Source organism: Helianthus annuus, chromosome 6 (assembly GCF_002127325.2).
Source record: "Helianthus annuus cultivar XRQ/B chromosome 6, HanXRQr2.0-SUNRISE, whole genome shotgun sequence".
In the NCBI taxonomy this organism is placed as follows: Eukaryota; Viridiplantae; Streptophyta; class Magnoliopsida; order Asterales; family Asteraceae; genus Helianthus; species Helianthus annuus.
The window spans coordinates 64,040,699-64,112,787 of NC_035438.2; the positions used below are offsets into that span (position 1 = coordinate 64,040,699).

Here is a 72,089-nt window from a genome sequence, read left to right on the forward strand (position 1 = left end):
ACCCTCGTCACCACACTGAAAGCACGCCTTATGGTTTCCCTGATTCTGTTGAGGCTGCTGCCTCTCCTGTTGCTGTGGCTGTTGTTGCTGTGGGGGTTGCTGCTGATGCTGTCTTGGGAGTGGGGCCCTGCAATCTCTAGCCATATGGCCCACCTTGTTGCACCTGTGACAGACCCGGGTGCACGGCCCACGATGGTGGAAGTTGCACTTGTTACACTTTGGTCGCTTACCTGCGTAAGAACCCTGATTCGAGTTACTGGTCAGATTCTGATTAACCGTGGGCAACTGACTAAAACTGCGCTTGTTGCCGTTGTCTGGCTTTTTCTGTGGCTGATTCGAGTTGGACACCTTGTCCACATCATTCCATTTTCATTTGCTGTCAGTAGGAGTAATAGCTGTAGCAGTAGTAGCAGCAGTAGTAGAAACACGTGGTGGTAGCGAGTCACGCTCCACCTCCTGATCGGTAATCTTGTGAGCTAGACGTATGATTCGAGGCAAGTTGTCAAGGTTTGCTGCAGTGACTAAACCCTTGACCTGTCACACCCCGAAATATCAGAGCATTGGCGTGACTGGACTGGTATCTCCATTGCACAGCGGAAGCAAGTAAGCTAAGACTTTTAGAATGCGAACGCCACTAAGTACTCGTATCTCCAATGGTTCTCCTATTCCAACCGTTCCATTGTTTGAAAAGTCACCTGAGAAAGAAACATGCGAAAAATCAACATAAAGTTGAGCGAGTTCATAGTTTGTTTGTAAAAGATTTGAAATAAATCTTTTTGAATAACCGGTTTTTGAAGTATTGTTGAGAAAACGAATTTAAAATCATTTTCTTGTCATGTTGTATGGAAACTTGTATGAAAACATGGTATGTATCTTGTATAAATCAAGTGTTCTTTTATAAATCAAGTACTCTTGTATAAATCATGTATTCTCGTATAAATCAAGTATTCTCGTATAATTCAAGTATTCTTGTGGTATGAATCTTGTATAAATAAGGTATTCTTGTATGTATCAGGGTTGTTAATGGGTTCCAAGGCCGTTAACATGTGACACGACATAGGAAGCAACCAAACCATAGGCATTTTTCTAGTTGGCATATTCTGATACACAAAAGCACTGCTTGGTACTCGTTCTCACCAAGAGTGTGGCTGCCCTACACGCATTAGATCTAACCTTTTGCTCTGCGGTCTAAGTATGTACACGATTAATGGTGCTTATGGTACCCTATTCGTGACACGATTTCTCGTATCTTTTCTCGTATCATTTCTCAAAATGCATCATACTTGGTGATGCGTGTGTAGTGTAATATAATTTAGATGTATATTTAAACCCTTTTTACACTTTTAGCCAAGTTTTAAATTTATAAAACACGATATTTACTAACACTAAACACACATATGGGCAAGTGCACCCATCGTGGACGTAGTATAGTGTTGGTAAGATACCGATGTCGTCCAAGGACACAAGAGCTTTTAGTACAGGTTTATCCTCAACGTCTAATCAAATCAAAAAGAAGTTAGAAAAGATTTTTAAACTAAGAAAATAAAACTAACTAAATGCTGAAAATTAAAATAAAATAAAAACAGATAGACAAGATGAATCACTTGGATCCGACTCGTGTATTAGTATAACCTTTGATTATTTTCGCACTTTTGCACTTGTTTAAGAGATTATCTTAGTTATTGTAGTAGGCCCCTCTTTTGAAGGCGACGTTACCCTCAACCCAGTAGTTTGAGTCAGCAAGGATAGAATCCTAAAGGGTTGGATTATTGGAAGATAATGAATTAAGTTATTAATGCAAATTATGGTAGGCCCCGCTTTTGGCGGTGACGTTACCCTCGACTAAGTAGTCTGAGTCAGCAGGGATACAGTCCTAAATAGCGGGGTTATAGTATTAATAGTAGTTAACTTATGAGGGGGTCAAAGAGTTTGGATCCCCGCCATCCAATACCTATGGGCATTGAAGGCGATCCTAGTAAATTTGACCCAGGTCCCTTGCAGGACCTCTAAACGCTGAACAAGGGCAAGACCCTTACCAAACCGTTCCCTTAACCCCCGACCAGGTAGCCAACATACCTCCATATAGACCGTGGAGATATGAATGGTGAAAATCTTTTATTTTATATAGACAGTAAAATAATGCCAAGACACCACGGACAAACGATAAGGAAAGATCACCTTCAACATAAGTAACTAGTTATTAAAGTCATTAATACAAAACCAAATAAAAAGTGCAAAAGATTAAAAATAAAAAGTATTATACTAAACACTTGTCTTCACCAAGTGATGTAAGAGACTTAGGCAAACATGGCCTTGATTGTCAAGAACTCTTACGATCAATCTTGGATCCCGAGACGACTCACACACTCTATGATGGACAATGGATGATGGTGGTGGATGATGGTGTTGTGATGGTGGTGGGTGGTGGATGAAGTGTGAGAGAGGTGGTGTGCCAAGGGATGAGTTGAAATGAAACCAAGCACTCCTATTTATAGGCTGAACAGAAGGCTGGGCACGGCCCCGTGGCCGCTGGACACGCCCCCGTGCCTGTCTGACACTCTCTCTCTTCATTAATTGTAATTCGCAATTACAATTAATGCGCCTGCTGTACTTTCGCCACGCCCCCGTGCTCACTGGACACGGCCCCGTGGTGGGCAATAGAAGCTTCTACGGGTTTGTCTTTTCTGCTGCTTCTTGGGCACGGCCCCGTGCTGGCTGAGCATGGGGCGTGTTCAGTCTTCTGCCTTCTCTATTCTGCTTGGGAAGATGCCGTTGAGGGGTCGGGCAATCCACTTTTGTTCCTTTTCTTGTATTTATGTTAGATTTAGCTGTCTTTTTGCTTCTTTTGTGAATTTGAGCTCATTTTATCCTGAAAATACAAAAGGAAGACAAAAACACTCTTTTTCCAACATTAGTACTTAAAAAGGGTTAGTTTTATGCCTCAATTGATGTAATTTATATGTTGCATTTTACACACATCAAATACCCCCACACTTGAAATTTTGCTTGTCCTCAAGCAAAACTCTTTAATATGTGGCTCACACTCCCAAATGGAATGGGTAGAAGAGAAGGTTTTTGGCTTGTCATAGAGTGTCGGGAATCCAAGATCTTTTTGGGTTTTATTTTTATTTATTTACAATCCTATTCGTTATGATTTGTTTAGAACGTTTCATAGGAAAAATTACTAATTTGGGCATAACATGCCTTTTTTTAAAATTCCGTTTATATACAAGTTCACATACCTCACGGGAGAAATCACTCACACTCGGCCGAAGGTGTATTTTTTAGTGAATCACTCGAGAGCGGTGTGGAACTTATTCCTACCATAAGCTTGCCAAGCAATCAATCCTCCTCCTTTTTAACTTGTTACCTTTGTAAATATCAAGAGGACTTTTTGGGTATAGGCTTGGGCTAAAGGTGGGTGAATGGGTTAGTAGAAAATGGCGAAAAGCGTAAAAAGCGTCGGTTTTCGTAAAACACTTTGTTTTAGAGACTTTTTATTTCGAAGTATTTCTCCAAACAAGCTTTTGTTTTAATAGCTTTGTTTGTTTATTTCTAACTTCATCATATATATATATTTTTTTAGTCACACGAAAAACCGAGCTTGTTACTAAAATAAAGTGTGAAAATAAAAAGGGTTTTTGGTGGGTGAAAAGGTTTTAGGGTAAAGAAATGAAGGGTTTAGGCTCAAAGGGGTTAACTAGGGGGATTTTGGGTAGGTGGTAAAAAAAATTGAAAAATAATGGTGTAGAAAGAAAAATGGTTAGTCCTAATGCCTCCATCATTTACTTACTTGGGTTTAAGTTGGTAAGGACCGGGAATGAATCGTCGTGGCAAGTTCTAGAGTCGTAAGAACCAAGCGGTTATTCACACAAGAAACGAAAAATGAGCATTTAGTCTAAAGATGTAAATTTGTATGCTCAATAAAGGCTCAAAACTCACTTTTGTGGGAATGGGTTTTTATGTGATCAAGTATATATAATCGAATTTTAACCAAGCTTGTAATGTCGTTTCATAGTTTTCTTATGTTGGTTCTTTTTATCACGACGCTATCGGTTGTAAATTTGTAAAAATATAACCTTTTTAGAACTTGTTATTCCCAAATTAAACCAAGACAAGTAAAAAAAACGAAAAGTTTTTGAAAAAAATTTGGGGTGATTAGCGGTTCCAATAGAGTTTTGTGTAAGGCTTGTTAATAGGACTTGCAAAATTTCAAGGTTTTAGCTTCCCCCCCCCCCCACACACACACACACTTAAATTACACATTGTCCTCAATGTGTCCCAAAAATAAATTTTTAGGTTGATTGGATGTGTAATGTGGTGTTAAAAAGCAAAGATTTATGTTACTGGCAGTCTGGACACGGCCCCGTGGGGACCGGACACGGCCCCGTGTTTAGGTGCCAGTAACAAAAATTGAAGAAAAGAGACAGAAGCCTGGACACGGGGGCGTGTCTTGTGAACACGGCCCATGTCCAGTTACCTGAACTGGGCATTTTTCTGCAGGGGTTCAGCACGGGGCCGTGTTGGTTGGACACGGCCCGTGTTGAACCTTCTGTAATGGAGAAATTTATGTCGGGTTGCCTTGTTCTTGTGCATGGGGCCATTTTTCTCGTTCCCCTTTTCATCCTTTACCACCATGAGTGTGTTTTATTCATTATGAACCATCCAATCCTTAAAACCATTGTTCCATTTAATCAATAGAGAAATACATATAATTCCTAAATAAAATAAAATTAAAACTTAACTAACTAGGTCAAGAGGTACACGAGGTTATCATAAAGGGTTCTACTTTTTTAAGAAAATTTCGAGAATAGTCTCTCGATATAGTAGGACCTTCGGCCGATGGTTCCCAAGATGTCGTTTAAAGCCATTCTTCTATCTCCCTTGGAAGGAAGAAGGCGGCTTCATTTTCCTCAGTAACTTGTGGCTGAGGGGGAACATTCATCGGGACTCCTTGCACCACCCTTTGCGGAGGCTCAGGGTGCATGGCGTACCATTCAGCCGGAATGATGACTTCGGGCACCACGTTCCACGCCCTTTGGGTTATCACAGGCACCAAGGGCGGGGAGGCGAGAAGGTTTAACCTCTGGTGCAAGAGGTTCACCTCTCGGAGACAACCCTCCAGTCCCACCGTCAGATGGTTGATACGGTCCACCAACGCTTCCTCCACTCCCGTCATTTCATCAATAGCCTCCCTTAGGGCGTAAACATAGTTTACAAGAGAGTCTTCTGCTGTTGATGATCTCCTCCCTTGTCGGTTACTTCTTGAAGATGATCCGCTTGTTCTACTTGCCATTTTCTGTGAAAGAAACCGAAGAAAGCTAAATTTTTACAAAACAGTACCTCGGACACGGCCCCGTGCTCGCTGAGCACGGCCCCGTGTCCATTTGTCTGCAGGATTTTAGGCTAAGGAGTCTTGGAGTTTTAAATTATTTTCATGATTTTTAACTGTGTTTTAAGCTTAGATAATTTAAAACAAAGTTATACAACTAACTTTAAACAAGAATCCTTAGCAAATAATCTTACAAACTTCACATAGAGGGTTGGAATCATGGAGTTTCCAAGCTTCCATGGAGGAAATGTTGAAAAATTTTGAAAGAAGAGGAAATGAATAAAAGTGGAAAGGACAAGACGGTCCTTGGGAACCTTCTTTTAGCACTTACGTAGGATGGTATGAGTGAAGATCCCAGGAATCTCTGTCTATTGAAGTGGTCAAAAATGAGCAGGAATCAGGCTGCATTTAAAGAAAATGACAACGCACTGGACACGACCCCGTGTTCGCTGGACACGGTCCCGTGTGCAGAGGAAATCCTGACACATTTTGTCCGTATTCTGACAAAATCAGCAGAGAATCTTTTAGGTGAGCACGGGGGCGTGTTGACCTGGACACGGCCCCGTGTCTGGAGGCTGTCTTTTGGAGTTTTGTTGCTTCTAAGGATCTCGTTGATATCGGGTGGTTCCTTACTGGTTGGAACAACCCCAAAGTGCCTAACATACCTTAATTGTCCTAGACTAAGGCGAGAACGCAAGAGGTTGTCGGTGAGGGTAATTCCTATTTTCATTCTAGGTGGACAAGTCCAACCCTTTTCCGGGCTCTCGTTAAAGAAGGTGTGTGCCGAATCGCTCAGGTCTATGTATGCACCGAACGAAGTCGATGGAGAGTCCTTCACGGCACAATCGGCACAGGGACGACTATCGTCCAAGTCTTCGCTAGGTATGAAGGTATTTTTGGGAGCAACGAGGTTGTCGGAATGCGGTTCCAACAAGTCTTCATGGTCATCGTCTTGGGGCGGATCGATAAAATCCTTCCTAAGTTCTTTTGACCAATTTAGAATTAGCTCTTCTAGTTGAAATAAATCATCAATGAGCATTTCCCCTAGAATATCTGGCTAGGCGCATTCGAGAGAGAGATAGTGCTTATTTTTACTTTCGCCCCTCTTAAGGTTATAAGGAATTGGTGGGTCTATGTAGTGGGGCCTATAATTTAGAAAGTAACATTTTAATTCTTCATGTTCGCCTCCACATAATTGACACCACGTACCATAAGAGTGCCGAAAGTAAAAAGAATTACTATCACTCATGTTTATGTCAGAAATTACCAACCGCCGGGATCTAACGGTTCTGTTTTCAGTAAGTGAATCTTGGGCACGGGGGCGTGTTGAGTGAGCACGGCCCCGTGTTCAGCTTACTGTCTGACTTAAAACAGGATTGCCAGTTCCAATGATTGAGCACGGGGGTGTGTTCAGCGGGCACGACCCGTGCTGAGCTCTGCAGAAGCTGAAAAATTAAGAAAAATCCTAAAAAAAATAAAAAGAAAGATAAAAATATGATTAGGCCGTTGATTCCTAACTTTCTTAAAATCCTTGTGTCCCCGGCAACGGCGCCAAAAACTTGATGCGTGTGTAGTGTAATATAATTTAGATGTATATTTAAACCCTTTTTACACTTTTAGCCAAGTTTTAAATTTATAAAACACGATATTTACTAACACTAAACACACATATGGGCAAGTGCACCCATCGTGGACGTAGTATAGTGTTGGTAAGATACCGAGGTCGTCCAAGGACACAAGAGCTTTTAGTACCGGTTTATCCTCAACGTCTAATCAAATCAAAAAGAAGTTAGAAAAGATTTTTAAACTAAGAAAATAAAACTAACTAAATGCTGAAAATTAAAATAAAATAAAAACAGATAGACAAGATGAATCACTTGGATCCGACTCGTGTATTAGTATAACCTTTGATTATTTTCGCACTTTTGCACTTGTTTAAGAGATTATCTTAGTTATTGTAGTAGGCCCCTCTTTTGAAGGCGACGTTACCCTCAACCCAGTAGTTTGAGTCAGCAAGGATACAATCCTAAAGGGTTGGATTATTGGAAGATAATGAATTAAGTTATTAATGCAAATTATGGTAGGCCCCGCTTTTAGCGGTGACGTTACCCTCGACTAAGTAGTCTGAGTCAGCAGGGATACAGTCCTAAATAGCCGGGTTATAGTAGTAATAGTAGTTAACTTATGAGGGGGTTAAAGAGTTTGGATCCCCGCCATCCAATACCTATGGGCATTGAAGGCGATCCTAGTAAATTTAACCCAGGTCCCTTGCAGGACCTCTAAACGCTGAACAAGGGCAAGACCCTTACCAAACCGTTCCCTTAACCCCCGACCAGTTAGCCAACATACCTCCATATAGACCGTGGAGATATGAATGGTGAAAATCTTTTATTTTATATAGACAGTAAAATAATGCCAAGACACCACGGACAAACGATAAGGAAAGATCACCTTCAACATAAGTAACTAGTTATTAAAGTCATTAATACAAAACCAAATAAAAAGTGCAAAAGATTAAAAATAAAAAGTATTATACTAAACACTTGTATTCACCAAGTGATGTAAGAGACTTAGGCAAACATGGCCTTGATTGTCAAGAACTCTTACGATCAATCTTGGATCCCGAGACGACTCACACACTCTATGATGGACAATGGATGATGGTGGTGGATGATGGTGTTGTGATGGTGGTGGGTGGTGGATGAAGTGTGAGAGAGGTGGTGTGCCAAGGGATGAGTTGAAATGAAACCAAGCACTCCTATTTATAGGCTGAACAGAAGGCTGGGCACGGCTCCGTGTCCAGCGTGCCTGTCTGACACTCTCTCCCTTCATTAATTGTAATTCGCAATTACAATTAATGCGCCTGCTTTACTTTCGCCACGCCCCCGTGCTCACTGGACACGGCCCCGTGGTGGGCAATAGAAGCTTCTATAGGTTTGTCTTTTCTGCTGCTTCTTGGGCACGGCCCCGTGCTGGCTGAGCTTGGGGCGTGTTCAGTCTTCTGCCTTCTCTATTCTGCTTGGGAAGATGCCGTTGAGGGATCGGGCAATCTACTTTTGTTCCTTTTCTTGTATTTATGTTAGATTTAGCTGTCTTTTTGCTTCTTTTGCGAATTTGAGCTCATTTTATCCTGAAAATACAAAAGGAAGACAAAAACACTCTTTTTTCCAACATTAGTACTTAAAAAGGGTTAGTTTTATGCCTCAATTGTTGTAATTTATATGTTCCATTTTACACACATCACTTGGTACTAGTTATCACCAAGAGTGCTTCTTGTTTTTGTATCATACCATTTGTAAACATTACAATATTTGTAACATGTATTTCACCCCCGAAGTTATAAAACTGAAAACAGTTAAAAGAAAAGGGGGTGCATGAACTCACTGGGCTTAGAATTCATGTGTATGCATATTTCGAAAAATACGCTTGTTTGAAAAACCGGTATAAAACATAAGCTTTTCGTAAACCATTTGTGTCAGTTAAGACTTGCTTGTAAAATGGTTTAGAAATATGTAATTATTGTATATTTTGCAAAAAGTGCATGTCTTTCCACCCCGAAAACATTTAGAAAAATGTAAAACCGTAAAAAGGTAGGGTTATGAACTCACCTGAATATTCCTGAGCAAAGCTAGCTATATACGACTTCGTGATGTCGTTTCCAAGACGAGACTCGCTAGCGTGCATTCTACAATATTCCTAACATGGAATATCTAATAAGTTTCTAAATAAACGCAGTAACTAAACTACGTGTCTTCGAGCTCTACCGAATCGTTAACTGAACGATTTGACGGTTTGTTGTTAACTTAAAAGAGCGAAGAAGTTATACTTGTTAGCTCGTTTTGGAGAAGTTGTATGTTGATATATAGGAATATTCGTATGAAAGTAATATATAATAAACTTGTATTATATATCGCGTCTTGTATGAAAATTATCAAAATATGCGTATGTACCGTTTAGGCGTTTGAATTAAATATAAAGAGTCATATTTATTCAATAAAGTTTTCATGTTGATGTCGTTTAGAATAAATATAATAGTTATATTTATTTCTATAAAAGAATCATTGAGTTATTGTGTTTGAAAATAAATATATAACTATATTTATCTTTACAAAAGAATTCGGTTTGTTTGCGGTTGGAAGTAACTATATAAAAGAATTCGGGTTATCGGCGTTTGAAAATAAATATAAAGTTATTATATTTATTTTATAAAATAGGTCGTGTCATTTACGTTTTTGTAATTTTTAAAATGTCATTGAAAGTAATTATATGTTTTTATTGGTTTTCATAAGAGTCGCTTGATACCATTAGTTGTCGTTTTTCAATAAACCACGTTTTGTTTTCGGATTTTCTCGAAAAACGGGCAGAGTTTCCTCTGTTTTTGGACGGCCCCGACAACTAAAGTGTCGTTATATTTTTCAAGATTCAACAATATTTCAATAATATAACACTATATGTAAAAATCTTTGTCAAGGTATCAAAGGTAACTAAATTATAACGAACCGGTTCGAGCTCGAGTTTATGAAAGTAACGAAAACTATATAGAATAACATTATTAATGCGTGCTGCCATAAGTTTTTACCATTCTTCGTGTCGGACACAGAACCGAATCTGTTGACCGCGTTTGACCAGTTGACTCGAACTGTTGACCAGCGTTGACCGAAACCCGCACCGCTGAACCTGAACCCGAAGCCGAAACCTGAACCCGACAACTGTATAACAACCATCATCATCACGTTACCAACACTTGCTGTCCCTAATCCTTGTACACGCGAACCCGATCCAAAAACCGAAACATTATTACTCGGGGAAAGAAAGAAAAAGAATAACTAAATAAGATCTGAGAGAGCTCACCGGAATCTGCGGCCGTAAAACCCACCGCCGTCGGTAATGGTCGCCAGAAAAACGAGTAGCCGGCTGTGGAACCAAGCACCGCCATCAGCCATCATCATTCTCATCGTCATCGGGCCATCATCAAAACCGAAATATAACAAATCCATGTCGATTAACACTTGAAATCTAGAAAAAAAAATCTCAAAAGAATCGAGAGAGGTGGGATGGCTGAACCTGTCGTTGTGCTGCCGCCGTTCGACTCCTCCGCCACCGCTGCCACTGCCGCCGCCGTGAGTGGCGGTGCCACTCATCTCCGTCACTCTCTCCCTTCACTCCGTCTGTCTGTCTCTCTCCTCCCGAGTCTCTCTCTCTCTCCTCCCTGCTTGTAGGCGTCGCACCACCACCGGACGGTGGTGGTGGTGCTCCGTTATGTCATCCGTAAAAGGGGGGTCTCTTGCTGAACAAAAATCACCACCGCCACCGCCGTGAGAGGCTGCGGCTCCGCCTGCCGTCGCAGGGGTTCATCGGAGGGGGGGGGGGGTTGACAGGTGTGATTGGAGGTGTTTGAGGGAGATGATGGTTCTAGTGTTTGATTTCTTGTGTAGGAAGGTTATGTGTTTTGAATTGCGAGGATGGGGTGGTAGAGATGAAAAGGGTTATATTCCCTTTTTTTGTGTCTGTAATATAATCGAGAGAGGGAAGAGAGACAGACAATAAGTCTGTGTTTGTTTTATTTGTGGAATGAGAACTAAAGAAGCCATAAGGCCTATATATATAGAGATTTTGCAAATCTTGTAGGATTCTGTAAATCTTGCATGGATTTTGTGAATCTTAATAAGATTCTGAACAGATTTTGCAAAGATTTGCAACGATTTGATAAGATTTTATGAGATTTTATAAAGATCTTGTATATTGAAGGTTTAGGCTTGTGGGTTTTGGGCTTCGCCCAGGGCCCACAAGCCCATCTTATGTGGAAGTGGCTCGTAATTCCAACGAGACCCGATATCGCAACCCAACTTCATAAGCATAAAATATTCGTGTAACAACCATATTTGTCAGTGTTGTCAGTATTTCATATGGTTTCAGTTTATTGTCGTTTAATTTCCAACAGTATCTCCGCAGATCGTCAGACGCGCACTGTAGAACTGCATAAGCGTTCCTAAGCTTACTGAGGCCCTAATTAAGTTAATTTGTGTCGTGAACACTATTTAATGTCGCGTAATTCGCCTGTTAATCACGTAATTAAGGGCGTAAATTACCGGTTGTCACATGACCTGTGGTGCTAAACCGTTGATGTACAACTCAATCCTACGGTGGGGTGGTCGTGATAAGTTGGGACACATGTTCGCGAGCTCATGTGACCGTTTCGTGTACGCTTCGATCTCAAACCCGACCATCTTCAAATTATAATACTCATTCTCCAACTTTTGAATTTCATCCCGAGGGCAGTACTCTTCACGCATCAGCTCCTTGAAATCGTCCCAAGTAGTCGCGTTTGCCATTTCAATACCCAGCATTTGAACTTGGGAATTTCACCAAGTCAAGGCACCATCCTCAAGTGTGCCTGAAGCATACTTCACTCTGTCTCCAGCAGGACAGTTACACATAGCGAACACCAATTCCGCCTTTTCAAACCAACGTAGCAGTCCCACAGCTCCTTCAGTCCCACTGAACGTTTGTGGCTTGCAATCCATGAACGTCTTAAACGTGCAAACAGGCGGATTATTCTGATTCTGATTCACTTGTTGACCTAAGGATGAAAGAAAATACAGCACACAGGTAAGATTCGAGTACGCGACACAAGGATAAAGAGTATTTGGCACATATCGTACCAGCCTGTTGAGCCACTAGGGCTTCAGCAACACGAGTATTAATTAGGTCGGTCAATTCGTCTGGGACATAACAATGTTGCCACGTCCACCGTCGCGGCCTCCACCACGTCCACCGTTTCGTCCGCTCATGATTCTATATAAGAAGAGTGGTGTCACGGCCCCCGACCCGGTTTGACCCGTTTTAGGAGCCGCGGGACAGGAATCCCGTGGTATTTAATTTAGGCGACAGCGGAAGTCTTTTTAAAACAGGATCTTTTTAATAAATTAAACTACTCGTTTCATAACTTAGGGATAAATTCCCGAAATTTACAATAATGTGATTTCTCAGGGAAATTTTTATTTTCAAAACATGTTCATTTATTTATTTACATTGAGCCACTTTTCTAAGCTGGGAGTGCTCCACGGCACTTTTCTTTGCTCATACCATATCACCTGAAACATGTTTGGAAAAAGGTTTTGTCAGCAGGGAAATACTGAGTGAATCATTCATTTTACTGAAAATGACACATTTGTTATAATCTACAGTATTAAGGGGAATTACAATGTTTCTGATATCAAACCAACTACCCACAGTATTTATCACTCGACCATCCATTGGCTAGCCCATTTGTCCAATGGTGTCTGTGACTGTGGTCAGATCACCCCTTGGCCACCCGTTTGTCCAAGTGTGACGGGAAATAAGTAATGTATACAAAACCCCACATACCGGCTGTAATTTGGTGATTACAAAGACTTAATCCCTGTAATTATAACTTTGAAAATAACTTTGGAGTTTTGTAAAACAATTGATAAAAAGAGAATGACTCACATTGCAGATTTACGAGCAGAGTATAAGCTTTACTGATTAGCCTTCTAACCTAATTTAAAAAACAATGCACACACAAACGGGATTAGTAACTAATTCAGCAGTTACGTCAATTCACGAGATTAAACCCTCACAACTATTATCAAGTGCAATACTTAACAATTCAATGGATTCACAACGAATGACAGAGCATAGTCCGAATTCGAACAGCACTCAAACATTCAAGTCGAAATCACAATGAATAACAAAGTACAAGCTCAATTTGAGCAGCACTCGGACAATCGTTGGATAGTTATAATTGATCGGACGTTGAATCGTAATAGCGATCGAGTTATTACCCTGATTGCGGCAGCAATTCGAGTTTATGTGTGGTTGTGTAGTATTCAGACGATATCTCCGTGTATAAACGGAATTTGGACGTCGAATTATCACAGAATTTCAAGTGCCAACATCCCCTATTTATATCTGAAAAATGCACTCCCTCGCGCCACGCGAAGGATTTCCTTGTGCGTGTCGCGTGGCGCGAGAGACCCTAGTCTAGCATAGGGTGTGTTCGTGTACAGGTAGCTTGGGGGAGTTGGTTTCGACTGAAAACTTAGCTCCCACGTAAAACTGTTAAGATATTACCAACTAGGGTTTACCCCCCCCCCCCCCCTGAGTTTTAGGGGCCCTGATCCTGATTCCGATTGTTATGAAAATTTTAGGGTTTATGCGGAATCACTTGGGTGTTTCAATTAGGGTTTTCTTATTGCCTAATTATTATCCTAATTATTGATTTTAGTGGCAGTTGTTACATCCTCCCCACCTTAAGAAAAATCTCGTCCTCGAGATTTACTGAAATAGATGAGGATACTTTCGCTTCATTTCTGATTCTAGTTCCCAAGTATATTCTGGTCCTCTCTTGGATTCCCATTTGACTTTGACCAACACCAGTCGTTTATGTTTGAGAAACTTAATCTTCCGATCTTCTATTTGTAGGGGTTTCTCTACGAATTTCAGCTTTTCATTTACCTCTATATCTTGAAGAGGTACTACCAGGGATTCGTCTGATAGACATTTCTTTAGATTGGATACATGAAACACATCATGTACTCCAGCTAATTCTTCTGGTAGTTGTAAACGATAAGCTACTGGTCCTATTCGTTGGATTACTGGGAATGGTCCAACATATCTGGGACTCAGTTTTCCCTTTTTTACCAAATCCTACTATTCCTTTCCAAGGAGATACTTTCAATAGTACTATGTCTCCGACTTGGAATTCTAATGGCTTACGGCGATTGTCTGCATAACTCTTCTGACGATCTCTAGCAGTCTTCAGTCTTTCCTTGATTTGCGATATTTTGTCAGTAGTTTCTTGCACAATCTCTGGTCCTGATAACTGACTTTCTCCTATCTCTGCCCAACAAACGGGAGTTCTGCACTTGCGTCCATACAGTGCTTCGAATGGAGCAGCTTCGATGCTCGAATGATAACTATTGTTATAGGAGAATTCAATTAATGGTAAATGGCTATCCCAATTACCACCAAAGTCAATTACACATGCTCGGAGCATGTCTTCCAGGGTTTGTATCGTCCTTTCACTTTGTCCGTCTGTTTGAGGATGATATGCGGTACTTAAATTAAGTCGAGTTCCCATTGCTTCTTGGAAACTTGTCCAGAAACGGGAAGTAAAACGACTATCTCTATCCGATACAATGGAGAGTGGGACTCCATGTAAGGATACTACTTCATCTACATACAACTTGGCTAACCTTTCCATGCTAAAGGTTTCCTTCATTGGTAGAAAATGAGCTGATTTGGTTAATCGATCCACAATTACCCAAATAGCATCATTACCTTTTCTGGTTTTGGGTAACTTAGTAACAAAATCCATTGTTATGAGTTCCCATTTCCTTACAGGCATTTCTAACTGTTGTAGTAGTCCTGAAGGTTTCTGATGTTCAGCTTTAACTTGTGAACAGGTTAGACACTTAGATACGTATTCGGCTATATCCTTTTTCATTCCTATCCACCAAAAATTATTTCTTAAATCTTGGTACATCTTATTATTTCCTGGATGTACAGTATACCTAGATTTATGAGATTCTTCTAAAATCTTATTTCTTAATTCTCCTTGCCTAGGTACCCAAATTCGTTTCTTGTGGAATCTCCAAATTCCATCTTTTCCTTGTTCTAATTCCTTTAGGTAACCTTTCATTTCTTCAGCATCGTCCTTGATTGCCGTTCCTTGAACTTCCTTTATTTGTTCCATTAAATCTAAGTGTAGATTTAACCTAAGAGCACGGACTCGCTTTTGCTTTTCATGATATTTATGACTTAAGGCGTCGGCAACTACGTTCGCCTTTCCTTCGTGATACTGAATATCACAGTCGTAATCACTTAAGATTTCCATCCACCTTCTTTGCCTCATATTTAACTCTTTTTGCCCAAATATATACTTTAAACTCTTATGGTCTGTATAGATAGTAAATTTACTTCCATACAGATAATGTCTCCAAATCTTAAGGGCAAAAATTATGGCTCCCAACTCTAGATCATGAGTTGTATAATTTTCTTCGTGCTTTTTCAATTGCCTAGAGGCATACGCAATTACCTTTTTGTGTTGCATCAACACACATCCATATCCTAATTTTGAAGCATCACAGTATACTTCAAAATCCTCGGTTCCTTCGGGTAAAGCTAAAATTGGAGCATTTGTCAATTTGTGCTTTAGAATCCTAAAAGCTTCCTCTTGTCTAGATCCTCATTCAAACTTAACGGCTTTACAGGTTAGCTTAGTTAAAGGTACAGCTATCCTAAAAAAATCTTTAATAAATCGTCTATAATATCCAGCTAAGCCTAGAAAACTTCTAACTTCCATAGCCGTTCGTGGAGCTTTCCAATTCGTGATTGCTTCTATTTTAGCAGGATCTACGTGAATTCCTTCGTGATTCACCATATAACCTAAAAATTGCACTTCTTGTAGCCAGAATTCGCACTTTGAGAATTTGGCATAAAGCTTTTCCTTTCTTAACAAAGTTAAGAGTGTATGCAAGTGCTCACAATGTTCCTCCTGACTTTTGGAATAAATGAGTATATCGTCAATGAACACGATTACAAATTTATCCAAGTATGGTTTACAGATTCTATTCATCATGTCCATAAATGCAACTGGAGCATTTGTTAATCCAAAGGGCATGACTGTAAACTCATAAGGACCATACCTAGTTCTGAAAGCGGTTTTAGGTATGTCCTCTTCTTGCACTTTCAACTGGTGATATCCAGATCTTAAATCTATTTTAGAGAAATACCTAGCTCCTTGCAATTGATCAAAAAGATCATCAATCCTAGGTAATGGGTATCGGTTCTTAATTGTAACTTTATTCAATTCCCTATAATCGATACACATTCTCATTGATCCATCTTTCTTTTTCACAAACAGCACTGGTGCACCCCAAGGGGATGAACTAGGTTGTATGAATCCTTTGCTTAGTAATTCATCTAATTGCTTTTTCAATTCTAGCATTTCAGTAGGTGCTAATCGATAAGGTGTCTTAACTATTGGTGCAGTACCTGGAATTAAATGAATTCTAAACTCTACTTGCCTATCAGGTGGTAAACCAGGTAATTCTTCAGGAAAAACATCTGCGTATTCTGAAACTATAGGGATGTCCTGGAGTTCCTTACTTTTAGTGTTAATGATTACAGAAATCATATACACCATTTCTTGTTTCCTTGAATAACTAGCCAATTTCATTACTGAAATGAATTTCAGTGGCTTCCGAGATCTATCTCCTGTAACTAGAATTATTTCTTCTGTGGGGGTACGGATTTCTACGGAATTCTTATCACACAGGATTCGGGCATGGTTGGCTATTAACCAATCCATTCCTAACACTACATCAAATCCGGCTAAATTCATAGGTAACAGGTTTGCAGAAAACTTATGACCTAACAATTCTATTTTTACTTCTTGCAAAACCTTATCTATGTTGACAGAATTTCCATCTGCCGTTTCAACAGAAAAGATCTGCCTAAGGGTATTTAGAGGTAAGTTAAGAGCTTGACAGAATGCAGTATTAATGAAACTTTGGTTTGCACCAGAATTAAATAATACTTTTGCATAGACGTTATGCACTAAGAACGTACCCGCTATCACGTCTGGAATGAGTTCGGCTTCTTGAGTGGTTAGCTGGAATGCTCGTGCATTTTTCTTAGTAGTTCCTTCAGTCGTGTTAGCTCTACTGTCTACTGGTTTAGCTAACTTAGGACATTCAGACTGGAAATGTCCTGTTTCTCTGCAGTTATAACAAACTTTTGTTTTCCTTCTGCAGTCTTCTTCCCGATGTCCTTTCGCCTTGCAGAAGTTGCAAAATATATTGCACTGTCCATAGTGTTTCTTTTTGCAATTTCTACAGAAAGGAGGTGACGAGTATTGCCCGGTTCCTCTTTTCTTGAATTTATTGCTATTATTACCTACGCGGAATCCTTGGGTAATCTTCTGAGCCAATTCCTTCTTGTGATCTTCTTCTCTGGTGCGGACTAGTTCATCGGTTAAGGTATTAGCTAATTCCACAGCATCGTCAATCGTGCGTGGTCTCGCAGCTTTAACGATGTTACGGATTTCTCCAATTAATCCCCAAATATAATGGGAAATAAGTACCGGTTCTGACGAAGCCAGGGAAGGTACCACTCTCGCATATTCGAAGAATGTCGAAGTATATCCTCGACAGTCTACACCTAACATACGATGACTCAGGAACTTATTTGCCATTTGTTCCTTCTCGTATTCGGGACAGAATTTTCTTTCGACAAGACGCTTAAATTCTTCCCAATTCATTGCATAAGCCACCCTTCTTCCTTTTGCTTGCAGCACCGTGTTCCACCATTCCAACGCCCCTTCTTTGAACAAGTTTGATGCATACATCACTTGATCTTCTTCAGCACATTTACTTATTGCAATTACTGCCTCGGTTTTCTCTAACCAACGCAGTGTTGCAGTTGCCCCTTCATTACCTGCAAATTCTGTGGGTTTACAGGCAAGAAATTCTTTGTAAGTGCAACCAGGCGTTGCAGCTTTCATTCTTTTAGGGAGTGGGGCCTGTTGCGGATCATGGTCGTCATGATTGCCGCCTCCATTTATGTTGTTTCTGCCGTTATCTTTCGGAATACGTTTACTAGGAATTAATTGTGGTTCGACAGGTTTCTGAACAGCAGCCACGATTTCTGGAATAGCATTGGCTATCCCTTGAGCAATAAAGTGTTCAATATCTTGTCTAGTTATATATTGATCTTCCTGATTTTGCTCAGACTGATTTACTTCATTAACTGGTTCACTATTAGCGTTTTCCATCTGCTAATTAGAAATTGTTAGTGTCTAATTATTAATATCAAAATTACAGATACATACAGAAAAACACATAGATCAGCATAACATGCAAGCATAGTCAAAATTGTCGATGTCTCGACTTCTGTTTTGCTTCATATATTATACCTGCTTCAATACACACTTTTTATCTTACAGTGTTTTATTGCCCATTTTACAGGATTAGTTTTACTATATTAGTTATAATACAAACAAACTTTTCCAACCCTTCCTATCTTTTGGTCCACTGGCAGTTTCAATAACGACGTTCCCTCTCGTCGTACTTCCAAGAAATCTGCTCCCCCATTTCCCGGATCCTATTCCCGGTGCCTATCAGTTCTTCACCAAACTGACGTAACTCAGCTAAATTTTCATAGCTCATTGGCGGATTAGGGACAGGTTCTGGATCAAACTGTGGGAGAAAACTATAGGGACTATTAACTATATTTTGGAATTGCCAGTCATTGGTCCACCATTCCTCCATTTGGCCTAATGGTCGGGTGTGAACTAGTGGTTCTGGAATAACTGGTCCTAGGTTTATTGGGAATTGAGCTGTAGCAGGATAAGAGAAGAGATTATTGTTGATAGGCTCTAGAACATCACAATTATCCAGTAGGCGGTCTATTTCGTCCTGGAATGTGATTTCCTCAGACTGTTTAGAGCTTTCTCCGATCTCTATTCCCTTTTGCTTTAGGTCTATCCCTATTTCTGCTGGCTTGGAATTTTCTCCGGTTTCTATTTCTTTTCCCTTGCTCACACTCACAGGATTTTCTATTTTAGGGAGTCTCCTAGGTTTCCTTCTGCGCACTTTTCGCCACCCTACATATCTTCTCTTCTTTTTAGGTTTGGCTTTTTCCAGCGGTGGAGCTTGGAATTCTAGAGGTTCCTCTATGTCAGCAATGTAACCAGTGAAGTTGTGGGAGACTTCAATCGGCACAGGATAGAGGTTGAGATTCTGAAATGCTTCCGACATCTCATTCATGTTGTACGGCATATATGCAAAATGCACAAAATGCTAAGTTAAAACTTTGGAACAAAGCTTAACAGATAAACATTTTTATTGCATACCAATTTGTACAACATACAGCAAACAGAACACACTCAGATCTATTTATTTATTTACTGGGAAGTAAATATTTCTAGGTTTAAAGCTTAAAGATTTGCATTTTCTGCTATAGTAGCGAGCAGATACAGATTTGCCCATTTTTCATCTAAGTTATTTTCCCCTGGTGGATTATTATTAATTTCCTGAATTTCTAGGTTAAACCTCACTCTCTTGGTTTGGGGTTTCTTTTTCTCTTGACCTTTTCTAAGGATTGAATTCCTTTTCTCTGGTGTAAATGGGTTTTCATAATTGGCCCTACGGACAAAGATTCCCTCTTCTAATTTGGTGGGAGGTTTGGAGGAAGAGGTTCCCTGTTCTTTAGGTGTACTATCTAATTTGCGATAGATAGCAGAAATCTTTTGTTTACTCATACTGTAATTTTAACAATTAGTCAGTTAATAAGCATATATTCACAGAATAACAAATAAAACTTTCGATAAACTTAAATTAATTAGAACAATGAGCTTAATCAGTAAGCTTAAAACAGTGGCTCTGATACCACCTTTTCCTGTCACAGCCCCCGACCCGGTTTGACCCGTTTCAGGAGCCGCGGGACAGGAATCCCGTGGTATTTAATTTAGGCGACAGCGGAAGTCTTTTTAAAACAGGATCTTTTTAATAAATTAAACTACTCGTTTCATAACTTAGGGATAAATTCCCGAAATTTACAATAATGTGATTTCTCAGGGAAATCTTTATTTTCAAAACATGTTCATTTATTTATTTACATTGAGCCACTTTTCTAAGCTGGGAGTGCTCCATGGCACTTTTCTTTGCTCATACCATATCACCTGAAACATGTTTGGAAAAAGGTTTTGTCAGCAGGGAAATACTGAGTGAATCATTCATTTTACTGAAAATGACACATTTGTTATAATCTACAGTATTAAGGGGAATTACAATGTTTCTGATATCAAACCAACTACCCACAGTATTTGTCACTCGACCATCCATTGGCTAGCCCATTTGTCCAATGGTGTCTGTGACTGTGGTCAGATCACCCCTTGGCCACCCGTTTGTCCAAGTGTGACGGGAAATAAGTAATGTATACAAAACCCCACATATCGGCTGTAATTTGGTGATTACAAAGACTTAATCCCTGTAATTATAACTTTGAAAATAACTTTGGAGTTTTGTAAAACAGTTGATAAAAAGAGAATGACTCACATTGCAGATTTACGAGCAGAGTATAAGCTTTACTGATTAGCCTTCTAACCTAATTTAAATAACAATGCACACACAAACGGGATTAGTAACTAATTCAGTAGTTACGTCAATTCACGAGATTAAACCCTCACAACTATTATCAAGTGCAATACTTAACAATTCAATGGATTCACAACGAATGACAAAGCATAGTCCGAATTCGAACAGCACTCAAACATTCAAGTCGAAATCATAATGAATAACAAAGTACAAGCTCAATTTGAGCAGCACTCGGACAATCGTTGGATAGTTATAATCGATCGGACGTTGAATCGTAATAGCGATCGAGTTATTACCCTGATTGCGGCAGCAATTCGAGTTTAGTGTGTGGTTGTGTAGTATTCAGACGATATCTCCGTGTATAAACGGAATTTGGACGTCGAATTATCACAGAATTTCAAGTGCCAACATCCCCTATTTATATCTGAAAAATGCACTCCCTCGCGCCACGCGAAGGATTTCCTTGCGCGTGTCGCGTGGCGCGAGAGACCCTAGTCTAGCATAGGGTGTGTTCGTGTACAGGTAGCTTGGGTGAGTTGGTTTCGACTGAAAACTTAGCTCCCACGTAAAACTGTTAAGATATTACCAACTAGGGTTTACCCCCCCCCCCTGAGTTTTAGGGGCCCTGATCCTGATTCCGATTGTTATGAAAATTTTAGGGTTTATGCGGAATCACTTGGGTGTTTCAATTAGGGTTTTCTTATTGCCTAATTATTATCCTAATTATTGATTTTAGTGGCAGTTGTTACAAGTGGAAAAGGTTAAGGGTCGAAATTGAGTAGGAGTCAAGCATCGTTTTGAAGTCTACAGATTACTGAGTTCTACCAGTATGTCAGACAACAGAGTAAAACCCCTTTCACACTTGTTAAGCCTTACTGGGACTCACATGCACCCCACATTTTTATTATGTGTGCACCCATAATAACAATGCGATTTGCATGTGTATCTCAGCTCCTCTCAACTCATGCTAAAAGGTTCCTCAAATTCGAGTAACAAGACAGAAGACACCACAACATGGATCATGAAGGTTTAAGGAAGTGACACACTATCAATCACATAACGTAGGCATGTAACACATGAATTCATACTGTAGTGCTAAGTGTGCATTCACATGCAATGTCATACATAAGTGTACACTAGATATGCGGTGCAATAAGTAAATGAGAGACGAACCTTGCAATCTGGAGCTGAGTGTCATGGTCGATTTCGAAACTGTTCGGTTATAGTCTGGTTTTATAAAAGCGTTTTAAAACCTAGTTCACTATAACCAGTGGCTCTGATACCAAACTGTCACACCCCTAAATTACCACATGCGGAAACCCCCGCTAGGCGTGTGACGTACCAGGATCTAACCACCAATCACACTGAACTAATATCAAGTTATTAAACAAAGTTTCCATTCATAGTGATAAAACATTCATAAGCACAATCCAAGTTTAACATGTTCAGCGGAAGCATAATATAAGTTATCATTCATTGTTTCAAAACAAAATAAAAGGAAACCAAATGTATTGTTATGTGTTCTCAAAAGACTCGACACATGACCACTCCAGCTATCCCAGACAGCAAGTTCCTCGTCCAAAGCATCTAACGACCTGCGAGCATGTAACAAGTATATCAGACAATGCTGGTAAGTTCATAGTTTTACGAAAACGTTAATTGCCAAGTGTTTAGTTTAGTTCATTAATAATGTTGATAATAACTCGAGTACCGTACAAGATGGCTCCAGATTGTTTTGCCCGTCCCCAATGCCCCCTATCTAAGCATTGGTCATGATTAAGGTCATTAGTTCACGCCCGTCCTCTCAGGTACGGTGTGAGGTTGCCAAGCCTAATAGCGCTATCAACTAACACCCCCTTACCTCTCAGGTAACTATTCTGTATAAGATGGGACTTAAGGTGATAGGAATTGAGTGTATTATCTAACATTCCAGTTTTTACCCCAAAAGACTTATTCCTCTCAGGAATACCCACTGATTGTCCCACCAACTAGGACGCATGCTCAATAGAAGTGAACTCACCTTAGTTTTGCTCGGTATGTTAAGTTACCCGTCCAAGTTGGTCAACCCAAACCCTACCGTGATTACCATAATAATCAGTTTCATAAACCATTAAGTCACGTAGTTTTTCACAGATTGCATTCATCACAAAGATTACCGTACATCACGCAGCACGTATTCAATTCTCATTTAAGACCACATCCCATGTGCATATCACATAATAACCAGTAACATATGAATTGGCTACTCACACAAGTCACAGTTTCTCATTCCTAATCAACATTATTGTCATGCAACACAAATATCCATTATCAGAAACATCATAAATTCTTCTGTCCATTTGTTCACTTGCAGCATCTCCACAAAGAACCAATTCTTTGTGGGTTGCTCTCATGGCGAAGAACCCTCCTGCGAAGAACCATGTTTCGTCGAGAAGTGATGGTGGCGAAGAACCTTAGTTTTTCGTCAACAGCCAATCAACGAAGGACCAAGTTCTTCGTCGAGTTATGTTCTTCGCAAGGAGTCTTTCATCGCTACTTCAACAGACGGTTACAATTCTTTGTTCTCAGTCATAACAGTTGCCAACAGATTTGATAGTTTCCATTTTAGATCAAACAACGCCTTTTAATCATGATCATGCACCTTAGTTATGAACAATCATCAACCTTTCAATTCCATTCAAAACATAACAGTTCCTACTCATCATACAAATCATAACTAACAATTTATCCTATGAATCATCATACTAATAGAACAAATCATCAGTTTGTTAATCCAAAGATTTCTAATCATCAAGTCCAACATAGTTTAATACCATATTCAACCACACGTTCTAGACTTACGATCTAACAAATGAAACCCTAGTTTTTCATACAATCATGACATCAAGATTTTAGCAACTAACAATGATAGACACTAACCGTGATACCGAAGCGATTAGTTTGAACGAGATGAAAAGGCTTCGAGATCCTAAAATTGTCGTCGCACAGAGAGTAGGGAGAGAGGACTTTAGGGTTTTGTGTTTACGGTTGAGGATTATGGAAAGTTATACAAACTAAGTGACAGCCAGGCCCACGAATAATCCTGGGCCAAGGCCCTTTTTGGCGAAAGACCTCTCGGCGAAGAACCCTTCTTCGCCAAAGTTTGGTTGTGACGAAGAACCCTTCTTCGTTGAGGAGTGGTTGTGACGAAGAACTGCAGTTCTTCGTCTGCTTGGGTTCTTCGTGACTCAAGTGTGTGATGTACAAAGTTAAATATAAATATGTTGTGTCTGACCCTTAAACAACTCCTATGTTTTCATATAACATTCAAACATAGCAATACTTAAATCATTCAAACACGTTGCACATGATACAACATAAAACAGGATTGTGAAACAAATGATGCGTAAATGAAAGACCTTGAAATCTCGGGTTGTCACACCTACACACCCTCGTGGCCTCTGGACACAGCCCCGTGGTCAACTCTTCCTTGTACTATCAGGATTCTGCAAATCTTAGAGTTGACCACGCCCTGTGGTGAGCTGGGCACGGCCCCGTGGTGGGCGTAGAAGCTTCTGCAGGCTTTGTCTTCTTGTGTCAGGGCTGACCACGCCCCGTGGTGAGCTGGGCACGGCCCCGTGGTCAGCATCTGTCTTCTTGTTTTTTGTTTGGGAGATGTTGCCGAGTGGTCAACCATGTCACGTTATTCCTTCTTCTTGTATGTATGTTGGCATTTGGCTACTTATTTGTTCCTTTTGTCCTTTTAAGCTCATTTGGTCCTGTAAGTTCAAAAGGAAGAAAGAAACACGCTTTTTCCAACATTAGTACTAAAAAGGGTTGGTTTTATGCCTCTGTTGATGTAATTTATATGTTGCATTTTATACACATCAGTTTCCATGGCAGAAAGTCCGTCAAATCAAACACCAGGTCCTCGACCTTAGAGTAGAGGCCACTTTGCTTATGCTTCTCGTGTTAACGGAATCGTGGAAGAAGTGTCCAATGATATTGAGGTTCATCGTGATGCCAATCATGTGAATGATCCTGTCACTCCAGAGTTTAGCCAGAAATTCCGATCAGTTCAATACTGCCTCCCGACGAAACTCCAATCTCGTGGTAAGTCAAATCTCAAGGTGCTTTAAACCTCCAGCTCAGGTGCAAGCCCCAACCGCACCTCAAGTATTACATTATGATTCACCATCATACATGTCGGTAGAAGACACGGAGGTTTATTCTCAGCCGAGAACCAAATATGAGTCTACTCATTCCGGCACTAGGCGTCGGGATTATCGGGAAGAGCAACACTCTCAGAAACGTGCATTTGTTCATTCAAGGTTGGGCCCGCGCTTGTCGCAAAAGCGGACACCCAGACCGATGAATATGATCAAACATATGATGAGGGAGATAGCACAGGTGTTTTTAACCGGTGCAGAAGGATCATGCTGATTATAAGCCGAAGATAAGTACATGAGTAGAGAGAATGCCATGAGAAGCAAGGAAACACAACTTTCAAGAGAAGTACACCTGAGGAGAGAGAGAGAGACATGTAGATGTACGAAAATACCCCCTCAAACCACTTTTCAACATATGGAAAGTAATATATTTAAATCAAAATAGCACTTATTTCTCCAACCATTAGATTATGTAGATCAATGGTCACAATAAGGTTTACTAGGTTTTCTCACCCTAAATAAGTTTTCTATTTATCCTTTACATATATATATATATATATATATATATATATATATATATATATATATATATATATATATATATATATATATATATATATATATATATATATATATATATATATATATATGGAGCCGCTAAATTGAAAAACACCCCCAGTTGTAAGAACCATGAGAACCAGTCTCCACCAATCAGGTTTTGACAACAGAAAGGGTAATTTGGTCATTTACCCCAATTGTCATATCCTTCATCTCTCCTCATTAAATACCATCAGCTTTTTCTAACCTCTCTCCTCTCTCCTCTCTCTTATTAACCCATCACATTTCATCATCTTCTTCATTTTTCACCTGTTTTGTCTCCTCTCTCTCTTGTTTGTCCCTCTTTCCGGCGATAATTACCACACCCCTCGGTTCCCCTCTTTCCGATGACAACCACCAGCCAAACACCCCTCCTCCGTCTATGGTGGCGGCGCGTGATGCCGTTGGTGTAGTTTACCGGCCGGCCACCCACACCCCGGTGGTTGAAAATCACGGCGACGGCGGTGAGGGTTTGTGTGATATAAGAAGTGGGGTTCCTTTTTCTGAATTTTGGGGATTTTGTGATATAAGAAGTGGGGGTTCTTTTTCTGGTTTTTGATCCGGTCGTTAGTAGGTGGTTGGTCTGCGCCGGAACGCGTTGGTGGGAGGTGGTTGGTCGCCGGTGGTGGCGGCGAAGGATGGGGCGAAGGGGGTGGGTGATCTGATGGCTCGGGGGAGAGAGGCTGTGGGTGATCTGCAACCCCCATCTCCGGTAACATGTTTTGATTTTTTTTAATCTCTGTTGTTGGTTTGTTTCTTTGAATCTGTGGGTGATCTGCAACCCCATCTCCGGCCCTGTGTTTTTGGTGGTGGTTACGATGATGCAGGTGTGTTTGTTGTTGATTTTTGGTTCTGATCTTGTTTCCTTTTTTATAATGATTTTTGGTTCTGATCTTTGTAGGGAGGTGGTGGTCGGTGGTGTGAATTTTTGCTGGTAACTGTTTTTGGTAACTGGTTTCGGTGATGTGATCTTGTTGGGGGTTTGATTCTGTTGAATATGGTGCTTTTTGAATCTGTTGAATCTGTTTGAATTTGTTGAATGTGTTTTGAATGATGTTCATCAGGTGCTTTTGAATGTTTGAATATGTGGGTTTTGATCCGTTTTGGATTTTTGGGGCGATGATGATGCAAAAAAAAAAAACTCGTATATTTTGATGACGAGGGCGCGGCAAGAATGGTGGAGGGTAGGTTTTTTGAACCTACAACCCTACTTTTGCAGCCTCTGATTATCAGAAAATCTGAGCCAAAACACCGTTTTTTTTAAGATTCCACTCGTTTTTTTTATTTTTGTTTGTTGGGTTTTTTTTTTTGAGGCGTCGATGATGATAACAATATATCTGAGATACCTCCCGAGTTTGCGATTTCTGGGTGCGTTCGTTTTTGCATAAAAATTTTTTTGTAAAAAAAAAAATTAAACCGTAAACATTTTAACGTAAACCGTAAACTTTTTTAATGTAAAACGTAAAAACTTGAAGCATAAAAAATTTTACGTAAAACGTAAAACGTAAAAAGTAAAAAGTAAAAAATTTGAACGTAAAACGTAAAAAGTAAAAACTTCTACGTAAAACGTAAAACGTAAAAAGTAAAAAGTTTTAACGTAAAACGTAAATCGTAAAAAGTTTAACGTAACACTTAAAATGTAAAAAGTCTAAACAGGTTAACGTAAAACATAAAACGTAAAAAGTGTAAAAACGGCGCATAAAACCGGGAAAAAAACGCACGTAAAAACCCGGTCGCAAAAAAACGGCGTGAAAAAACGGGGCGTAAAAAAACGGCGCGTAAAACGGGCCGTATGAACGGCGCGTAAAAACGGGACACTAAAACGGCGCGTTAAAACGGGACGTAAAAAATGGGGCGCAAAACCGGCTTTGTAAAAAACATGACGTAAAAAACGGCGTGGCAAAAAACGGCACCTAAAACCGGGCAAAAAAACGGCACTGAAAAACTACGGTCGCAAAAAACGGCGTGAAAAAACGGAGCGTAAAAAAACGCGCGTAAGAACGGGTGGTAAAAAAACACGCGTAAATTTTTTTTATAAAAAAATCTGATTTCAAAATTTTTGTTTAATAAAGTAATCTGATTTAGAACAAAAATAATTAACGTAATTGGACAAATTTGTAATAAAAAACAATAAACTCAATAAGACAAAAAAAACAAAATTACTTCAATACCCTTTTAGATTAAAATATTAAAGACATAATAAGACAAAAAGAATTTAATATTACTTTTAACTACTTTTAATCTCATCCATCCATTTTTAAGATCTAATGGCCAGAAAGTGGTTCCTGCGGTTCTTACAACTGTAGATGGTTTTCATTTTAGCGATCCCCTATATATATATATATATATATATATATATATATATATATATAGGATAATGCTCTACAAGAAACCCCATTTTTTTAGGAAACTTAGCAAACCCATTACAAGGCCTACAATTGGCCACGTCATTGATTGGAGATGACAAAATGGATGGTATTTTGGTCTTTTTACATTGCCCTTTCTCTCTCTTCCTGACATTGACATGTTAGTACACATTTCTCTCTCACACATATCTCTCACACACACTTATTCACATTCATATTCAGATCTCTCTCTTCATCAAATCTCTCTCTCATCATTATCTTTTTTTCCCACCACACCACCATCACCACCGCACCACCACCATCATCACCACCATCAATATTGTACCTCCGGCACCACCGTAAACACCTCCAACCCTGTTGCTCAACCCCCACCACCGTTGCACCTTTACCACCGTCGGCCGACCCCCGCTGCACAACCCCCACCACTGCCCCTCCAAAATACCCTAGTGAGTCAAGAAGATGATGAAACAGCAGAATGTGATTCTGAAGATGATTTGAGTTCTGCATCTGATCTTCATGCAACTACTGTTAATTCTTGCTCTGAGAATAAAGGTCAAGAAAATGGAAGCAGTTATAATCCAAATTATCAAAATTACTTTGCTCATCCTCCTCCAAATCAAACTCAACCACTAATCAAGAAAAAAAGAAGTCTTCCAGGCAACCCAGGTTAAATCTCTGAAATATTTAATCTTGTTTATTGGCTTTTTCACAATTTTCAAAAAAAAAGACGAAAAAATGGTGGGTTTTCAATTTTTCATTATTTTTCATTTTTTCAAATGAAAAATATGTTTTTTCAAAGAAAGTATATCATGAATGTTCTAGCAGTTGACCCCCAGGTTGAAAATGGTTAAATCTTTAATCTTTTTTCATGGGTTTTACCGGTGGATATTTGTACTTTGTAACTCTTAAATCAAAAACATATTTATAAAAAAAAAGTAATAATAAATTATGAAATTATGGAATGACAATTGATACAGTTCCTGTCTTTAATAAACTTAAAAATAAATTGTTAAAATTGTTCGGGGCTTTTTGATCTGAATAGTAACTGTTTTTTGTGATGTTATCTGAGAAAAAAAATTCTGGCTATCAATGTGTTAGTATTTATGTCTGGTTAACGACTTAACGGTTATCTTATCTTTTTGTTATTAGGCTGGTGATGGATTCAAGGGAAATAAGATCCAATTCTCGGGACCGTTGGAAAGCTAAGGCAACAAAGGTAGCCGCTGAAAAGCTAAGGCAGACTTTCAAAGGAAGCTCCACCATTTTCTTAGTGCTATGTATTTTTGTTTACTAGTAATATGTAATGTGAGACTCTTCTTGTTTTCTCTAGTACACGATGTTAAAACCGTCTAGACTTAACACATTTTCTGTTGGAGGCGCCCATATTTGTACCTTTACTGTTACAGTTACTATTGAAGTTTATGCATCCATTCTAGAAGTCTTAACACATGTTACAATAGAGGCTTAACACACGTTATATCAGGTTTACTCTGTTGTTATTAAGTTACTATTGGAGTTTATTCATCCACTGTGGAAGTCTTTACACACGTTATAATAGATGCTTAACACACGTTATACATTTCAGTCGCTTAACACATGTTACAGTATGTATATACACATCATGGTGTTTTGGAAACCAATAGCTTATACATGACACCATGTTAGGTTAAACCAAGATTATAACAGAGGGTTAACACATTTTATCCCAGGTATACGGTGTTACGATATTAACTTGTATGTTCCATATTAACTTGTACACGTTTTTACTATCAGTATATGCACATCATAGTGTTTTGCAAACCACTTTCATATACATGAATACAAGTCGGGTTACAACAAGATTATAATGGTGGAGGCGCCCGTATTTGTACCTCTACTGTTACAGTTACTATTGAAGTTTATGCATCCATTCTGGAAGTCTTAACACATGTTATAATAGAGGCTTAACACACGTTATATCATGTTTACTCTGTTGTTTTTAAGTTACTATTGTAGTTTATTCATCCATTATGGAAGTCTTAACACACGTTATAATAGATGCTTAACACACGTTATACATTTTCAGTCACTTTAACATATGTTACAGTATGTATATACACATCATGGTGTTTTGGAAACCACTAGCTTATACTAATGTATTCAGGTATAACAGAGGCTTAACACATTTTATTCAGGTATACGGTGTTACGATATTAACTTGTATGTTCCATGTTAACTTGTTCACGTGTTACGGTCAGTATATGCACATCATGGTGTTTTGCAAACCACTTTCATATACATGAATACAAGTCGGGTTATAATGGATGCTTACATGTTATCATATGTATACAAGTGGGGTTACAACAAGATTACGATATTAACTAAGCTCCCCATTAAACTCATCGCCCCCGTCGACTGTTTTCACCCTTGTCACATGTTAAGCGATTACATGTTCCGAACAGACAAATTGTAACACATGTTAGATCAGTATATACACATCATGGTGTTTTGTAAACCACTAGCTTATACATGAATACAATATTATATATTCCAAAATTACCGGTACATGTGTTACCATAAATGGCTCGTTTCATATTACACGTTACATCATGGTGTTCTGTTACAGCATGAACCACCAACACATGCTATAAATGAACGAAGACATCTTTCCCAAAGGATGTGACTTATTCAATGTCCCCGCATTAACGTCGCCTACATCCATCCAGCTTGTCAATTCAATATCTTTTATGGATCTGTTTCTGTAAATCAACACACATTATATATCATTCTAACAGGTGCTTAACACATGTTATGGGTCTGTCTCTGTAAATCAAGCAACCCAACAAAAAAAAAAACAATTATTGTTAAGATCAAAAGCCCCAAACCAACAAAAAAACCCGTTCAAAATCTCATCCTAAAGTTTTGGATTTATTTAAATCCATCAAGCTTGTCAATTGAATATCTTTATGGGTTTGTTTCTATAAATTAACACACGTTATATAAGATTCTAACAGGGGGCTTAACACATGTTATGAGCCTGAGTCTGTGAATCAAGCAACCAAAAAAAAAAAAACACTTACTGTTCAGATCATAAACCCAAACAAGCAACCCAAACCAACATAAGAACAGCTACTGTTAAGATCAAAAGCCCCTAACAAGCAACCAAACCAACAAAAAAAACTCGTTCAAAATTTCATCCTAAATTTTTTGATTTATTTAAAATACATGAACATTAACCATGGATACCCCATTAACCATTACTAAAACACTTTCAGCACATAAAAACATATTAACAACCATTTCAACAAAAAATCAAGTGTGAAATGATATTTCAAGAACACTTACCGGATCTATACCCGTCCGATGAACACGAAGAAGGGTCTTCAAACCTTCTTCTCTCACACACACTTGAACATTCAAATCTCTCTCTCTCTAAAAAATAAAGATTATAGATGAAGATGATGAAGATTGTTGTTTCTCTCTCTAAAACATCAACTTTCTCTCTCTAAAAACATTTATCTTGTCATCGTTCTCTCTCTAAAGGTTATTGTTTCTCTAATCAACAACACCTGAACACGAAGAAGGGTCTTCAAACCGTCCGGATAAGCTTTTATGGTTGTGGCTATGGTTGTCTTCAAGATCAGGGAAGAAGAAATGGGAAAGAGAAAGAGGAAAGAGAAAGAGGTAAGAGAAAGAGAAGCTTTTATGGTGATTTGATGTTTATGTTACCTACCGAAAATGCCCTTGGATGGTACAAGTTGGCAGTCTTTTGTATTTCCTTTTATTTTTATTAACACCAAAATAATCATGGCCTTTGATCAACTTAGATGTAAGCTAATCAATGGTTCAGAATGGGTTTTCATAGTTTTCTTAAAAAGAAGGGGTTTCTTATCTATCCAAGCCCTATATATATATATATATATATATATATATATATATATATATAGGTAGAGGATCCTGTAAAAAGTGCTCAAAGTGTGAGAAGTGTAAGAAGTGTATTATAACACTATATATAATACTATATAACACCATATAAACACCGTATAACAATATGTAACAACATATAATACTATATAACACTATGTAACACTATATATCATTATATAACAAATATAACACTATACATCTATCATAGACATGTTATCAGACAACCTATAGTGTTATATTTGTTATATAATGATATATAGTGTTACATAGTGTTATATGGTATTATATGGTGTTACATATTGTTATACGGTCTTTATATGGTGTTATATAGTATTATATATAGTGTTATAATACACTTCTTACACTTCTCACACTTTAGACCCTTTTTACACTATCCTTACCCTATATATATATATATATATATATATATATATATATATATATATATATATAGGGAGGGGCTCATGCGAGAACCACCCTTATTGTGAGAACCAATGTGAACACAACCTAAAATAGCTAAAAAAAACCTAAAAAAACTTAACCCCCACCCTCCCCCCCCCCCCAAAAAAAAAACCTAAACCCCCCCCCCCCCAAAAAAAAAGACCTAACCCCCCCCCCCCCAAAAAAAAAAAAAACCTAAACCCCCCCAAGCTAAATGCTAAAAAAAGCTAAAAAAAAACCTAAAAAAAACCTAACCCCACCCCCACCCCACCCCCCAAAAACCTAAACCCCCCCCCCCCTCAAGCTAAAATGCTAAAAACTAAACCCCCAAAAAATCTAAAAAAATCTAAAAAAATCAAAAAAAAAATCTAAAATTTTTTTTGAATTTTTTAATATTTTTTATGTTAAAATCGCTACTTTTAGAAGCCAAAAAAATTTATTTTTTTTTTAAAAAAAATTTTAAAAAAAAATTTTTTTTTTTTGTGGCTTCGAAAAGTAGCGATTTTTTTATAAAACATATTAAAAAATTCAAAAAAAAAATTTGTGTGTGATTTTTAGCTATTTTTAGGCATTTTTGGTATGTTCACATTGGTTCTCGCGTGATGAAACAATGGTTAACCGGGCAGGGTTAACACACTGGTCTCGTCAAGAAGGGTTAATCCCTTCCTCTCGAGGATCGCTGGCTGGATGCCGTGACTCGTAACAAGTAGGATAGGGTGGGGGGTGCTCCTTGTTACCACTCTCCGGCGTGAGAATCAGTAGTTTGCTTGGGAAGCAAAGTAAGATAGTAGTAGTAGTGAGAGAGTTGTGAAGAGATCAACCACCGGTGATCCAGCCAGCGATCCTCGAGAGGAAGGGATTAACCCTTCTTGACGAGACCAGTGTGTTAACCCTGCCCGGTTAACCATTGTTTCATCATCGCGGTTCTCACAATAAGAGGTGGTTCTCGCATGATCTTCTATATATATATATATATATATATATATATATATATATATATATATATATATATATAAGGTTATGGTAAAATGAAAATTTATACGAGTTGTGAAAACTTATAGAACTCAGCATTACGAAAGGTTTTTTCAATTTTTTTTTTACTAAAAATCTTTAAAAATTCAACTTTTCCAAAAAAAACTAGTTTTTTTTTCATTTACGGCAGTCGTAAATACCATAAAAGTGATGTAATGCTTATGTCATCAACTTTTTACAGCTGCTGTAAGGGACCGAAAAACACCACTTCGATTTTTTACGGCAGCATTTCTAAACATTTTAATCTAGGGGTGTAAAATATAAAGGCGAAACTCGCACGGGAAAGCCGAGTTCTATAAATTCTCACAACTCGGAGTGGTTTTCCGTTGATCTTAATCCTATATATATATATATAGGGTGAAGATCATTTAGAAACCACCATTTATTATGAGAACCAGTGTGAACACAGCTAAAACCACTTAAAAAAACTTAAAACACACACAATTTTTTTAAATAAAAAGTTAGGTTTTTCTTGTTTTTGGGTGGTGATGAAGTGAGGGATTTATTGTTTGTTTTAGGTTTATTTTAATTGTGTTTACACTAGTTCTAGTGATTCTCACATTAAAACCCTAGAATGGGTTATCAAGGCAATCTGAGTGGTTTTCTCAATTTTACTATAAAATATAAAGATATAAGAGCTTTTTCCAAATACAACGTGAATACTCTTGTGTATATGAAATTATATTCACTTCATATATCTATTTCATATATTTTTTTTAGTGGAATAAAAAGAAGTTATAATAAAAATATTATATTATTGAATAGAGACAGATATAATGTGAATTGGATATGTGTGGGTTTTAAAAGATGAACAAATTTATGTGTCTTTTAGTTAATTATATAGATGAAAATGAGGATTCCAATATGAATGGTCACGTGTGTTTACTTTAGGGACTTTCTATTTTGAAAATTAGTTGCGAATAAAATCACGACAGTAAAATTTATTTTTTAAGGGTTCGCAAACTCTATTGGGAAATTAGACATTTCAGTAATCTAAAATCTTAAAATCCATTATATGAGGAAATTAATTCTAATTTTAATTGGTTACCCAACCAAACACTATTCCAATTTGAATTTCACAACTAATTAAGTTGATTAGATTGCTAAACCAAACACTATTCCAATTTGAATTCCACAACTAAGTTAATTAGATTGCTAAATTGTAGATACAAATGGTTGTACGTGTGAATTATCTATAATCTACTATGTATTATTTATATAAAGTAAAACGAACGGTTCTCCTACAGCTTCCATTATAACCATGGAGATGACATCTTTCCTTTTAATCTTCTTCTTCTTTCTCCTCATCTACTCATTCTTCTTCCTCTTCAACCCAACAAACTCCAAATCCACCCCTCAATCCGGCTTCAAACACTATCCAATATTCGGAACCCTACCCGAATTCCTCCTAAACCGCCACCGGTTTCTCGACTGGAGCACCCAAGTCCTCTCTCAATGTCCAACGAACACGGCCGTCTTCAGCCGACCCGGAAAAGTCAATGGCGTCATAACCGCCAACCCGGCAAACGTCGAACATATGCTCAAGACCAACTTTGAGAACTACCCGAAAGGTATTTAGAGAATATATTGCTAGGGTTTATTATTATATTACGACTATAGTTAAGAAATACTTTTAAATTAGATATGCTTTGTATACTATATAGTTGATTACTAATATTCAATCCTAACAATCTATTCTCTAATTATAAAGGAACCCGGTTTATTTCTCTACTTGAAGACTTCTTGGGCCGTGGCATCTTCAACTCCGATGGCGAAACGTGGCGGGCGCAGCGTAAAACCGCTAGCTATGAGTTCAACACGCGGTCCCTTCGGAACTTTGTGATGGAAACGGCGGCCGTAGAGCTACATACGCGGTTCGTGCCGGTTCTTGAAAGGGCTGCGGCTTTGAACAAGGTTGTTGATCTTCAAGATCTTCTTGAAAGGTACTCTTTCGATAATATATGTAAGGTGGCCTTCAATTTCGACCCCGGTTGTCTCGCCGGAGATGGAACTTCCGGTAGTGAGTTCATGAAAGCTTTTGAAGAAGCTGCAACGCTTAGTTCTGGAAGATTTATGTATGTTTTACCAGGTTTGTAAGCAAATAAAGTTATCTAGTATAATCTCACTTGCGGTCGGTTGTGTTCATGAACTGCTTGAAACCAAGCGAACCGCCTAAACCGGTCTGAAATATGTATGGCCAGTTCGGTTTAATTGTTTGACGGTTTATGGTTTGGTTTACAGTTTGAAACTTAAAACCGATCATTAACTTTTGTTATTTGTTTATATTTTTTATTTTAGGAATACAAACTTATGTGTATATGCTATATTCACAAACAGTTTTTATATTTTTCCAAATTTACTAAAAAAATATAGAAAATGTTTTCTTTCTAAAACCGTAAAACAAACTGTTAAACGTAAAAACAAAGTTACCGGTTTGGTCCAAAATTTTCCTAATAACAAAGTTACCGGTTCGGTCCAAAATTTTCATCAAAACTAACTGAACATAACCGTGAAATAGTGAGGTGGCATCCCGAGCCAATTTTTTCTTTGTTATTGAAAATACAAAGTATAACAATACTATTAACATGTTATCAGGACTGTACAAGATCAAAAAACTGTTGAATTTCGGTTCCGAATCAAAGCTACAAAAATCAATCGCTACTGTTCATAAATTCGCGGACGACATTATACAATCGCGAATAACAGAAAGCGCGAAAGAACCCAATGATGATCTGTTATCCCGGTTCATGAACATATCCGCTTACTCCCCAGAGTTTTTGAGGGACATAGTCATAAGTTTCATATTAGCAGGCCGCGATACAACGTCATCCGCACTCACATGGTTCTTCTGGATATTATCTTCACATCCAGAAGTAAAACTGAAAATACTGGAGGAACTGAAAACGCTCCGCCTTAGCAAAAGTGATCAGAACTCTTACGAGTTTGACGACCTTCGACAGATGCATTACCTACACGCCGCGATATCAGAGGCAATGCGGCTGTTCCCACCGGTTCCAGTGGACACAAAAGCATGCCTAAAACCCGACGTGTTGCCAGACGGGACGTTTGTTGGGGAAGGGTGGTTTGTTACATATCATACATATGCAATGGGACGGATGGAGAGTGTTTGGGGGACGGATTGCAACGAGTTTAGGCCGGAGAGGTGGTTGGAAGAGGAGAATGGTGGTGGAATGGTGGTGTATAGGCCGGAAAATCCGTTTAAATATCCGGTGTTTCATGGTGGAGCAAGAGTGTGTTTAGGGAAAGAAATGGCGTATACGCAAATGAAGCTGGTGGCGGCGACGATTATGGAGGTGTTTGAGGTGGAGTTGGAGGTGGTGGAAAAGAAGGTGCCGGAGCATGTGTTGTCGTTGACGATGAGGATGAAGGATGGGTTGAAGGTGAGGGTTAGGAAAAGATGAAGTGGTCCATTGATGTATCATGCAAGTGTTGAGTGGGTGACATTTTGGTGTCAAAAATGGTTATGTCACTTATTATATACTTTATGTATAAAGTTAAAGTTACCATATGTGGTTACAATAATGTCCAATATGTCCATATATTCTGATTGAGATCAGTAGGTTAAAATTAGTTATCATGTGTCATGTTGAAACTGAAATATTAGAGTATGGGGTGTAGAGTGGTTTGGGTTGTGGGCATTGCTTGACACGTACACGTGATAGGTGTGGGCTCTACCAGTCCACATCTAAAAAAGTGGGGTGTGAAAGGGGCGTGGCCAGGCTGGCGTTGGGGTGCCATGTGGCACCCAATTTTCTTTATGCCAAACGGTCATTAACACCCAGCCAACCATCGCCAAACACGTCACCCTAGGCCAACGCCCTACGCCAAGCACTATTGTCACGACAAGCGGACAACGCCTACCAAAACACTAACCCGGGGTGGTGTACCTGGCGTTAAAGGATCCACCGGTCTTAGATGATAAAGTGTATCTTGAATGAGAAGGATATCTCTAATTGAGAAACATAAATATAGAACTAGTGGTCTTGGTTGCAGTTGCAGATGTGTCGGGTTGACACTTTAATAGATTTAATGATATAATTTGGCGGGTTGAGAGGTTCATAGGGTGATTTAGACACGACTCGTATTTTTATTTGTGTTTAACGCACCAACACTAACCAGGAGAGCTGGACACACTATAATGTGTATTGTGTTTTGTAGTTAAACAATCAATAACTACAAATTAGTTACATTTTGATATATTAGAAAGAATTATACATATATTGTTTGATTGTTGAATTTTGAAAAGATATCGACAACTTTGATTGTCGGGGCATCCTAAAAACAGGGGAAACTCTGCCCGATTTTCGTTAAAAATCCAAAACACGGCACGTAATTATGATTTAAAAGCGACACTTGACGAGATCCGGGTTTTATTATAAACTAAATATAAAGATATCTTTATTTTGGCGACGTTTTACGAAACACAAAACGGAAACTTTAAACGTTTTGTTAATAACTCGGTAGAGCTCGGACACGTAGTTTAGCTACGTTGATTTAATTAGAAACTTATAAGTGATTCCTTGTTAGGAATGCTATAGTTGCACGCTAGCGAGTCACGTTCTTGGAAAAACATCACGGAATCACGTTAAACTAGCGTTGCACAGGAATGTCAAGGTGAGTTCATAACCCCCACTTTTTACTGTTTCACATTTTTATAAAATGTTTTTTGGGGTGGAAAGACATGCAAGTTTTGCAAAATCACACAAGGTTTTGATAAATGAATATCACATATTTATAAACCATTTTGCGACAGGATTTCAACGAACTCAAATGGTTTACTAAAAGATTATGCTAAATATACCGGTTTTATAAAAACATAAGTGTTTTTCGAAACATGCATGAGTATTAATAACACGAATGACATGGGCAAAGGCCCAAGGACATGGGCAGAGGCCCAAGGACACAGGGGAGGAACCAAAGGGGGGTCAGGAGGGTCCGTTGACCCTCCGGTCACCGGAACTTTGTTAATTTTTATTTATAAATTTTGAGTTTTTAAAGAACAAACTTAAAGATGGATCCCCTAATTTGAACCGGTATAGAATATAAGTTTATGATGACCCCCTAACTAAATCGTTCTGGTTCCGCCACTAAAGAACATAAATAACTCACACATTATACGTTAACTAGGGTATGGTTAAGCTAGGGAATAGACTGTTAGATCATGTGAGCGAATAGTAATCTCTCTTAAGTGCCATTAATCTTGTATAAGACCGAGGGCAAAAGTGGTAGATCTATCGGGTGTGGCGAGCCCCACTCTTGGGTCCTTGTGTGGCCCATCTAGTGCTTTTGTTGTTCTAACTGTTACACCCTTATATTTATACTAGAATTAATAGCTAATTTATACCAAAAGATAATAGTTCAACATAAGTTTCAAAAATGTTACACTACTTAGTCTACTAAGAACTAAAATAGAACGTACTAAGTGTATTTAAGAAATTTGTTTACAACCCAAGAACAAAAATTTAAACAAGTTCAAACATAGCGGAAGCTTCAAAGTGGAGTGTTCGGTTCATCATCAAGTCGCTTGATCGCCATCCATGAGACCACCTAATTATCTATGAATCAACAAATAAGTCATTAGCTATGACGTTTATGAATGATAAGATTTCAAGGTTTAACTTCACTTTGAAACAACAAAAGTATAAAAGTTTTCCAGGCTCCACCGTAATTTACGGTGCCACCGTAAATTACGGTGAGTGCTGGAAATCCTTGGATCCACCGTAACACAGTAGAAAACCACCGTAAAACATTGGTCTCTACCGTAATTTACGGTGACACCGTAAATTACGGTAGCACCTGGGAATCCATGTTTTTGTTTGGTTTGAGCAATTCAACCAAAATCCCAACTCTCGGGTTTCAACATTCTGCATCATCAATGTAGTAAAAAACTGATATTTCTAGTACGTCATAATATGACCTCTACATACATCAATTTATCATGTTTGGAATGTACGTCATGTTTTACTTGATTATTTGACCCGTTTGGCTTGTCTACGGAATTCCTTCCTTTATGACAACTACCAACGAGCTTAGTTCGTTATTCAAACAAGTATTCAATACAACAATGCTTTCGCTTTAATTCAAAATAACTAGTAACTTTGATAATCAACTACAATAGTCTAATTTCACATAATGTAACGAGTCATGTTACATACCTTAGTGCACGCCCTTCAAACGAGAATCACCACCGGCTTGCCCGCTCGACGTCCCGGTATCTTGTCCTATAGAGTTCATTTATAAGACATGTTTAGAACCCTCTTTAGGCATCATTTCGCATAATATACCGAAACATCTTAATTAGGCGTTAAGGCTTCAAATTTCTATTTATCAGCCTTCTTTGAGGCATTTCAACAAACACCTTGAGGGCAGAATTTCTATATTATTCATATTCATGTTTATGGATTGCTTAGTAGTTAACTTAACTTCAATTAAGCCATCATATATCATGTAAACATCACATCTTTTCTGGAACTATCTTCTAAGGTCGAATTTTACTAGTATAACCACTAAGAACCCTAGAAATCATCATCATCTTGTAAAACCCACAACCCACCTTCAAGGTGTTCATGGAGTTTTCTAAATTTGGTCATGATTTCACATGTAATTGGTTGAGTCTAACCTCTAAACACCAAATAGATTCTAAATTAACCAAATAACACTCATGCAACATCAATTTTCCAGATTTCACTACATCATGAGAAATTCAAACAAAGAATTAACACAAGTTTTTACATACCTTGGAATCCTCTCGTGATGAGGATCACTAATCTATGTTTAGATTTCGTTTTTGATCAGATTTGAGCTTTCAATTTGATGTTTTTGTGAGTTTAGGGTTTTGGAATGGGGGTGTCGCCCCCTACTGCTTTCTGATCGACCAACACTCCAATTTTGGAGTGTTTGGTTACTAATTGTAATTTAGTTTTAACTTTTGACAATTCCAGCCCCTCAACTTTGTTCTACACATTATTTAGTAGCCTTTAACCTTTCATGAGTTATTTCTAGTCTATCAACTAACTAGGTTAAAGGTTTCTAGTTAGTAAACTCCCGTTTATTAATAATTTAAAATTTTAACATAAAGTTTTATATTTTCGGGGTGTTACAAGTCCACCCCCCTTAAAAAGGGTTTCGTCCTCGAAACCGAATTACATACCAAATAATGTAGGGTGGAGTCGCCGCATTTCTTCCTCGGACTCCCATGTAGTGTCTGACCCTTTTCTGTGCTCCCATTTGACTTTGACTTGACTTATTATCTTGTTCCTCAAACTTTTCTCCTTACGATCTAAAATCGCAATTGGTTTTACCGCATAGTTGAGGCTGTTATCCACCTCGATGTCATCGTAGTGGATATGAGCAGTTTCGTCGGCCAAACATTTTCGAAGATGTGATACGTGGAATGTGCTATGAATTCCACTCAACTCTTCGGGTAATTCAAGTCGATAAGCCACTTTACCGACCCGTTCAGTGATTTTAAATGGTCCAATAAATCTCGGGCTTAACTTTCCCCTTTTTCTAAATCTAATGATACCCTTCCATGGGGAAACCTTTAGCATGACCATATCGCCAACCTGAAACTCAATTGGTCTTTTTCTTTTATCTGCGTATGCCTTTTGCCGGTCTTGAGCCGCTTTCAAGTGTGCCCGAACTATGTCAATTTTCGCATTTGTAGCTCGGATTACATCGGTTGGCGCTAGCCCCCGCGGACCCACTTCTCCCCAACATACCGGAGTTCGACACTTTCTGCCATATAATAGCTCATACGGGGCCATCTTAATGCTCGCGTGATAGCTATTGTTATATGCAAATTCGACCAAGGGTAAATGGACATCCCAACTACCCCCAAAGTCAATAATGCAAGCCCGCAGCATATCACCCAATGTTTGTATTGTTCTTTCGCTCTGCCCATCCGTTTGTGGATGGTAAGCAGTGCTAAGAAACAATTTAGTCCCCATCTGTTCTTGGAATTCACGCCAGAATTTCGAAGTAAACCGAGTATCTCTATCTGACACAATGGATATCGGTACCCCATGCCTGGCTATGATTTCATTGGTGTAAACCTCCGACATTTTCTCGGACGTATAAGTCTCACGAATCGGAATAAAGTGAGCACTCTTAGTTAATCTATCCACGACTACCCAAATAGCATCAAAGCCACGACTTGTTTTAGGCAGTTTGGTCAATAGGTCCGTCGTAATTTGCTCCCATTTTCAAACCGGAATTTCTAACGGTTGAAGTTTACCATATGGTTTTTGGTGTTCTGCCTTGACTTGTAGGCACGTCAAACACTTCTCCACGTATTTCACCGTGTCCCGCTTCATTCCCGGCCACCAATAGTTTTGCTTCAAGTCATGATACATCTTGGTCGCTCCCGGGTGAATGGAATAACGGGATTTATGAGCTTCATCCGGTAGAAGCTTTTTAACCCCACATGTGTTAGGGACCCAGATTCTATTAAAGCGAGTCTTCAGGCCGTGACTGCCTACCTCTAGGTCCTTAACTTGGCCGATAATTCTTTCCTTTTTCCAGTTTTCCGTCTTTACAGCTTCATCTTGTGCTTCTCGAATTCGTTCTAGCAAGCTTGAAGTCACAACCAGTTGCATAGATCGTACCCGTATTGGGGCATAATCTGTTTTGCGGCTCAGCGCATCGGCCACTACATTAGCCTTTCCTGGGTGATAACGTATTTCACAATCGTAATCCTTCACCGTTTCCAGCCACCGCCTTTGTCGCATATTTAGCTCCTTCTGATCGAAGAAGTATTTTAAACTCTTGTGGTCGGTGAATATGGTGCACTTTACTCCGTACAAGTAGTGCCTCCATATTTTTAATGCAAACACTACCGCCGCCAACTCGAGATCGTGCGTAGGATATTTCTGTTCGTGTACCTTTAATTGCCTCGAGGCATAGGCTATAACCTTGCCCCGTTGCATCAATACACATCCGAGTCCCGATAGTGAAGCATCTGAATAAACCTCCATGTCTTCAACTCCGTCCGGTAGTGTTAGTACCGGAGCTTGAGTTAACCTTTCTTTTAGCGTTTGAAACGCTTTCTCTTGTTCAACACCCCAGATGAATCTTTCTGTCTTTCGGGTCAGCTTGGTTAATGGTGACGCAATCTTGGAGAAATCTTAAATAAATCTCCTATAGTATCCCGCAAGTCCCAAAAAGCTTCTAATTTCAGAAGGGTTCTTTGGGGGATTCCATTTTGACACCGCCTTAATCTTTGACGGATCCACCAGTACTCCGTCGGCACTTATAATGTGGCCAAGAAATTGTACCTCTCGTAACCAAAAGGCACATTTAGAGAATTTTGCGTATAGCTTTTCTCGTCTAAGGGTTTCTAACACTTCCTGTAGGTGATGTACGTGTTCAGCTTCACTTTTTGAATATACCAATATATCATCGATAAACACGATGACCGACTTATCCAGCATTGGTTTGCAAACCCGGTTCATGAGGTCCATGAAAGCCGCGGGTGCGTTTGTTAGCCCGAATGGCATCACGAGGAATTCGTAATGTCCGTATCTCGTGCGGAAAGCCGTTTTCGGCACATCTTCTTCTTTGACCTTTAATTGATGATACCCCGATCTAAGATCAATTTTAGAAAACCAGCTCGCACCTTGTAGTTGGTCGAATAAATCGTCTATCCTCGGGAGCGGGTATCGGTTCTTTACCGTGAGTTTGTTTAACTCCCGGTAATCGATACACATGCGCATACTCCCGTCTTTCTTTCTCACGAACAATACTGGTGTGACCCAAGGAGACACACTCGGCCTTATGAATCCCTTGTCAAGCAGGTCTTGGATTTGGGACATCAGTTCTTGCAATTCTGACGGCGCAAGTCGGTACGGGGCTTTTGCTATGGGTTTCGCGCCCGGAATCAATTTGATCCCAAACTCTACTTCCCGTTCGGGTGGTATCCCCGGCAAATCTTCCGGAAAAACATCTTCATAATCTCGTACTACCGGTACATCTCCAATTTTTCGTGATTCTTTTTCGGGTTCATTTGCGTATATCATAAATGCTTTGCATCCTTGCTTCATTAGCTTGTGTGCTTTCAACATTGAGCATACAATGGGATTGCCTCCTTTCTCGCCATAGATGGTGACGTGTTTCCCGCTCGGAGATGTCAGTTTTATCTCTTTACGGAAACACATGACCTTTGCATGGTGTCGAGATAGCCGATCCATCCCAACGACGACTTGAAATTCTCCCATTGACATCGGGATTAGATTTATCAAATATTCTTCATCGTCAATGCTTAGTTTGCAATTTTCACATACATCGCAAACAATAAAACTTTTATTATTACCTATCTCTACTTCTAAGGGCACAGGTAATTTAGTTAGAATAAATGAAGGATGTCGAATAAATCCATATGAAACAAAGGATTTATTCGCACCCGTATCAAATAACACACGTGCAGGAATCGAGTTTACAGTAAATATACCTGAGACCACGTCAGGTTCAATCTTTGCTTCTGCGGCGGTTAGTTGAAAAGATCTTGCCTTTGCTTTAGGGGTTTCACCCTTCTGTTCCTGCCCACCCTTCTTTTCAACCAATTCCGGGCATTCAGATTTCTTATGACCCGTTCGATAACAATTGTAACAAACCGTTACCTTCTCCGGGCATGATAAGGCTATATGTCCCGTTTTCTTGCATATAGGACAAGGCTTATCCTTGTAATGACATTCGCCTCTATGGCCCTTCCCGCAAATTTTGCAACTCGGTGACCCGCCTTTCGTATCAGATTTCTTTGAGCTCTCACTTGTTCGTGCCTTTTTAGTAGGGCTGGGATTTACATCAGGTGCCCTCCGTTCACCCCTTTCGATACTCTTTTTCAGCTCTATTTCCCTCTCCCGAGCAGCATTTATAATCTCGGTAAGGGTCTCGTATTTGGAAGGGGTGATAAACTCCCTATACTCGGCACTCAACATGTTATGATAGTAGTATATATCTTTTGTTCTTCGTTTGTCACAAGATCATCACAAAACTTCATTTTATCCATAAACGTTGCCGTGATCTTGTCTATGGTCTCGTTTTTGTGCCTGAGCTGCATGAATTCTTGCTTGATTTTATTCATAACCGCTTTGGGGCTATGATGCTTCAGAAATGGCGTCTTGAATTCATCCCAAGTCATGATCTTAACAGCTTCAATACCGATCTCTCTCTTCTTGTTATCCCACCAATCTTTTGCTTGATTTCTTAGTTGACCCGTACCATAGGCTACATAGTCATTTACATCACAATGGGTTCTCTCGAATACCCCTTCGATATCACTTAGCCATCTTTGGCACACTATTGGGTCAACCTCCCCATTGTATATCGGTGGTTTACAAGCCATGAATTCCTTGTATGAACAAGGTTTCCGTCCTCCATGTTTTTCCTTTTCAAGTTTTGAGTCGTCTTCTAATTTCTTGATTCTATCTTCTACCATTGATAGAACTGTGTTTTGAATTCTATCAATGAAGCCTGTCAGACTGTTTTCGATTGCCTTTCCAACCTCTTCGGCAATCGCCTCCCTGACTTGTTCGATGACTCTTGGCACCGCATCATCATTACCTTTATCAGCCATCTTCGTTTCTGAAATGTTTACACAAGTTGTTAAAACATCCCATTTATAACACATGCTGTTCTTGTTTGATTCTATCAAGTTCATAACTTGATTTAGTCGTTCTTGCTTTTGATTCAATCAAGTTCACAACTTGATTTGATCGTTCTTGCTGTTGATTCAATCAAGTTCACAACTTGATTTGATCATTCTTGCTGTTGATTCAATCAAGTTCACAACTTGATTTGATCGTTCTTGCTGTTGATTCAATCAAGTTCACAACTTGATTTGATCGTTCTTGCTGTTGATTCAATCAAGTTCACAACTTGATTCAATCGTTCTTGCTGTTGATTGAGCTTACTTGCTCTTTTCATGCATATTTGTTCATTTCTCATTCTTTACGTAATATAAGATTTATTAACTGAAATTAGTTCTTACCGGATGGTCGATCAAGCTTGAACCGAACACTTATTGACAACCTGTGGCTCTGATTACCAACTTGTTACACCCTTATATTTATACTAGAATTAATAGCTAATTTATACCAAAAGATAATAGTTCAACATAAGTTTCAAAAATGTTACACTACTTAGTCTACTAAGGACTAAAATAGAACGTACTAAGTGTATTTAAGAAATTTGTTTACAACCCAAGAACAAAAATTTAAACAAGTTCAAACATAGCGGAAGCTTCAAAGTGGAGTGTTCGGTTCATCATCAAGTCGCTTGATCGCCATCCATGAGACCACCTAATTACCTATGAATCAACAAATAAGTCATTAGCTATGACGTTTATGAATGATAAGATTTCAAGGTTTAACTTCACTTTGAAACAACAAAAGTATAAAAGTTTTCCAGGCTCCACCGTAATTTACGGTGCCACCGTAAATTACGGTGAGTGCTGGAAATCCTTGGATCCACCGTAACACAGTAGAAAACCACCGTAAAACATTGGTCTCTACCGTAATTTACGGTGACACCGTAAATTACGGTAGCACCTGGGAATCCATGTTTTTGTTTGGTTTGAGCAATTCAACCAAAATCCCAACTCTCGGGTTTCAACATTCTGCATCATCAATGTAGTAAAAATCTGATATTTCTAGTACGTCATAATATGACCTCTACATACATCAATTTATCATGTTTGGAATGTACGTCATGTTTTACTTGATTATTTGACCCGTTTGGCTTGTCTACGGAATTCCTTCCTTTATGACAACTACCAACGAGCTTAGTTCGTTATTCAAACAAGTATTCAATACAACAATGCTTTCGATTCAATTCAAAATAACTAGTAACTTTGATAATCAACTACAATAGTCTAATTTCACATAATGTAACGAGTCATGTTACATACCTTAGTGCACGCCCTTCAAACGAGAATCACCACCGGCTTGCCCGCTCGACGTCCCGGTATCTTGTCCTATAGAGTTCATTTATAAGACATGTTTAGAACCCTCTTTAGGCATCATTTCGCATAATATACCGAAACATCTTAATTAGGCGTTAAGGCTTCAAATTTCTATTTATCAGCTTTCTTTGAGGCATTTCAACAAACACCTTGAGGGCAGAATTTCTATATTATTCATATTCATGTTTATGGATTGCTTAGTAGTTAACTTAACTTCAATTAAGCCATCATATATCATGTAAACATCACATCTTTTCTGGAACTATCTTCTAAGGTCGAATTTTACTAGTATAACCACTAAGAACCCTAGAAATCATCATCATCTTGTAAAACCCACAACCCACCTTCAAGGTGTTCATGGAGTTTTCTGAATTTGGTCATGATTTCACATGTAATTGGTTGAGTCTAACCTCTAAACACCAAATAGATTCTAAATTAACCAAATAACACTCATGCAACATCAATTTTCCAGATTTCACTACATCATGAGAAATTCAAACAAAGAATTAACACAAGTTTTTACATACCTTGGAATCCTCTCGTGATGAGGATCACTAATCTATGTTTAGATTTCGTTTTTGATCAGATTTGAGCTTTCAATTTGATGTTTTTGTGAGTTTAGGGTTTTGGAATGGGGGTGTCGCCCCCTACTGCTTTCTGATCGACCAACACTCCAATTTTGGAGTGTTTGGTTACTAATTGTAATTTAGTTTTAACTTTTGACAATTCCAGCCCCTCAACTTTGTTCTACACATTATTTAGTAGCCTTTAACCTTTCATGAGTTATTTCTAGTCTATCAACTAACTAGGTTAAAGGTTTCTAGTTAGTAAACTCCCGTTTATTAATAATTTAAAATTTTAACATAAAGTTTTATATTTTCGGGGTGTTACACTAACCGGGTGGATCGAGGGAAATTCACTAGGGTTGAGTGCTTCCTATGACGCCGCATATATTAATGTCCTTGCAAAACATTAATGATCTGTTCATAGACGCTTACATACCAGTTTTTGATACTCGGATTTCCAATGTTTTTAAGATTCATTTGATAAAAACTCACAAATACAGGATTTACGAATTCTGGTAACGTTTTTAAACTTATGTATAAGTAAGAGGACAGGTTGGTCATGCTTACAAAGACTCTTTTGGGCTCAACCCATTCTCTCTCGTGCAATGCACAAAGAATCTCGTGGGCTAGACCGACAGTTTTCATATAACATGCCGAGAAAATGATTTTACTAAATTTTCTCCACAACTTTTAAACCGGTAAACAAAAAGATTTGTTTAAAATCTTTTTCCAAAACAAACTATGAACTCGCTCAACTTTATGTTGACTTTTTCGCATGTTCTTTCTCAGGTTGCATTTTCAAAACTATGGCACGGTTGGAATATGAGAACCCATGGGGATTCGAGTGCTTAGTAGGCGTTCAACTTTCTAGAAGTCTTAGCTTAAACACTTCCGCTGTGCGATGAACATACCAGTCCAGTGGGTGTGACATACCATTTTCACCAATCATAAGAGTTTAAGATATGTCTTCGGGCAAAAGGAATTAAATATGAGACAAAGACGCTGGATGGAGATACTTAGTGATTACGATTGTAATATCCAGTATCATGCAGGAAAGGCTAATGTAGTAGCCGATGCTTTAAGTTGAAAGTATCACGAAAAGCCAAAAAGAGTACGTTTTTTTAAATTAAATCTACAAGTAGATTTAAATGAACAAATTAGAAAAGCACAAGAATCAGTAATCAAGGACGATACTGAAAACTTGAAATGAATGATTAAGGAATTAGAACAAGGAACCAATGGAATATGGAGATTCCATAAGAAAAGAATGTGGATACCTAAACTAGGAAACCTGCGCCACCGTATATTAGAAGAAGCCCATAAGTCTAAATATACGATGCATCCTGGAAGTGATAAGATGTATCAGGACTAAAGAAAGAATTTCTGGTGGATAGGAATGAAAAATGATATAGCAGCTTATGTTGCCAAGTGTCTAACCTGTTCACAGGTTAAAGTTGAGCATCAGAAACCCTCAGGCTTGTTGCAACAGTTAGAAATGCCGATTTGGAAGTGGGAATTGATAACAATGGATTTTGTTACCAAATTACCCAAGACAAAAAAAATGTAATAATACAATCAGGGTGATTGTAGATAGGTTAACCAAATCAGCTCATTTCCTACCAATGAAGGAAACCTTTAGTATGGAACAGTTAGCCAAGTTATATGTAAATGAAATAGTTTCATTACATGGAATTCCTTTATCAATTGTTTCTGTTAGAGATAGCCGTTTTACTTCTCATTTTTGGATAAGTTTCCAAAAAGCAATGGGAACCAAGCTAAATCTAAACACCGCTTATCATCCTCAAACGGACGGACAAAGCAAAAGGACAATTCAGACAATGGAGGATATACTTAGAGCTTGTGTAATTGATTTCGGAAGAAATTAGGACGATCATTTACCACTAATAGAATTTTCCTACAATAACAGCTATCATACCAGCATCAATGTTGCGCCATTCGAAGCACTCTACGCACGAAAGTGCCGAACTTTAGTCTGTTGGGCAGAGATTGGAGAAAAGCAACTGTCTGGGCCAGATATAGTACAAGAAACAACAAACAAGATTATTCAAGTCAAGGAACGACTGAAAGCAGCACGTGATCGACAAAAGAGTTATGCTGACAACAGGCGAAAGCCGTTGGAATTTCAGGTAGGTGATAAGGTATTATTAAAGGTCTCTCCTTGGAAAGGAGTTGTCAGATTCATCAAAAGGGGAAAGCTAAGCCCCAGGTTGTTGGACCTTTTGAGATTATTAAAAGAATAGGACCTGTAGCCTATCAGCTACAACTGCCAGAGGAAATGGCAGGAATACATGATGTATTTCATGTATGTAACCTCAAGAAGTGTTTAGCTGATGGATCACTAGTGATACCTCTTAAGGACATAGAAGTAAATGAGCACTAGTAAGGCTCTAGCATTGTTTGCAATCCCTAAATTCAGTTGACAATGTTTTCTTTGTTTAAGTTTAATTAATTGTACAAACAAATTGTATTAAAAACTTAGTATTTTACTATAACTAAGGTTGATTGCTACATAGTTGATAGAGAAAAGGATATAATCTTTCAAATCGATCAATTAGACATTCATGTGTAATTATAATTAACTGAAGTTTGTTTCTCTGATAGATGCTAAATCTATTGTTCTTTGATTAAAATGATGATGTATTGAGTTCTGAATGGCTAATCCTCATATTAATAAATAGTTTAGTAATAATCGCATGTAAATAAGACGTTTATGCATCCGGTTATATAACAACCCTCCCAAAATATTTCTGACACCCCTAATGTATTTAGAATGCCCCTATACGTCCTAAAATATACCCCGTATACGAGATTTGACCCTATATACCTTTGATTTCATAAAAATAAAATAAAATCAAGATTTAAGGGTCGCTCGCGGGGCGCGACAGCTCGAAATCAGGGCGACACCCTGAGCTGCCACGTGTCAACATCGTGTCAAGTCTATATCCAACGAATCAGCATAGCTAGACCCTACACCCCTACGTCGCGGGCCGCGAAGCCCTTTGCTGAATCTTACGCGGGTCGAGAGAAAGCTAGAATCAGCTCCTATAAATTGGGAACATCGGCCTTCAGTTTCCGATGTTCAAAACACGAAATTCTCTCTCAATTTCTATAATGTATAAGTAATACTCGGGCATTATACCCCCTAATTAACGAAGTTCTACCTCGTTGTAAGTATCCCCCAGTTACGTATTAGATACGCTGCCCGATTGATCTAGTGCTCCGTAATGGCTGTCGAGGCTCTGCCCGACATAGTCGTTGGAGTTCTGTCTCGGGGAGGGTATAAGTAATGTAAATATTGGGTTATTATACTAGCGCATGTGCATTATTTAAAATTTATAGATTATAGCCAGGAATCCACAAGAAATTACCTAAAGTAGCAATGTGAGTAATCTCCTTTTTGTAAACCTTTTTGCAAACTGTTTTTACAAAACCTTAAATATTTTACAATGTGATTAGCAGTGCTTGAGTCTTTGTAATTCTTCAATTACTGCATGTATGTTGGGGTTTTGTATACAAAATGTGGAAAGCGTTACCATTAGACAACGAGATAGCCAATGTGTAATATGACCCACCAGTCAGGATTGACAGTACTGAATGAGTAATTGTGTAGATATAAACATTGTAATCGCTCTCAATACTGTAAATTCATGAAACTCTTCTTGATTAAATTGGGGTTCACTCACCAGTATTTCTCACTGGCAAAATGTTTTTAAACGCGTTTCAGGTAACAAAATGTGAAAGCCAAATAGAAGACAGCTAGACAGCACCGAAGGCTTGGAAAAGTGGCTATAAAAGTTACCTAAATAAAGAAGATGTTTTGTTTCAATAAAATAGGGTTCATCCCTATAAATCTGCTTGTAACAAACTTGGGTTTTACCCCCAATATATTTATTAATATAAAATGTGGTGTTTTACTCTGATAAAATATTTACTAACTACGGTCCTGATAAAATTTTCGCTACCAATTAATGATAAACACCGATACCACCATCTCTGAGTAGGCCGCGACCGCCCGCCTCCTGAGGCAGGGGTCGGAGGTTATGACAGGTTAAACATATGATATATGTTCACGCAACCAATACCGGTGGAGAATATGAACATGCAAGCTTTTATAACATATGTAAATTTGAAGAAGTGGAAAAGAAATGCACCTACAACATGAGTATGAAACACAAGGTAATGATAGGATTTGAGATCACTATCATATAACTAACATCACAAAAGCCATCATCCATAGTAACTAGTTTCATCTATTTTTAAATAGTCATTAAGATACGTAACACGTTTAAAGTGTTATCTATAGATGATGTAGAGATAATGTTCTACTAGCATGTGGTCCAAATATTCATAGAATGTAAGATCTATGCTAGTTGTAGCACGAATCATATTGTGGTACATCTTTAAGAATAATATAAAATAAAAATATATAAAAATCATAATCGTTATTTTGTTATTACACAAAAATCACTCTTAACGAATATATGATACATAGGCATTGATTTTCTTCGTACTTATAAAACACATATTCTGTGATATGGTATATACCAACAAATGTGCAAAAACTCTCCGAACAAGAACAAATATATCAACCTAAAATATTTGCATATGTAGTTATAGGGCTGTAAACGAACCGAACGTTCAGCGAACTGTTCGTGAACCGTTCGGCGGGAAGTTCGTTTATGTTTGTTCGATTAGCTTAACGAATGAACACGAACAAAAAATTTCGTTCGGTTAGCTTAGCGAACGAACACGAACACAGGCCTCGTTTGTTCGACTGCGTTCGTGAACGTTCGGTAATATGTTCGGTTACGTTCGTTCATATTCGTTCATGTTCGTTTGATTATATTAAAAAAATAATAAATAATAAACCTTTTATCTATTGAAAACTTGATACCCTATTTTTTTCTAAGTTAGCTAAAATTTAGACATTCTAAACCATTTTTTGGGATAATTATGTCAAAGTTAGTTAAACTTGATTCATTGTTTGGTAGTGTAGTAGACTTCTTGTGTTTTAACTTATCATTTGATGCATGTGTTTAACTACTTATATAATGTCTAAGGATGTCAATGTTTTTATTTTTTATTTTCAAGTTAAACGTTTTCGTTCGTTTTTATTTGCTTGTGTTCGTTTGTGTTCGAGACCAGTGTTCACGAACTGTTCGTGAACAACAGAATATCCTAACGAACGAACACGAACATAAACATATGTTCGGTATGCGTGTAGGATCGTATTCTGACCCGAACGAGTCGTTCAGAGGCTTTCTCCTTTGTTTCAGGTGCGGAATAACAAGAAACTAAGGTAGAAATAGCACACAGATCACTTTAACTACTTGTTTTATTGATTTTACACTGATTACACTTCAAATCTCGCACCGGCAGCACTTCGGCACGTTTTCTCCAACTGTTACAACTGAGATCGCTCCAAAGGCTATATATAGTGTTCTGGAACCGCTTATTGGACAGGCCCAATAAGCGATCCAAGTAGTCACTCGAGCGGTCCAAACAAGTTGTCACTTGAGCGGTTCAACCTACTTGTCATTCGAGCGGGCGGTCCAAACACTAAATGGGCCTAATGAGCGATCCAACATCTAAAACCTATACAATTTCACTATTTCTCGTATTTTGTACATTTTACAATCAATCCTATTCTAAGACTCGAACGAAGATGTAGTCGACAGACAACTGCACCAACAGACTCCCCCTTGAATGTTGACGGAATCTTCAGTGAGAGTCTTCAACATGACATTCTCGGATATTGCTCGGTCTTCTTCAGGAATTCTGCCTGGATCTTTCTTTCTTTGGCTATAACTTTCGTCAGACTCCCCCTATCATCCTGCTAGGATAGTCGTCTGGGATTTGTTACCACCATAGAAATCATCTCCTGGCTTCTCTCTGTTCAGCTCATCATCTGCATCATCTGCATACATCTCAAACACTCTATCACAAACAAATAAAGTTGTGATTCAACTTAATGAATCAACTAAACATTTGAGAATTTTCACATTTAAAACTGATAAAATTTGAAACATTCCAATTTCTGATTCAAATTAATGAATCATTTTAAACATTTCAAACCACTTAACCAACCTGTCTGTTCATCAAGTTTAGCCTTTGAGATTTTGAAAATCAGCTCTTCACCATCAGTTGTCGAAAATCTTTTTGGATTTTTCATACTATGAAACATAAATGCAAAGACAGAAAATAAATGCAGAAATGAAATATGTACAAACATATTTTTGTGAGTTTGTGTAAGAGGATCATATCAGTTTTTAAGACACATCACAAGCACCATTAAGCTTTTAATCGTTTTAAGTTCTAAACGATTCACGTTGATTGACGATATTGTTATCCTCTTAAATTTTCATACAATTTTCAATCTATTCAGGATACTATTTAAGTGTTTTATGAACTTAGTTCGATTCATGTGTCCCACCTCTTGAAAATACTCCCGTATCCAGAATCCCAATATTCAGTCTTACAGGCAAGAATACTACAATGATATCTGTTCATAAATTAGGGGTTAAATGCGAGAACTGAGGGATCTCAGGTCAGAACTTCCGTTCAGCAGAGAGATATCAGCTTCGACTTAGCAGTGTGTCCCCTTTAGAGGATCTTTTCAGCTACAACAGATGATTATCAATTTTATTGACTAATCAGCTGAGGGCTTTATGCTATGTTTCAAGCATTTTGCGGAAAGTATTAGCCAAGGACTAGGTCAGAACTACCGTTCAGCAGAAGTCCCGGAATAATACCCCAGACATCATAGAGTATTAACACCTAGTATATCAGAATACGAGACCTTTCAAACGAGATTTCAGGGGTTACCTATATATCCAAGTAGTGTTCCCCACGAATTTCACAAGTTTGAAATTTTAGGTTTATATCCCGAATAAATCTACTAAATGTACAAAAACCTATCGTCACATCATCAGTGAAATCGTTTATTACATTTGACATTACATTTCTTTAGCGTGCTGTGATAGTCCACTGATTTACTATCATTTCCTCTTATTTCACAACAAAACTCATTTTTAAATTTTTCGATGTTTTTGACATTTTCAAATTTTCTAATTTTTTTTAAAATTTTTCTCCCACTAAAATCAAAATATGTTTCAATTTTGATTTTCTGGGAAAATTTGAAACAAACTGTACAAACTTGACAACTTGATGAGAATCACTTCAATTCTCCATCCACATAGCGTAAACAATTAGAACTCCCCCTCACAACAAACTATTTTCCCATTATGATTTCAAAACACTTAAGTTTGTTTTAATCAAAATGGTTTTTCCGGAAAACTTAGTTTGTTTACCAATCATTTGTAGATTCTGGGGATCAAATCATATAGTTAACTCAAGTTCAATTTAATGACCTTGATTAACCACTTGTAGGATTGATCTGATTTAAAATCTGAACCACTTGAATCAATCACAAACAAACCTTTTACCTTTTGAATGAATGACGTTAACGAATAAAATTTTTAAAAAAAATGCCGATTCATGCTCCACTCTTACCAACCTGGGAGCTCCGGCAAGTCAGGTTTTTCATTTAAAAAGATCCACCCAAGCCCGACCAGCCTTGGGTGTTTTCGACAATTTTACCTCAACCAATGGCTCCTCTGGCTTTGACGAACCAGAATCATTGCCTGAATGTGGCTTGTCTGACTTTAATGAGTCAGATTCATCGCCGACATGTGGCTCCTTTGTTTCCGAAGAAACAGATTCATCGCCACAGAATGTTACCTTCTTCTTTTCCTTTTTCGTCCTCAGATTTGTATCTGATGAATTCGGTTTACTTGACTTTGTTGTCGAGTGAATCGATTTATCAGCACTCTTATTCGATCTGTCGGATGAACCCGAGGACAAAATCTTTTCGAGATATTCTCTCGCTTTCTTTCTCTTTTTCCTCAGTCGATATTTCTGCCCCTGAGAAAGCTTCACTTTTGTTTCTTGAACTTTAGGTTCTTTGACCTTCTGTTCTCTGACATTTTGACCCGAAGCTTTCAATTCTTTGGGCTTGACAACGACTGGTATCTTCTTTGCCATTTTCTGAGAATTGGCCCTCAATCTGTCATTCGATCTTCTTGGACAATCTCTGGCAATGTGACCTTTGATATTGCAATTATAGCACCTCCTGGTCTCATAACTCCAGTATTGGCAGTTAACAGCAATGTGTCCGTGATATCCGCAGTTGTAACACACTCTGTTATCGTACCGTATACCACCTTCACACCAAACGCTCAGATCATAGCATTGTCTGGCTTGGTGATATTCCTTCCTCAAATCTGCTGGATTTGGCTTTGAAGTACTGTGGTCTGTCCTGCACCCAACAATTTTTGAATTTTCATTTTCTACTTTTTGTAATTTTTTCTTTTGATTGGATGATCGTACTGATGAGTTTTTTCCTTCATTTTTAAATTTTTGTTTCTGTTCTACAATCTTCTTCACAGGTTTTTGCTTAGAGCATTCTCCCTTTTCAGTCGAGTGCAAAACAGTTTTCTGAAATTTTCCTCTTAATTTTGAAATTGTTTTCTTTTTCTTAATTTCAGCATCAGACTCTGTCTCAGACTCATCTGCTGAATAAAATTTCTCATTTTCATCATCAGTTTTCTCATCACAATCTGCAACTTTGACTTTGTCAAAGTTTGTAACATTTTCACTTATTGGAACTGAATTGATTGGTTTTGGACAGGGAAAATTCAAACTGTCTGATTTAGTCACAAAACCTATCAAATTCTTCTCAAGTTCATCAATTTTGTTCCTCGAATTCTCAGCTTCTCTTTCAAGCTGAGATATTCTCCCAAAATGAGACCTGATTGTTTTCTCATTATCATTCTTCAAATTTTCAAGAACAGATTTTTCATTTATCAAAACTTCTATCTGTTCCTGAAATTTTGATTCATTCGCTTTCAGATTCTTGTTTTCAAGCTTAATCCAGAAATCTAAATCTTCTGAAGATTTCTGTTTGTTTTCAAGTTCTTTTACCAACTCTTTGATTTTCTTTTGAGCACGTTCACCTTCTTTTTCAAGTTCGATAATTTTTTGAAGATGGGAATTTATCATTTTCTGTTTTTCAATGTTGTTTTTACTGAACACATTTCTCCCATCTTCAAGAATTTTCACTTGCCCTTCAAATTCTTGATTTTTCAAAGTCAAACTGTTAAAACCAACCAACAGTTTGTCATTTTCAGCTTTCAACTTCTCACAATTTTCTTTCAGAATAAGAATCTGATTTTCAGCAACGTGCTTCTCGTCTTTCAACTTTTTTACTTCAGATGCCAAACTTGCCATGTCTTTCACAAGTTTATCATTATCAGTCTTGACGTTATCGCATGTTGAGCACATTGTTTCATTCTTCACCGATTCTTCAGCTTTTGAAGTTTCTTCTTCCTTTGCTATGAATGTACCTGCACAGAACATTTTAACGAAATCAAGAGGATTTCCATTATTATCAATATAACAACCTCTCTTAAAATCGTATTTCATCACATGTTTTGCCCTGATACATTTAGTAACCCTCTTGTGCATATCCTCAATCACATCTGAACTCAGATCTAGTACATTATTCTCCAAAACCTTGATCATTTCTTTCTTTTTCTTTCTAACTTCAAGTTCATGAGCTTTAAGTTTGCTGATGAATTGATTTAGAGGTAGTTTTAAAAAATTTGAGTCCTCCCTTAAATTCTTCAAACATTCACCCCATTCAATCGGTAATGCATCTGCAAATCTCTCCAATTTCTCAACATTTGACGGATATATCTCATGATCTTTCAAATAATTCAGTAAGACACTATATCGGTCTTTAAGATCATCCAACGTTTCGTCTTTCAGACACACAAAATATTTGAACCTTTTTGCCCATCCATCTTTGCTCACTTTTCTATACCCCTCATCTAGAAATCCGTGATGACAATCATTAAATCTTTCGAAATAATAGTTCTCCTGTTCATCAAACATCAACGCCATGTTTCGCAAAAATTCTGATACGTATTTATTGACAAATAAGCGGGCTAAGTGTAATGAAAAAATGGACCAATCAGCAATTGGACACAAAAGCAAACTAATTGGGCCAAATAAGCGAACTATGATGAACCAAATAAGCGGTCCAGACTAACTGTCCGAATAAGCGGTCCAGAACTAGTCCAAATAAGCGATCCACAATCAGTCGTATAAGCGGTCCAAAGCAGTTCGAAAAAGCGGTCCAGACTAGTCCTTCGAGCGGACCAAGAGTTGTCCGTTCGAGCGATTCAAAAGCTGTCCGAATGAGCGGTTTAAACGCTGTTCGATCGAGCGGTCCACATTCAATTTCAATTTTGACCCACTTAAAACTTCGAATTTTGATCTGAAACTTTCTAGGGTTTGTCTCTGTGTAATTGCGCACAATCCCTGAGATTTTGAGACGATTCCGACCGTTAAATCTTTCTGAACGAAGAAAAGAAGGTGTAGAAGTAAGAAAAAGTGACGAAATCCGGCTAATTTCTGCAGAGAACCTCCTCCTGAGCTCTGATACCACTTGTAGGATCGTATTCTGACCCGAACGAGTCGTTCAGAGGCTTTCTCCTTTGTTTCAGGTGCGGAATAACAAGAAACTAAGGTAGAAATAGCACACAGATCACTTTAACTACTTGTTTTATTGATTTTACACTGATTACACTTCAAATCTCGCACCGGCAGCACTTCGACACGTTTTCTCCAACTGTTACAACTGAGATCGCTCCAAAGGCTATATATAGTGTTCTGGAACCGCTTATTGGACAGGCCCAATAAGCGATCCAAGTAGTCACTCGAGCGGTCCAAACAAGTTGTCACTTGAGCGGTTCAACCTACTTGTCATTCGAGCGGGCGGTCCAAACACTAAATGGGCCTAATGAGCGATCCAACATCTAAAACCTATACAATTTCACTATTTCTCGTATTTTGTACATTTTACAATCAATCCTATTCTAAGACTCGAACGAAGATGTAGTCGACAGACAACTGCACCAACAATGCGTTCGTGAACAGTTCGCGAACATATTAATTTCCTTAACGAACGAACACGAACATGACCTTGTTCGTGTTCGTTCGGTTCGTTCGGTTCGTTTACAGCCCTATGTAGTTATAGAGAAGTATAAAATTTATTCATGTCTAATTGTCTTGAAAGTATGTTACTAAAAGCTGTCCAAAAAGCTCAAGACTAGCTCGCTCGGATTTAGCTTAAAAAAAGCTCGCTCGCTATAGCTTGGTTAGAAAGTGAGCCTAGCTCGGTTCGGCTCGTAGCGAGCCGAATTGGCTCGGTTTGGCTCGCTTGATAGCTCAAACCAGCTTAAATCGGATCATTTTACAGTATATTTTAATTTTATATACATTATAAGATATTACAAAAAAAAAACTTATAATTATTTACATGTATTTAGGCTTGTGATTTGATATTAATAACTTATTGAAGGGTGATTACCATACTAATGAATTGTATTTCGTTGAAATTTAAAACTTATTTTGGGCTGTTGAACTTGATTTTGGATTGTTATGTATTAGATTTAACTTATTTTGGATATGTTCTTTTAAAGTATTAAATAATATTTTAGAGTACTTAATTTTTAGAGCTAAGCACTAATTTTTTTTTTTCAAAATCGAGCCAAATCAAGCCAAGCCAAGCTAGCTTGGTTTAAAACCAAACCGAGACCGAGCTTTGATTTTCAGCTCGGTTTCGAATCCGAACTGAGTCCAAGCTTGCCCTAGCTCACCTCACGAACAGTAATTTAAAGGGTGTTTGAGACTGAGTTTGGAAATGACTCATCGACTTGTTTTATTTTTAAAAAAATCAATAAGTTAAAAAATTATCTGTTATTGATAAAAGTGTTTTTTATTTTAGTTATTTTGAAAAAGAGTAAAAATTGTTATTCAAAAGCCATAAAAATCTGGCTTTTTAAATGATTTTTATTTTTTGAATATAAAATTACCAATCTAACTTTTTCATTTAAAATAGCAATCAAATATGGAAATTTACCCTATTCTTTTTTGGTCATTTTTCTTTATAATCACAAAAACTAGTCTAAACACTTTTTAAAAACTTATTTTAGAAAAGTTATAATGCAATAAACTTCATGACAAAAAAAAAAAAAAAAAAAAAAAAAAAAAAAAAAAACCTAAATAAGCAGTCCAAAACTTATATGACACGTCACACGTGGTTTCTTTATATAAAAGACATGTAACATCAACTAGTTTGTTAGAGTGAATTATTATATAAAAGATATGTAACATCAACTAGTTTGTTAAGAGTGAATTATACATCAACTAATTTGTTATAGTGAATTAGGTAGAGGATCCTGTAAAAAAGACCTAAAGTGTGAGAAGGGTAAGAAAGAATCTCAGCCATTAGATCTTTTAATCTAATGGTTGAGATCAATAGAGACCAAATTGTAAAATATTTTCCTTAATTTGGACTTATTTGAAATATCTAGGGGAATATAGTCTTTTAAACCCACTAGAAATTAGGTAATGTACATGTAACTTCCCCCGTCTTTTTTAAACGTCAATAACTTTTTATACGTAATTTTTTTTTTAAATTACACCATAATAACGAGCGTTTTTTTATCTTTAATATGAGTACCATATTGTTATACTTATATCGAGAAAAATATGTTTCGATCAGATGTTTAGTCAATGAATGGTGTTATATACTTGCTGAATGGTGTTATATACTTGCTAAATGGTTTATATACTTACTTGATAGTGTTATATACTTGCTGAATGGTGTTATATACTTGCTGAATGTTGAATGGTGTTATATACTTCCTGAATGGTGTTATATACTTGCTGAATGGTGTTATATACTTGCAGAATGGTGTTATATACTTACTGAATGGTGTTATATACTTGTTGAATGGTTTATATACTTACTGAATGGTATTATATACTTGCTGAATGGTGTTATATACTTACTGAATGGTGTTATATACTTGCTGAATGTTGAATGGTGTTATATACTTGCTGAATGGTGTTATATACTTGCTGAGTGATGTTATATACTTGCTGAATGGTGTTATATATTTGCTGCATAGTGTTATATACTTGCTGAATTATGTTATATACTTGCTGAATGGTGTTATATACTTCCTATAATTAAGGTGGCGGTTATGGGAAGTTTTTAATTAATTGAATTAATGATAAAATTACTTGTTTACCCTTTTCAATTAATTTAGATCTAATGGCTGGGATTCTTTCTTACCTTTCTCACACTTTTGGTCTTTTTTACAATAACCTTACCCTAGTGAATTATATACGACAAGAATTATGACTTTTTTTAGTGAATAAATCAAAATTAAGAATCAATAATACATTGAACGAAGTTAATCATAAAGCCGACATATTTGGCCGAACCAGTGGCGGATCCAGAAATTTTTTCTACCGGGTTCCTTTTGGTAAATTTTCACTAATTCTCACAATTTTTTTAAAATCACATAAAATTTCCACTAATTTTTTCATTTTTTTTCCAAATCGAGGGGGTTCCCGGGAACCCCCAAAACACCCCTGAATCCGCCACTGGGCCGAACACTTTAGAAGCACGTCATAATAGGTTATTATTCAATGTTTTTAGGTTGATATGTACATCTATCTCCTCTTATGTGCAACAGGTCCGGATGGCATGATCTTTTGTCTATTACGTTTGGAACAAGTTGAGATGCAAGACTTGTGTAACACTCATGTTATATAAATCGTTTTTATAACGATGCTCAATTTATTTATGAATATCTAAAAGGTGTTCCATTTTTTTATTTTTTATAAAAGTATACAGCGCGCGAAAGATTTTTAAAAGATTTACATTTATGGCAACCCAACGTTAAAACAACGATAATTTACATACCGCTAGACGCAAGTGGTGATGATAATGTGGTCCAAAAAAATATTTCCATCCTATAAATAAACAACCAATTGATGCTTTCTATGCATAGTGAGTTTTTCAAAAAAGTTTTGGCATTTTTCGTTTTTAGCTTGAAGGTTTTTATGTTTTACATTTTAATCCCTTTGACTTTTTTACCTTTAACTCAAAACTTTTCATCTTTTACAATTTAACCCTAACATTTTTTTTCAACTTCCTAACCCCATAATTTTCAACTTTCGCAAGTTTTTCGTTTTAAATTTTGTGAGTTAACACACCGCAACGTGCATGTAGGGTTCAACTTTTTTTTCGTCGTGCTTTCCCGTTTGACAGGCCCGTCGCAACGCGTCAATTTTTCCTGTTTGATAGATTCGTATCAACATGTGGGTCGTAAATCGATTTAGTTATTTTTTTTCTACGTTTCGGTCTAATTTCTTCGCATTAACACGCCACAACGAGCGTGTGTGGTTCAACGTTTTTACGACCTTTTCTGATGTTGGTGGTCGTTGGTAGTGGTGTGGTATTGGTGCTATTTGGAACGGTTTTACGAAGGTTTTTAATATATTAAGTTTTTTTACTAATAATTTGTTTCGAGTTTACCCTATACTTTCTTTACTTAAAAAAACAAATTATTTACGTGCATATTTTTATGTACGTGACGGTATAAATTTGATTTTCTCTACGTTTTGACGTAAACTTTTTTCGAAAACAAGTTAGCTCAAATATAATACATTTTATTTAAAAAAGCCATTTACGTGCATATTTTAATGTACGTTTTGGTATAAATTAGAGTTAGTCTACGATTCAACGTAAGTTTTTTTTGGGAAACGAGTCATGTCAAATATAATATGTTTTAGTGCTTATATTATGGATGTTTCGGAATTTTGTTTCGAATCGAGTGGAGTCAAATTGTGGTTTCATCTTTTTCTTTTTTCAAAAGCTCTAATCAATCCCTTTTGATTTTACGTGTCAATTTTTTCTTTTATACCCGTTACATTTCCAATGTACGATTTGGATCAAATACACGTGTTAGTTTTTTCTTTTATATTCGTTACGTTTTCTATGTACGAGTCGGGCCACATATAATACGTTATGATTGTACATTATAAACTCGATTTATTTTACGCTTTGATCCAATCGTAATGCTTATATAAGTTATATAGAGTTCATTTGAATACGTTGGAACGCGTGTTTTCATATGGTTAACATATCGCATAACATTTGGACTAATCGATTCGATGTTTATAATATCCCGCGCCGCAACGCGCGCGGGTGTTATTCCTAGTTAATAATAAAATACAAAGCCGAGTCTTATATACAATTCAATCCTACCAATCTTGATTCTTGAAGCTCCTTAATCTTTCTATATTTCACTGGGTGTATTACCTAAATATCACGAAATACATATTAGCAAAACTAGATAAGTATAAAAAGAATTAAGACAAAAAACCAAAGAAATGTTTAAAAACATGACTTTTCTGATCCAAAGTTGATGTGCCCTTGGTTGACTGTCGGTTTTGCATAGAGACAGAAGAGATGTGAGTACATTCTGACTTCATGCTCCTTTGCCTCTCGTATCTGGCAGTCTATTTTTGGGTGGTCTAAAATCCCTACCATATATGCCTTCAGTTTTCAAGACTTGATGTCGATTCATAAATCCTTGTAGCTTAGTCGCATGAAAGGTCTGATTCTTTATGGAGTGATTTTAATTACATGTTGGCAAATCTGGAGGTCAAGGAACGAAGCCGTCTTCTCTTCTAAAGAGCCGAGCATTGCAAGAATTGTGGAGGATGTAAAATCTCTTAGCCTCCTTTGGATCAAAAATAGGGCGAATCGTAGTGATATTGTTTGGTCAGAATGGGTTGGATGCCTGTAATCCTTCGTTCTTCTTGTTTTTTCTAACTTCTTGCTAGTGCTCGTTTTAAATGAAAAGAGCATTGCAAGAATTGTGGAGGATGTAAAATCTGTTAGCTTTCTTTGGATCAAAAATAGGACGAATCGTAGTGATATTGTTTGGTCAGAATGGGTTAGATGCCTGTAATTCTACGTTCTTCTTATTTTTTCTAGCTTCTTGCTAGTGCTCGTTTTAATGAAAGTCTCCATTCAAAAAAATAGGAAAAAAAACATAGGATTGTTACTTCCTATGAAAAATATGAACTTTTGCATCATGAAGCTAAAAAAGACTAATAAATAAAATGGGATAAAGACGACAAAAGTCACAAGTTACAAGATAGAATAGTACAGGCATGTTTATCCGAACAGATAAATACTACCTTTCTTCTATCCATTTACACAATGCAAACAAAGTGACCCGAAAACTATGTCACTAACATGAAGAAAAAGGGTTTTAGGTAATGCTCTTGGTGAATTCACTCTCTTTTTTTATAGTTTATCGACTGTACTTCCCTCTTGAAGTTTTTAAATAAATACGATCAAATCTTTTACTTTGTAATTTCTTTAAAAACTACATATACTTGAGTTTTTAAACAATTCAAGTTTTTATTTAAAATCCTTCATATTATGTCGAATTAAAAACTCTTAAGACCATAAAAAAACTAATGGTTTATGATAAATAAGAAACCAATTGAAAAAGAAGTGAGCCTACAAACGATGATGGCAAGGTATCTTGAATCAAATGGCTATGGAGTTTAGATTAACAACTCCTACAAAACTTCTGCCATGCACTGGTCGGCAACTAAAATGGTATGTAGCATTCACTTCTAACGTGATATATATATTTTTTTCTTTTGAACCCTTTTGCCATCTCTTCAATTCTAACATATTTATTTATATTTTTTTTTTTTGAACGGCCAACAAACTCAATCCCGAGCACTCTCGGGGCACCCACTCGACAAACGGAGTACTCTGAGAGTAACCCGAGTCCACCACCAATTCCGGGGAAAACCCGGTAACCCACCCGTCCGTAGGCATGACGGTGAAATTACTGGTAAAACCCGTTTGGCTGAAGGATCCAACTTAGGTTTTCCTGGGTCTCCTATCATTGCTCACCAGTGCCTCATTCTGCACCAAGTGAGAGTCGAACCTGCATCTCTCAAAAGAAATGCAAATTCTTCACCATTTGATCTAGACATCATTGGCCATATTTATTTATTTTACCATTCACTTTTTCCAAAATTGAGCTGCATATATAAAGCTAAATCTGTTATTGGAAATAAGATAAAGAAACAAAAGTACTTTAATTAAACCGCACAAATTACTATAGTTTCATTTGAGTGGGAGTAACACATTGTTTAAATTGTTACGAAGTCAGTAGTTATTACATTAAATGATCGACACGAAACATGACCCGAACGCAACTTGATTTGAACAGGTTCGACACGACATGACATAAATAGATATATGGGTTTGGGGTTAGGGTTGAAGAATTTTAACCCGCCAACATGAAATACATCAAACTGCCAACCCGGCATGATTGATAACCCTTAATATGCGGACATAAGTGACGTATGCGTTTATATAAGAATACATGTATATACTTATGATGCATGTGAAGAGAGCATGTGAAAACCCAATATAGACAAAAAGATTAGGAAAACAACCATACTACTTTAACTTCTGCTCTACCAAAAGAAAAGAGCATGTGAAAACCCAAGGGTGTAGAGTATTAAACCATGTGAATTTATTTGTAATCATATATGTTAAAATGGTAATAAGGTTGTCCTCTATGATTGTGAAATATGTAATGGTTGATTTTAACTCATCTAAATATACATGAAGATTCAAATAAAAAGGAAATTTTGTGTGCTAAGGTAGAAATGAACATGGATCGCTAATCATATCAATTCAATATTTCAATGGTTAAGGCTATAACTGGAGATACCATTATTCTGGTACATAAATTCCTATAAAATGAGAAATGCCCTACCTTTGAGTACAGTTTGAACTATTGATTTACGTAATTGGAAGTAACCAATTAGGTTTACGACGAAACATAGAAATCGATCACTGATCCAATTTGAGTACCTCTACAGGATAGACCTCAACAGGAAACTGAAGAGTAACGGCAGCAAGTGATCGAGTTCAGTAGTTCCTCATATAAAATTATTGACTCTAGAGATATAATATGAAGAAGACAAAATTGTTTCAAGCATCGACAGAACCGGAAGCGCCCCTTCTTTCAAAGAGAAGAGGACTGATTATTCACATTTCATTTGATGGTCAGAGGCGAAGTGAAAGCTAAGCAGTGGTAATTCTAAAGATTCCCGGGGGGATAGAGATGTCTCCTACGTTACCCATAATATGTGGTGGTGACATTATAGATTATTGTAACTAACAGGAAGTTACGGTGACATTATTGTAACTAACAGGAAGTTGGGTAAATTACGCTTTTCGTCCTTTATGTTTATATCGGATTGCAATGTATGCTCTTTAACTTCAATATTTACAGTGACGGTCCTTTATTTGAAAAACTCATTCCACCTTTTTGTCCTTTAGCACGAACCAGGTTAAAATTTTCAATCAAGTCAGAACATGTGCCTTACACATGAGGGTATACTTATGTTTTTACCAAGCAATCAACCATTCAACAGATTTATCATCAAATCGACAATACGATGTTTGTTGACTATTGTTCCAAGCAATCAACCATTCAATTGTAAGCTGGTCCGCTTCATAGACCCATCCATAAACTAAAACGGATTGTGAATGCCTTGCAATTTTCTTGTCTTTTGCATCTAGACACCACCTAGATGACTGTTTGATCTTTAAGCGATTTCCTCCTTATCATGTGTGTCCCCTTTAATCACAAGTGGTTGTTCAGAGTTGGTATTCCTTTCCCCTCCTCCCGATTCCAGCAGTTTGCATGTTAGGAATCGCTTGTGCTTATCGGAATCAGATATGCATGGAGGGATGTTAGGGGTGCGTTGCAATGGCTTAGGCATGGCTGGTAAATAAGGTATATCAGCTTTAATTTCCAAAATCAGATGACGACCTTTCCGATTATCAGAGTTGACCATCTCATCTCTTTTGTCGGCCATTAAAATGTTATCCGCCACCATGTTCTTCCGGTCCTCGTCTACTTTTTCACAATAACTGCCATCTCTGATCATTTGAGTCTTGTTGCTGCAATATGATCATTCATGGCTGCTAAGATGGCGTCTAATCGTGCCACAATGGTTGATAACTGGGCAGAGATAACCGAATTCTGAGTTGTAAGCGCCATGCGACTTCTCGGCAATGGAACTTGACGTGTATGCGAGTGTGTATAATTTTTAATATATCTTTAAGAACGTTTTTACTCGTTTATCAAGATTTAAATTTATAAAACACGATATAACACTATCACTCTCTACAACATGCTAGGGCAAGTGCACCCATCGTTGGTGTGGTATAGTGATGGTAAGATACCGAGGTCGTCCAAAGACACAAGAGCTTTTAATGCCGGAATATCGTCAACGTCTAACCTAACCAAATTTTGAGAAAATGTTTTTAATAAGTAAAGGAAAGAAACTAAATAAAAGAAACAAATAGACAATATAGAATCACTTGGTTCTAACTCATGTTTTATGTATCCTTTGATGATTTCCGCACTTTGGGTTTTTTTAGAGATTATCTAAATTATAGTGGCATGTCCCTGTAACATCCGTCAAATTGGATTTCCAAAATCCAACCCGTTTCGAAATTTTGGATCCTAATACTTGAAACTCGGGAATTTTTCGCGAAATAAATAATTGTGGAAACATTTTATTCTTTAATTTAATTAATAATCTTTATAAATATTCATTTATTTATTTGATTAATTTAATTAATATAAAATTTTCTTAAACTAACCCAGTTAGTTAACCAAGTTAGTAAAGTTAGTATAAGCTCTCAAAGTTAAGGGTGCTAATTGTAAGCTTGGAAACTTTAAATTAAAAATATAGATGAAAATGGGGATCCACGGGACTCGAACCCGGGTCTCATCTGTAAACAAACAGCTGCCCGACCACTGCACCACTTTGTGTTTGGTGCAAACCTTATGAGTAAAATAATATTAGGCGCGCAAAACACGGAAATCCTTTTTAAAACAACCTTGCCGCCTAAATGAGGTCAGCGAAGAACAGCCAAACTTTCCTTGTTTTCGACTTCCTGATTGATCGGATTAGACCAAGAATACGTAAATTTCCTTTTGAACCCAATCATGAGTAAAGCAATGATTTCATTTCTTTTTTTAACAGAATTGCCGCCAAAACTCATTCACAAGATTGTTCCATATTTCCTTTTGAACTCGCGCTGATTGATAGGATGTCGCGCTTCCATTTTTTAGCTCAATCACGAACCTAGACTTGTTGTAATACATATACGTATCAATCAATCAAACTCATTTCCAAATTTACGGGACCGAAACACGTTATAAAAACGACAATTGAGACAGTGATGTTATATAAATACCAAGCTATTCTCGACACCTCATTACACACACATCTCGACACCATCTCACCATCTTTTGTTTCAATGAACAATCCACTGGAGACACGATCGTCCGCCAGAACTCGAAGACGACTCGCCGAAGCACGTTTCCGGAGATCGGAGAGCAAGCCGGAAAGCCTCCACGGTTCCTTTCAATTTGGTCCTGTCGTTTAATCCTTCAAACAGCCGCAGCCGCCGGAATCGGAGTCGTTACGTCGGAAACCCGAGTCGCCACGGAAACCCGAGTCGCCACTGTGTTTCGGTATAATCTTCTCTTGCTTTTGTTTTATTTTTGATAAATCATTCGATACACATTCATGTTTAACCAATTGAAATTTTGAGGTATGTCCTTTTTCTAATGAAGAAGAAGGACTAGTTTATTGAGTTTTATAAATAAAGATGGTAACCTGTAACTTAATATAAAAAGGTATAAACAAAGCATTTCTCAAACACCAAACTGGGCGTAGACTAGTTTGATCCGGGTTAGAAGCAGTTTTGGCCGATTTTGAGCAATCGTATTCAAGTTTAAGTTCTTTTTTTTTATTTCTTTTAACAAGTTAGTGACACCCCAAAATGATATATTTTTCTTTTAACTTCTTTTCTGTTTCTTTTTATTATTCAGTAAACACAAAATGAAACATGTTATTAAGTCACTCATTTTGAACATGTTATTAATTTCTTTTCTGTTTCTTTTATTATTCATTAACCAATTTCATTAAATCTTTTTGTTATATATATCAACGGCTTATGTGTGGATAAAATACTTAATTAATTTAACTTGTAAATTCTAAATATTAGGAACCTTATTTTAACAAGATCGTTGTGATATTTAGGATAATATCGCTTACGTTCGTTCTCTTGGATTTATCCAATTTTACTCGTGCGCTATCTTACAAGAATTCGCAACACAATCAATGTGAGTATACTTGATCCCATTTTTATTTTATCACTTTTGGGTGCAACATGTATTCTATACAAAAACACGCAACGCTTGAAACTTGTTGTATGCACACTCTATCCATTTTTAAACATGAAACAATTTGATGCTTGTTAATCTTGTATGCTATGCAAACATTTCGTGTCTATATGCACATTAACCTGGCTAAACTTGTGAAACTTGTGAGACTTGTGAAACTTATTTACGCACCGCCCTTGAGTGAGTCTTGGGGTGTTTGCGTTGGAAACTTGTGAGACTTGTTAGACTTCTTATACTTATTTACGCATCGCCCTTGAGTGAGTCTTGGGGTGTTTGCGTTGGAAACTTGAGAGACTTCTTATACTTATTTACGCACCGCCCTTGAGTGAGTCTTGGGGTGTTTGCGTTGGAAACTTGTGAGACTTGTGAGACTTCTTATACTTATTTACGCACCGCCCTTGAGTGAGTCTTGGGGTGTTTGCGTTGGAAACTTGTGAGACTTGTTAGACTTCTTATACTTATTTACGCACCGCCCTTGAGTGAGTCTTGGGGTGTTTGCGTTGGAAACTTGGGTTTGACATATAGTGACATTGTTTCAGCATATTAGTAACTTGTATTATGTTGTTCATGTTGGATATGAGTATTTAAACTTTTTATTCTACTTTATGCTATGTATCAAACCTGTATACTCGCCAACTTTTGTTGATGTTATTTTAATACATGTTGCAGGTGGATAGTCAAGATGATCAAGAAAACAAGCTAGGATGAACCTAGAAACCCATTTTAGCAATTAAGCAATGTTTGAATCTATGTTTACTATTTAAAACAATGTATTATTCTTTAGTTTTAATAAAATAATTTAATTCATATTGTCACATTAGTGTTATGTTGTTTTGAGCAATTTGTTCGTCTCATCCCGATGTTTCCGCCATCGGTTGGGGTGTGACAGATTGGTATCAGAGCCTTAACTATAGGAAATTAGGTAGGATTTCCTTACTTTTTCCTAGTCTATAGTAGGAGTACTCTGATACCATATTGGTATCAGAGCCATAACTATAGGGAATTAGGAATGCCTTGCCTAGTCTATAGTTTAGGAACTTATTCACTATGTGTTGCTTAAAACAACTTCTCTTCTATCTTCTTTGCTTCCCTCTACTTTCTTTTGGACTCTTAATATACATGCCTTTCCTAAGGCTAACACAATACACACTTGGAGGCTTGAAGACACTCTTACAACACAATCGAAAAGATTCATCAAGATAGGGGTGATTCCCACACTTGGTGATGACTTTCACTCAGCTATACTTTAATTTTTGCACGAAACCTACCCTCAAGTTAGGAGTGATATCCAAACCTTGATGGGAGTTTTCCATTTCATATTCTAGTGGACCCTTATCTTATGATAAGTACCAACCACATTAGGGTACTATGTTATCAAGTTAGAGGTGATACTCGCATCTTGTTAACTAGTCCCACTCCTCGATTTTCGCTCTCGCTAAAGTTTCGATTTCCCAATCGATTAAGGACGTGTAGTAACTGGAAGGACAAATATCGTTAGTCGCTCCTCGATGAGAGTATTTGTCTATTAGGCCAAAGCATGTTTCCTTAATTCGAAAAGGACTTCGATTCACTTTGGAATTGTCGTATGTTACGTTCCGTGACAATCCATGTTTTACGTTAAATCTCTTTTACGCTATCTCAATTTTCATGTGTTTTACATTTGCACGATATATCATTTCAATCTAATACATGCATGCTAGTATGTTATACTGGATTCGTGTTACTGGGTTATTCTTATGTGATGAACTTGTCCTTTAACCCACACCTTTACATGTATAGCACTATGCGTAGTGCTATAGGAGTAGCGCCCGCCCGTATTCTAGTGGTCATGTTAAATTAACAACATTACACCCTCTTCGTTGCGACGATGTTGGGTAGTCAACTTTGCGGTACACGATGGGTTGACCTGTTTATTCACATGCCAGTGATACGTTAATCTTGTTAACTAAGTATGTGATGTGGATTGTTCTAAATATTTATGCTAATACTCATATTTCCAAAAATGGAAGCTTATCGTAAAGATAGGAGTGATTACCTTACCTTGACGATTAGCTCCACTCACTTTTCAACTTCACCAATGAGCTAGGGGTGATTTCCTTACCTCGGAGGTAGTTACCAACTCTTTTTTCGTTCTCAATGAAACTTTATATTTGAACGTTACTTTCATTTCAAGTTTGGAGACACGAATCGCACTATCTTCGCAATTTAAAACAAATAATAATAACCTCTCGTGAACAAACTAAATTTGCGATGCTTTCATTTTACATGTTGTACTATGAAAATTCATGTTATGCTATGTGGAATTATTTGAAAACTATATGCTACGTGAAACTATGTGCTATATAATGCATTCATGAAAACAATTTCCATAAACAAAACATTGGGATCGAGTCTTACATATTCTTTCTTTTGAATCTTTAGAGGTCTTACTCTTAGATTTCGAGAACGAAATCACCTAAAGTAGGGGAGACTGTAACATCCGTCAAATTGGATTTCCAAAATCCAACCCGTTTCGAAATTTTGGATCCTAATACTTGAAACTCGGGAATTTTTCGCGAAATAAATAATTGTGGAAACATTTTATTCTTTAACTTAATTAATAATCTTTATAAATATTCATTTATTTATTTGATTAATTTAATTAATATAAAATTTTCTTAAACTAACCCAGTTAGTTAACCAAGTTAGTAAAGTTAGTATAAGCTCTCAAAGTTAAGGGTGCTAATTGTAAGTTTGGAAACTTTAAATTAAAAATATAGATGAAAATGGGGATCCACGGGACTCGAACCCGGGTCTCATCTGTAAACAAACAGCTGCCCGACCACTGCACCACTTTGTGTTTGGTGCAAACCTTATGAGTAAAATAATATTAGGCGCACAAAACACGGAAATCCTTTTTAAAACAACCTTGCCGCCTAAATGAGGTCAGCGAAGAACAGCCAAACTTTCCTTGTTTTCGACTTCCTGATTGATCGGATTAGACCAAGAATACTCGAATTTCCTTTTGAACCCAATCATGAGTAAAGCAATGATTTCATTTCTTTTTTTAACAGAATTGCCGCCAAAACTCATTCACAAGATTGTTCCTTATTTCCTTTTGAACTCGCGCTGATTGATAGGATGTCGCGCTTCCATTTTTGAGCTCAATCACGAACCTAGACTTGTTGTAATACATATACGTATCAATCAATCAAACTCATTTCCAAATTTACGGGACCGAAACACGTTATAAAAACGACAATTGAGACAGTGATGTTATATAAATACCAAGCTATTCTCGACACCTCACTACACACACATCTCGACAACATCTCACCATCTTTTGTTTCAATGAACAATCCACCGGAGACACGATCGTCCGCCAGAACTCGAAGACGACTCGCCGAAGCACGTTTCCGGAGATCGGAGAGCAACCCGGAAAGCCTCCACGGTTCCTTTCAATTTGGTCCTGTCGTTTAATCCTTCAAACAGCCGCAGCCGCCGGAATCGGAGTCGTTACGTCGGAAACCCGAGTCGCCAAGGAAACCCGAGTCGCCACTGTGTTTCGGTATAATCTTCTCTTGCTTTTGTTTTATTTTTGATAAATCATTCGATACACATTCATGTTTAACCAATTGAAATTTTGAGTTTTATACAAGCTGTATGTTCGTATGTCCTTTTTCTAATGAAGAAGAAGGATTAGTTTATTGAGTTTTATAAATGAAGATGGTAACCTGTAACTTAATATAAAAAGGTATAAACAAAGCATTTCTCAAACACCAAACTGGGCGTAGACTAGTTTGATCCGGGTTAGAAGCTGTTTTGGCCGATTTTGAGCAATCGTATTCAAGTTGAAGTTCTTTTTTTTTATTTCTTTTAACAAGTTAGTGACACCCCAAAATGATATATTTTTCTTTTAACTTCTTTTCTGTTTCTTTTTATTATTCAGTAAACACAAAATGAAACATGTTATTAAGTTACTCATTTTGAACATGTTATTAATTTCTTTTCTGTTTCTTTTATTATTCATTAACCAATTTCATTAAATCTTTTTGTTATATATATCAACGGCTTATGTGTGGATAAAATACTTACTTAATTTAACTTGTAAATTCTAAATATTAGGAACCTTATTTTAACAAGATCGTTGTGATATTTAGGATAATATCGCTTACGTTCGTTCTCTTGGATTTATCCAATTTTACTCGTGCGCTATCTTACAAGAATTCGCAACGCAATCAATGTGAGTATACTTGATCCCATTTTTATTTTATCACTTTTGGGTGCAACATGTATTCTATACAAAAACACGCAATGCTTGAAACTTGTTGTATGCACACTCTATCCATTTTTAAACA

The 72,089-nt window shown here is 37.5% G+C and overlaps 1 protein-coding gene and 1 long non-coding RNA gene across 2 annotated transcripts; both read left to right on the forward strand.

Annotated features, from left to right (window-relative positions):
• The first annotated feature begins 27,762 nt into the window (after positions 1-27,762).
• LOC110938475 lies at positions 27,763-29,010 on the forward strand. Its single transcript, XR_004861465.1, has 2 exons — positions 27,763-28,231; positions 28,715-29,010. It is a non-coding gene; the product is annotated as an uncharacterized LOC110938475 (long non-coding RNA).
• A 5,136-nt stretch (positions 29,011-34,146) lies between these two features.
• On the forward strand, positions 34,147-36,546 carry LOC110939799 (cytochrome P450 94A1). Its single transcript, XM_022181374.2, has 3 exons — positions 34,147-34,515; positions 34,656-35,033; positions 35,540-36,546. Exons 1-3 carry the CDS (start codon positions 34,206-34,208, stop codon positions 36,364-36,366), a joined length of 1,515 nt encoding a protein of 504 aa, XP_022037066.1. The 5' UTR covers positions 34,147-34,205; the 3' UTR covers positions 36,367-36,546.
• The last annotated feature ends 35,543 nt before the right edge of the window (positions 36,547-72,089 follow it).

Bases quoted from the DNA above. Each gene is read 5' to 3' on its own strand.
- LOC110939799 (XM_022181374.2), top strand. From the start codon at position 34,206: ATGGAGATGACATCTTTCCTTTTAATCTTCTTCTTCTTTCTCCTCATC. The intron at 34,516-34,655 runs GTATTTAGAGAA...CTAATTATAAAG, and splicing joins CTTTGAGAACTACCCGAAAG to GAACCCGGTTTATTTCTCTA. The intron at 35,034-35,539 runs GTTTGTAAGCAA...ACATGTTATCAG, and splicing joins ATTTATGTATGTTTTACCAG to GACTGTACAAGATCAAAAAA.